Genomic DNA, 72089 nt, shown 5'->3' with positions numbered 1-72089 from the left:
TTTCTGTTGTGAGACTCTTGTGTCTCCAGTGTTGAGGGCTCCACTGTACCTAAATTTTCTTCTAATGTGCTATGATCTGTTTGTGTGTTAGGCATAAATGACTCTTGATTTTCAATCTCAACTGGTGGAATTGTGGCAGAGGTATGCTCTGTTTGCAGGTTAGAGTGTTCTTTCTCAGCCCCTCCCTCTGCATAAACTTCTTCCTTTTGAAAACCTCCAAGCATAGAGGGAGTTTCAACATTTATTTCTTTGTTAGCCTCTCGATTTGTGTGATCTTGCACCCTGTGTGGGCTTCCCCTCATTTGGAATTTTCTCCTTGTCAAAGTCTCCCTCTGCAACATTTCGCTTCTCAGAAGTTCCTCCCTCCTCTTGCTCCTGTCCTTTCTTAGCTGCCCTTATGGAATCTATTTGCTGCAGTCCATCAACAATCATCACTAAATCTACAATGTGGTCATCCAGTAGGTTTGGTTCTACATCCATGCTCACGGGATGTGAAATTGCAAGCAGATTGTTGGCAAATATGCCGCGAGCGGATGCTAGCATAGCAAGAACAGAACCAACAACTCTATGTCGGCCGAGGGAGAAGCTTAACCCATAGGCACATGGAAACAAGAAGATGGGTGCCAACCACCTTCTTGGCCTTCTAAGACAATCTCTAATTGAGGAAATCAAATCTAAGCGTTCTTATGCACTAGTGAAAGCAATCCAACCTACAATGCTCATGCTATACAAAACTAGACCAAATGCATTTGAAATGTCACAAAACTCATAGGATATACTCTCCTTATCATGAGATCAATACCCTATGGAGTGTGACTCGGTATCCAACCTCTAACTACCACTTGTGACAATTGTGTATAAAGACATACATCAAAATACATGTTACCATTTTTTGTTTCATATGGTCCTAACACATAGCTCTACTCCCCATGAACTCATAGGTACAAAGAACTCAGTAAACGGATACCCTGTTTGCAAGAAAACTCACCAAGAAGCTCGTAGGAGCTCGCTTTGCGACATCGTCAGAATTGCACATTCTTAGCATTGGACAAAAGCCCTCAATGTTGCTAACATGTTGAAAATGTCGCTTTTACAATGGACCTTCCAGAGAGCACGTAGGGAAGAGAAGAAATCACACACACACTCTCTCTCACTCTCTCTCAGACGCAACGCATAGTGAAACACCAAATTGATTAATTCAAAAGTTAGGCTTAGGGTTACAAATTTTGACTTATATCATTCCTTCTTAGAGGCTTGTTCCCAAAAAATCTAATCGCTGCTCAAATATTACAAAAAATATCATTCTGCTTCAAAAATAATGATACAACAAGTTGGGGAAACATTCCTCCCTAAGCACATTTGTGGCATTCAATAGGTTGTCATGGGACCAACACCTCCATTGTTGCAAAGAAGAACAATGCAAGCGCTCAAGAAGTGGCCCACAACCAGTGTCCATGGTGTACTAAAGGTAAGGCACTTTTTGAAGAGGGTTCGCTCCAAGGAAAATAGTGTTGCTTCCAGAACATCAACATCTGAAGGTGGATGGGAGTTGTGGAAGGATCTTTGCAAGTATACGATGGACAATGATAGCAATGCAAGTGTTGCTTAGCCAAAAACATGTTTGGGTTGTATTCAACAAGGTGATGAAGATACTACGGCTTGTAAGCACAACTAGTGAGCAATGACAAAAATTCCAAAATTTGGTGGTGGAGTTCACAAAGGCGGTCATCTCACTACATGGGGCAAATCAAACACTACACACTATATGGTGAGTGCTTTCTATTTTGACTTGGTCTGTACTATGCTTTAGTTTTGATCACCGATGTGTTGTGGCTTTATGGGCGGCACATACTCTATGCCCATGGTGCATACTTTCTGAACATGTATGGTTCATTGGATCTTTGGAGCACGCAAGGTATGGAGAAGTCACACTATCGTGCCATGGGTGTCTACTTTAAGAATACAAGACATGGATGAGGTTTAGTGCGCTCATGCTATCTTCAATTGGTTTTACCATACCACCTTTGGATGCAAAGTGTCGATTGAACGTGCAAGGTCATCACACTTGGCAAAAGAAGCTCATTGATTGGCCCATATTTGTTCCTTAGAGTGCTGGAGATCCTCACAAGGTCCAGCATGGCATGCAGTGTGGCAAGCATCAAGGACTAGGGTGGGAAAAGTTTGGGCCAGGAGGTAGTAGATGTATTTAGAATCTCATGATAATGGAAAATCCATTGCACTTGGATACACATGTTATCCCCGTAATCTGAGTATTACAGTTTTTTTGTGTCACAACCCTCTCTCTTTTTGGATTGAGTGTTTTCATTGTTTGATTGTTTCTGCAATTTTACAAGTAGACGCTTTGCTCTGTATGTTTGAATAGTTCTCTACTTTCATGTGGTATTGTAATTCAAAAGATTATTTTCTCGTGCTTTTAGCGGCTCTTTTCCACCATGTGAACCCACCCTTATATGGTCACCCTATCTAAAGAGGGAAAAATGTGCTCCAGTCCTCCCTAAGCACACTTGAGGCCAACCCTTGGATTCCTACCGAGTGTAGCATTCTTGATTCCCATTCCAAGGCTGCCTTGTGGTGTTTTGTTGTGGTATTTTCTATCAAAAGATGGAGGCATGTCTCCTCCTCCACGGTCAATGATTGTGCTTCTTCTACCCTGTCTCCAGTTGTTCTTCTTGGTGTTGCACATCTTTTCGGCACCCTCAAGAATTTCCATCGGCTCATCTCTGGTGTTTGTCCTTGCTCCACTTGGCCCTGGTTCTGATTCTTGTGTCCTTAATTTTGCTATCTCTCTTTGTAATTTTGTGATTTGTCATTGGGCCGATGTATCTTGTCGAGTAGCTTCCTCTGCCATGTCAATCATCATCTCTTGCAGTGTTGCCAAATTCTTTTGGAGTTCTTCATGTTCTTTCTGAAGAGCTGTGTGTTCGGCTTTCATTCTTTCTTCCGCAGCTAGAGACCCTTCTTCCATATGCATTCACTGTCTTTGCTCCAGCCGTGATTCCTTCTGCAGGTTGGTGATTTGGCTTTCAATTCTTGTATAACTTGAGTATCTTGCCCTGCACTTGCCCGCACTGCCCTTGGTGTTGCCCTTAATCTTTTGATTGTCACATCCTGAAGCTCTAATTTTTCTTTGACCTCCAACACTTTGTCTTTTGTTGCCTCTAGCTCATCTTCCACCTTCTCTTTTTCCTCTTGGAGAACCTTGACTTCTCTGAAAACCTTTGCCATCTCTAGTGTGAGAGTGTCTTGTTTGCTCTCAGCCTCCCTTAGTGTTGTAGTGAGAGTCTTGAGCTCCTTTATTGCTTCTTCAACTTTTAGGTGGGTATCTTGTACCAAGCTTGAAAGGTTATCATGTTCCATTTGCATATTATCATCCCTGGTACCCAACATATTTTTCTCTTCGGCAATGGTAAGAGACCAGTTCTGACACTATCCAGTAACTTATAGGCGGCTCTTATGTCATCTTCATTTGCTGCTACCAGGTTCTAGCTGTTGGCCTATTGATAGGTTCAACAAATGGAACCTGATGTCCTGTACTGATCATTACTCCTACTGGTGGTACTCTTCATGAGGTGGTTAATGGTCTCCATATAGGCTTTTGAGGGGTGTGAACTAACACTGGCACTCCAGGTTGTGGGAGCATCTTTCTGGAGCTACTCTTTGCGAGTCTTGATCTAACTTTGGTTCTTTAGATCTATTAGCCCTATACTGGTCCGTAGAGAACTCTTGTCTCTCGTGTTCCTCTTTTGCAACCCATGGTGGATAGGAGTTCTGAAAACTACTGTTGAAGCCTCTATCGTTGTGTACCCAGCTTGAATGAGTTCTTCATATGTGTCTCTTTTGTCTTTCTCTTTATCCCCAGGTGTAGGTGTGGCCTTTTCTGTTTCTTTTGGTGAGGATTGTGGTCTAGGTGTAGAGTGTTTTGGACTTGGAGGAGGGGTGGAGGAGCCTGGAGTGTTTTGGACTTGGAGGAGGGGTGGAGGAGCCTGGAGGTGAAGGTGGTGGTGTTTCAGCTTTCGTCTTGTTGCCCTATTGATCCTTCTTCACTGGAGGTTCTGGCGTTTCCTTCAGCTTTTTCTTGATGTCTTGGACTTCCTCCATAGTGAACGGCTCTAAGTTTTGTTGTTCAAGCACCCTTTTCATCTCTTCATATGCTCAAATGTAGTGCTTTGGTCCTCTAGTGTTCTAGAGGAGCTCCCTTTGACTTTCGCCGGGTTTGGTACCCAGTACTCTTCAAAATCCCCCTTGAGTGCTCTTTCCGCTCTGAACTGCTCAACCAACCTCTCAATCCAAGCGGCTTTTTGACTGTGTGTTTCCGTGGGTCTTGTCTCCTTGGCCATTGCTAGTTTTCCTTTCTTCTTTGGTGGTTCCACATGCCCTTCTTCAGGCACTATTTCTAACCTTCTTCTTAGCCTTGTGGTGACTGGTGGAGCCACTGCACTTACCGGTTCATCTTCTGTATCTGGATTTAGCTTGAACCACTCGTTCTATGTTAGCAGCACTGGCCACTGTCCTCTAGCGCCGATTGCGTTATATGAAATTTTTGTCAAGGTTTCCCCTCCTCCAATGTACTTAGGATTTTCCATGCCCATGCCAACCACTCGCTCATGCAGATATTGGGCGTAGTTCACTTCTTTGGGTATGATGATTTCCAATGCCCAGGTTATAGTTGCTGCCACTGCAAGGGGAGGAGTGGTGTATTTTTGGGCCTCTTGCTGCAAACATGGAAGTATTGGTTGTAGAGCTGCATATCTTTGTAGCTCTCAGATCCACTAGGTCTTCAAATGTTTGATTAGGCTCTTTTAGGTGTAGACCTTTACTTTGTCTCTCCTTTCCCAAATTGAACTTCCCTTATTGTGGAGCCCAAGTGCATCTGCTATGGTTTGAGGTGTGATCAAATTTTCTGTCTTCTAACCATCCAAGTCGGTGATCACTGCCTTGCCGTCTTTTTGAACATTAGGAAGAGAATGTAGTCTAGGAGGGCCTCTTTATTTGGCTGGTTAAGGAAGTCAAAGCTCTAGTATTACGAAATCAATCAAAGAACATTGTTTGAATTCAAACAAGCAAAACGGCTAGTTTATTTGACTTCAAAATTTCCCCCCCATAATAAGATTTAAAATCTAGTGGGCAAAACCATATCATGTAACATATCGATGGAAAGAGATCAACATGTAGATTACATATATATAATCTCTGCTCTAATCAAAGATGCATGTAGGAGTTATGGAGGGCCAAAAATCATAATGTTGTCCACCTCATTTTTTTGGGGGGGAAAAGCACATCCTTTGACCAATCTTACACCTCTCTTACACACCCACCATTCTTGCACACATGACATGCACCTATTCATCAAAAAGTTAATCACCTCCATAATCTCATGGCAAATAAAAAGTCCCTCCTAGACCCCATCCTCCTCCTAATGATTGAGCTAACTATCTCATAGACTCTCTGAACATCCACACCTACTCGTGGTATTGTGAAGAAGTTATGGAGGTCTGCTCTTTTCAGCTGGTTAAGGGTTTCTTCTTAGTTTGCCAATTCTAACATCTCCCATGGATTCATTGGGATATCCAATGTGTTGCCTTGTGGGTCTCTAAAAGTGCCTTGGTATACTGCCACTCCTTCCTTTCCTAGAGTGGCCTCATCTACCCAGGCCTTAGTTGGCTTGAGTGTCTCCTCTGGCAGTGTGTAGGGATCACTGGCTGCAATAATGTCCTTTATGGACATTCTTTTCTTCTTTCTTGTGGTGATTTAGTGGCCTCCATAGATCCTGTGGACACTTCAAGTGCAAAAGTTAGCTAATCTTGCATTTTCTCAGTTTTTAGCTATCCAAATGACTTTTCAATTGAAAATAGGCTAATTAGGGCCTAAGGGTTCAATGCACATGGTTATGATTGCTTTTGGGTGCAGATTGATGCTGTGAGACATTATATGCGTATAAGTCTAAGTGCTCAAAAGATAATGATATTTCACATGTGCACAACTCTCATCATGTACTTCATGAATATATGCCTGGATTTCAATTTAGATGTTATTTGGGCAAGCTGTGACCATTAGAATCCCATGTAGGCTTGAAACTACATTTTGGCTTGGTTTGAGTATATGAGGCTCAGATGGGATGAAATGATGTAGATGCTCTCATGATTATGTTGTGGAGGCTTAGAGGGGTTAAAGTTATTCTCCATATTCAATTTCAATTCAATGAGACATCATACGTGTATAATGTTTACTCTATTAAAAATGGCTCAGGCTTGAAGTGTAAGTGATCATTGGCTGGGATACCCTCTTGTGATATAAGAATTTGATTTGGGCTTCTCCTCCTGTGCTTAGAGCCAAATATGAATCATAGAGCTTTGGATTCCGATATTGAGATTAAGATGGATATAGAGCCATAAAACTTGATGGGACTTGACCTTTGGGCTAATATTACTTGGGTTAAGACCTTGGCAGTGAAATTTTTGCCCAAAACTACCATTTGTCTATAGGAAGACACTTTACACGTACAATGTCTCTAGTGAGTTTTTCTGGCTTAGACTCCCTCTGTAGCTTCCTTTGGTGACTGGAATTGCCTTCATCAACTCTCATTTTTATTTGGAGATGGGTTATGTGGATGGGGACTTTGAATGCTTCCTATGGTGGGATTTTCTAATTTTGGGCTCCAAGTGGTCATCACCTAGCCCAATCTTGTCCAAATTGAATGCATGATTTGTATACAACATGGTGCACAAGCTTGTGCTAAAAATTGTGGGCTTTGGCCTCTATATAATTGTTTAGACATTTTACGCGTATAAAGTCTACTGATGCAAAACAGATTAAAATTCCGTAGGCTGGTTGTGTATGGCTTGTGCAAGCTGTTCATGATCTTTGATATGATTTTGAACTTGTGAATTGTGTCAAAAGGCTTCAAGAGGTGTCAACACACATGATTCCGCTCTTTTGAGTGTTTGAAGGTCAAAACACATCCATTTGTAATTGAAGTGTGATGGGGAGCTCATGATGATGTGTTCAAAGAGAGGCAAAAAACCATTACAACCTGTCAATTCAAGGCTAATAGACATTATACATGTATAATGTCTATTTTGAAATTTTTGGCCCAAACTACTTGTAGAGGTTGCTCATGATATTTATATGGCTTTGATAGGTGTTTACATGAATTTGGATAGGTGCTCTTGAGCTCAAGGCCATAAAAATAGGTTATGACACTTTGTTTTTGGAATTGATGTGAGTAGTGATCAAAACATTCCCAATTTTGTCCAAACTTGGTGTAGAGGTGAGGTGTGATATGCTTAAAAAGTCTGGATGATCAAAATGTTGGCAGCACTTCTCTGTGGACAGAATTAGACTTTATACGCGTATAATGTCTATTTTTGAAAAATGCATTTCTGAGCGTAGGCTTGTGATATATAGGCTATGTTTATGATGTGTATAAAATTTCACATGATTTGCAGCCCTTTTGATAAGTCCAAAGACAAAAAATGAAATTAGGCTGAGACTTTGCATTTTTTTGGTTCTTGGATACCCTTATTGGCTCCAAGTCTGATTGAATCTTATGTGCTCCATGTGTAGGATATGTAGATTAGTTTGGTGAAGTCATTGAGTGCTTCTTATGCCACATCTAACTGTGAAACATCATACACGTATGATGTCTTCAGTGATAAAAATGGTCTTGATGCCTTGAGGTGTTTTGTGATTGCGCCCTAAGCCCTACTTGCTGGTTTCACTTTTAAAAGTCAGTTCTTCAGCTTTGAAACTCCGTGCTTGGCATTTCAGTCTCCGAAAGAGATTTTTTCATTTGTGGACATGTTCCTACAAAGATTCTTCTTGATCTTTAATTCCCATGCATGCGGATGCTGCTGGGCATCCTCCTATGGCCATGATGAATCACAAATGCCTTTTCTGGAAATTTGTCACTCAAATAGCATCTTTTGCTGAGGAGACTATCGATGAAAATTTTCTTAACGTTTGACCTTACATGTTGGCTGTTGATGATATGTCGATGAAGCCTATGAAGTTTGGTGTCAAATGGACACCTAGCTCGGCCGTGAGGCCCAAATGACGCTTTGTGGTCCCAAAACCTTACCCAATGTTTTGGCCCACTCTTTGATGATCAATTCCGGAGGAGGCTCACTTGGCTTATAGACATGATTGAGACATAACTTCTCATGAAGTCTCGCGTCATTTCGGCGATTCCTTCCCGATCAGTCTCTTTCGTATCCAAAGAGGTTAGGGTTTTTTTGGTTGACCTAAACCCGCATCGAAGGTCATAGAGATGTCACTTTAGGTTAGGGTCAACCCCTTGTCAAGTCTTGTAGCTACTAGTTGGGTGGTTGATGCGTTACGAGCCCATTTCGATTTCTTCCCCACGAAGCCACATTGCCATTTTTTTGAAGTTTTTCGCGACAAAGAGAGTGTAGAACAAGAAAAGCTCATGGTAACAAGTTTGCCTCTCATATCTGGGACCGATCGGTGTGTCATGTGCGTCGTACGGAGTCGTAGAAGATCCGAGCGCTCTAAGTCTCCCAAGCTCTCTCTCACTTGTAATAATGAAAATGAGCTACTAAGTGGACCCAAAGAAACTTATATTGGGGTTTCCTAGACCACTTTTTACCAAATTTGACATGTTTCCCTATCTTTTTGTGAAATGTACGTTAGGCTCAAATATTTCTTCATTTGGACTTGGTTGCTCTGTCTTCAAAAAAACCATCATTTAGTTCAAAAATCGACCAAATTGGCTTTTTGCCGCAACTTTTCTCATATTTGCACCCCATCTTCACCATAATCTGTCATTCACTTATTGATCACTCCCATATTTTTGTTTTGTCCCCATGTCATCATTTTCACCTGTTTTTCTTTGTTTTTTGCTGAAAAATAATAAAAAATAAAGAAAAATATCTAACTTGACCCGAAAATTCTCCAAAAATCAAGATAATTAGATAATAGTATAGTAAACCACTATATACGTCTATCCATAGTATTTTTGACCGGATTGCTTCATTTTATCACTTTGTTTGCATGCAAATTGCGATTCTTACATATATACACACACCTAGAGGCTCATCTTGGTGTTTGTCCTTTGTCATCTGTTATCACACAATATTCAAGAGCATATCTACTCACGTTTACCAAAATACTTGCAATCAAATGCAAAAACCCATAAAATCAAGAAAAATAGTGCCCTTTTTACACTTGTAGCATGTCGATTCCACATTGAAAATGCCAAATGCCTCCTCCCTTCCTAGTCGAAGTCCTCCTGGACGACAGTAGTGCCCTCGGGCATGTGCTCTGTATGGGACTCAAAAAGTGCTAATGTTGGCCATGTAATGTGGCCCTATATGCATACTCAAGCAATGCATGCAAAAATTAATGCTGTGCAAGAGGAAGGTTTAAGCCTAATGCTTAATTGGTTGTCAAGTGAAGTTGCTTGTAAACATTGTAGGAGATCAAGTTGCCTTGAGCTCCCAACTCTTACATATATACACACACCTAGAGGCTCATCTTGGTGTTTGTCCTTTGTCATCTATTATCTCACAATATTCAAGAGCATATCTACTCACGTTTACCAAAATACTTGCAATCAAATGCAAAAACCCATAAAATCAAGAAAAATAGTGCCCTTTTTACACTTGTAGCATGTCGATTCCACATTGAAAACGCCAAATGCCTCCTCCCTTCCTAGTCGAAGTCCTCCTGGACGAAAGTAGTGCCCTCGGGCATGTGCTCTGTATGGGACTCAAAAAAGTGCTAATGTTGGCCATGTAATGTGGCCCTATATGCATACTCAAGCAATGTATGCAAAAATTAATGCTATGCAAGAGGAAGGTTTAAGCCTAATGCTTAATTGGTTGTCAAGTGAAGTTGCTTGTAAACATTGTAGGAGATCAAGTTGCCTTGAGCTCCCAACTCAAGCATCACAATGGCCTTCACTTGATTGAGTCCTATTTTGACATTGATTTCAGGCTCCTGTATGGTCTTGTTGTCAAAGTTTGTTACTTGAATGACATTTATATTCAGAGGTGGTCCATGTTGTTGTTTCCGTCAAAGAAACTTCCTTTTTGCTATCCTTTCCTTGGCCTCTGCTTGAGCTTATGCAACAATTTTCTCTTTTGCATGCGTCCATTTCTTTGCGTGATGAATTTGTTGGAGCATATTTGGGGTTAGTGGTAGATGAAATCTTTTTAGTTGACAACCACTAATCTAGCTAGGCATTTCATACCCATCCAATGTAGCAAGCTTGACAGCCCCACTTGGTGATAAGTCTTAGATCACAAAGGGTCCCGTCCTTTGCTTTTTAAGCTTCTTTGCATGTTGTTTTAACGTGTAAACCAAGACATAATGACCTGCTTTGAATTTTTTGGAGCATACATGCTTATCAAAAAATTCTTTTTGCCTTAATTTTTGTGCATAGATAGAAGCTACTGCTTTCAAGCAAACCTCATCTAGATTTTCAAGGTCATCTATTTGTGAAGACATTTCATGACTTGTCCACTCTAGACATTTTGCTACTCTTAGTGTTGGGATTAAGAATTCCATAGGTAATATAGCATTAAGTCCAAACACCATGCTGTAAGGTGTGGTTCCTATCGAGGTTTTGTAAGCAATCGTATACGCCCATAAAGTTGAATGTAGCTTATGATCCCAATCCGTTCTAGACTCTAATACTATCTTTGTTAAAATTGTGCATAGAGTCTTATTTGTAGCTTCTGCTTGGCCATTAGCCTGTGGGTGGTAGGGAGCTGACTTCTTATGAACTATTATGAAGTCTTCAAGAAGGATTTTGATTATCTCATTTATGAAATGTGTGCCTCGATCACTCAAAATTTCTATAGGTAGACCATATCTAACAAAGACATTTTCATATAGATATTGTGCAGTAGTCCCGACATCAGCCTTTTGTGTAGCTTTAGCTTCTACCCATTTGGTGAGATAATCTGTAGCCACGATGATGTATTGGGCATGCGTTTTGTAAGCAGGGGGTGAGATTGGTCCTACAAAGTCTATTCCCCACTTAGCAAAATCTCTAGCTCCCATCATTGGCCGTAAGGGAATCTCATCCCGCTTTATTGGTACGTAGGTTTGTATATTTATTTGCATCCATATGTAATGTTGGCCACCATATTCCCAAGGTGAGGACAATTTTTGTTGTCTTTTCCCCTAAGAAATGGCCTCCACTAATCCCTCCATGTGCTTGTTCCAGGATTGGAATGTGCATGTTCTCTATTGCACACAGCCTAAGTTGGTTATTCTTTCCCCTTTTATAGAGTTGATTTTCAATCAGAGTGAAATCACAAGCTTCTATTTCTATCATTCTCTGTCATGCTTTTGTGATATTTTCAAGAAACGTTTGTTTCTCCAAGAAGTCAACAATGTAATGACTCCATTCTGGTGCAAGTGTTATCTAAAACAATGTCAAATGTTTGATAGGTGGGTTTGATCTGCATTTGGCACAACTAGTTACATAATCATGAACATCAATACGCATAGTCGGCCAATACACTCCTAATTGTCACAGTCATTGGAAAGTTTTTGTGGTTTAACAATGAAACGATAAAGCCTGATTATGTGCTTCCAACAAATATGTTTCGTATTCCTCAGGGTTTATGCACACTCTTAGGATGCCATCGGAGCCTAAATTATATCCATTGAAAGTTCTTAGGTTGGCAAATTGTTCTTTGTTTAAGGTCTAGGTCCGTTTTGTCAACTTCCCCACCCTGTGATAGTAGCTTTACGATCTCTTGGGACCACTTAGGTACCATTTCTATATTGAAGAGATATGCATTCGGTAGATCATCATCCACAGCCTCTGGAGCTTCTTCATTTGGTAATCAAGAAAGGTGGTCTGCTCTTAGATGCGTACTCTTACACTTTTTAACCACTACCGTAAAGTCAAACTCTAGAAATATGATGGACCATCTTACAATTCGCCTAGTGTTGCATGGTTTGTTGACAAGGTATAAAAGGGCTTGATGGTCTGTTAAAAACACAAATTTATTTACGAAGGAGATAATGCCAAAAATTCTTAACAGCATAAATCATTCCAAGCCCGTCTCTTTTGGTGGTGGTGTAATTCTTTTCGGCACTATTTAGTTGTTGGCTGGAATAACTGACTGAGAAATCCATGGTTCCCTCTCGTGGTTGAGCCAGAATACATCCTATAGCAAATGCAAATGCATCTAATTGGACATTAAATATTTTTTTCCAATCAGATGCTTGTAGCACCGGAGCAGATACAAGGGCATATTTTAATTTCTTAAATGATTCCTCACACTCATTTGTCCATTAAAAGATCACTATTAGTCTATACAAGGGTTGGGAAATAATTGCATCCATGTGTATGAACCTCCTGTAATAACCACAATTTCCCATAAAGCATTGTACTTGCTTTGCATTGATTGGCTTAGGCATTTTGATAATCACCTTAATCTTATCCAAATATATGGATATGCCATTCTCTGAGACAATATGCCCCAAGATTCATCCTTGTCTTCCCATGAAAACGCATTTTTATGGATTAAGGAAAATCCTATATGTTTTGCATTTCTCGAATACCCTTTTGAGGTGTTTCGTATGTTTCTCTCGTTGCAGAGAGTGTACACATAGTTCATCCATATATATATTTCCAAGAAATTCCTCAAGTACTCCTTGAAGGCATGGGCCATAAATATTTGAAATGTTGCAGGTGCATTTGTCAACCCAAATGGCATGACCCAATATGCAAATATGCCCCATTCTGTGGAAAATGCCCTTTTATAATGGTCCTTAAGTGCAATTGCAAGTTGATTGTAACTAAAGAATCCATCCAAGAAGGAAAATGCATGCTTTCTTGCCACTCTGTCAAGGACGTGGCCCGTAATTGGTAAGGGATAGTTATCCCTTATTGTGGCTGCATTGACTTTTTTGAGGTTGACACACACTTGGAGTTTACCATCTTTTTGGGTACAACAATGATTGGAAATACCCAATTAGTGTGTTCTATCTCATAGATAAACTCCACTTCTTTCAGTTTATTAATCTTTCCTTGATACGCTGAGCAAAGGTATCATTGTACGTGTATGGCCTTTGTCTGCTAGGTTTCGCATTAGGTTTTAAAGGGATAGTATGCTTACAGATTGTCGGATCCACTCCCTTTAAATCCTTGTAAGACCATGCAAACACATCCTTATATTCCCTAAAAAGGCTAAAAAGCTCCTCTTTCTCTTCTTGGCTCAGGTCAGTGGCTATATAGATAGGTTGCGGTTTCTCTCCAGGTCCAGCTAGGTCTACTTTCTTTGCATCTTCCGGCCCATCATAAGACTCCTTTTCCCGTCATTCTCTTGTGGCCTATGTCAGGTCTTAAATAGTGAACTTTTTGTAATGGGATGGTATACTCATATGATTTTTTCTATTGTCTTTCTCATCCTCTTCGTTGTCAGTTTCGGTTGTCCATACTTCCCTCAAAGTCTTCTTGAGCTCTTGGTACCTTTTCTTACGTTCAACTTTCGTCAATTTTGGTTCTTTTAATTTGTTTGATTCTGTTTCCATTATTTTGGATTTAGTTTTTGCATTCAATTGAGTTCATTATTTTACATCCCTAGGACTGTCTTTTGTCCTAGGGTCTTGATCTCAAGAGGACTGGCCTGATATTTTGTTTTTAATGCAGTCTTCCGCACTTAACAAAGATAGGAATTCCGTTCTATTTTTTATGTTGGGCATTAGGTTATCTCTAGCCTTGTGAGATTCCTTCCTTTTTTTGTAACGTGCTTGATGTCTGGGTTTTTGATTTGGAAAATCGTAAAACCTTACATCAGGTATTATTTCCTCTAGCTCACAGGGGTTGTCAGAACATTCATTATCTACAGCATCATCTCGTTCAAGATGATCCGTAGAATCGTGGAACAGCTCCCCATCTACTTATTGCTTATTTTCAAATTTTCTTGATTGTCGTAAGATTTTGTTAATCATCACATTCTATTAACTCAACCATGTAGTATGAAACCACATCATAACCATCCTGGTCACAAGACTTAGTCGTCGGTTCTTCCACAATAGCGCACACATCTAAGGTTTCTAGAATATGTGTCCATTCTAAAGGTTCTAAGGAATCTTCTGTAAAAGGTTCAAGAATGTATTTTGTATCCCCAATCTCTCTGTTTAGAATACATTCTTCTCATTTTAGGCTTCCACAATTGGATGCCCCACACATCCATAACTCCTTTGGTTTACCTAGCCAATCTGGGAGATTTGACCCTACTAACGTAGTTGAATCAAACTCCTCAAGTGGGATTCGGTCCACATCTTTGTAGCTATGGTCTTTAAGGTTTATTCTCGTAGTAGTCTCAATGTGTCTGAGGTATATGTGATTGTAGCCCCAGTCTTGGACCATCTTTAATTGTCACATGCAGGGTCGTCCAAGTATTATGTCATAGTTATTTTTCTTGCCAAAATCCACGATTGCAAAGGTATGCTCGTACTCAATTTTGCAAGATGTAACAACTACTTTTTTCCAAAATCCCTATGGGCCTCTCCATATAATTGTCAGCCAGTTGCAACTTCGTCCTGGTGGTTTTCAAAGCTAGTTTTCCCCATTTCTTCCATACATCGTTGGTCGCGATGGCTATACTAGCTCCACTATCAAGAATTGCCATGGTGGTAACACCTTCTTATTCAATTGGGAGCGTGGTATTGCCACCATCCCCTTCAAAATATTCGCCTAACTTATTTAATGGTACTGGTTGCATGTTTACTTGAGGTTTCTCTAATTCCTTGATTCCTTCCCGCATTTGTGAATTTGGATCCCTTACTCCTCCAATTTTTTTGAGAAATTTTCCTACCGTATTCTATATATTAGGTCTTATTTTGAGAAGCTTGGCTAGAGTAATGGTACAAGTCACTGGAGTTGATAAGATTGTTATCAACCCCTAGGAGTCCATACACTTCCTTATAGAGAGTCTTTGTGATGGAACAACCTTCACATCCAACTTTGCTTCATACTCTCCCATATAGAGAGAAAAGTTCTTAGAGATATAGGCTAACTATCCCAAGATTTCGTGGACCCTTTGTCTCCCCAATATGAGTGCATTTCTAGATTTGCTTGAGGTCCTCCCTCAAATTCTTCAATAGGAGGAAGGAAGGCATCTTCTCCCATACTTGTTTGGTTAACCCTTTGGCTTAGTTCATTAGCTTCATTGGCTTCCCTTATCTATCTCCAAAGATCATTCAATCCCTCGTCCCCTTTATACAATTCTGGTATGATAGGTTGAAAACCTTCTGAAGTTCGGTTTGTTGAGTTCAGCACTATCCCAGGTTTTCAATTGAATGTTTAGGTTCTAACTCAATTTCCGGGCTAACAGTTATTCTTTTAGATTTGTGTGTTGGAGGGCTCCCTGGTATTGATACTGGAAGTTCTATCTCCTCCACTTGTTTCCTTGCAGTTGGTTCTAGTAAGGTTGTGCTGTTTGGATCGTCTTTTGACACATTTTCAGTCTCTGTTTTTCTAACTCAGCATAGGGATATGTCATCCATTTTTGTTTTTGAGTTTGGTCGATTTTAAGCCTTGAGTCATATGCTTTCAAGAGTGCATCTAGATGTTTGTTTATTTTCTCTACTAGCGCAGATCCACCTGATCCCGCACTTTTTAATTCTCCTTCTTCTCAAGCTCTATGTCTGTTGGTGTTTCCGGTTTTTGAACTGTTTGTCTTTCAAGTTTTTCTAGTCTGTCTTTGGTTCATTGTAATTCTTCTGTTAGGACATTTTGTCTCCTTCTTTCCTAACTTCTATCATGCTTTTCTAGCCTTCCATGAGCTTGAGCTTGTGTGATAACCTGTATAGGTATTACTTTTTTTTTCCACAACCATTGCTTGAAGGGATCGCCTCCAAAATGTTTAAAGTTTTTTTAACCACTTTGCTTGGATCTTTTGGACAATCGGTAATCAAATGAGTGATGCTGCAGTTTGAACAATACGCATTGACTCAGACAATTTCTGTATGAGAACAATCTTTAATAAGATGGTTGCCCCCACATTTATAGCATGGTCCCAGTGGTTGTTGTGGAGCTCCTTGAGCACCCTTCTATTGGTAAGAAGATCTTAGTCCATTGAAGCCTCCATTGGCTATGAACAACTACGTTCTCTCGTCCAAACTATATCTACTTTGTCCTACAGCCTGTGCCATTGTTGGTGGTCCAACATTGCTGATCATGCTCCATGGTTTTGGCGTTCTTAACTCTTCTGGTGTAGTATGTTGGACAAGCCATTGTTCCACTTGGATCTTTGTAATAGACAAGTACAGGCACTAAGGCTTGTTCCTCTGGTTCTTCCACAGTGGGCGTATATCTCACCCCTATCAGGCTTGTCCCTGGGAGTGGTGGTTGTTTCCCTAATACTGGCTATGGTTGTTCAACCCCAACTGGTCTTGGCAAATTCCCTGCAATATATCTAGGTACCGGTGGCACTTGAGGTGGTTCTACTTGCGGTTGGGGAACATACTGTTGTTCTCGGACATACCCCTTATTGTAGTAGCATTCCTCTGTAACATGATTTGTCCATTTTTGTTCGATGGTGCACCACTTTAATTGCTTAGCCCGTGGCTTGGAAAATGGGCTAATCCTCTTTAGCACCTCCTCTATCAGTCGCTCTTGATCTACTTCTGGTTCATTTCGTTGTACTGACTTCCCAAACTTTGATCCACTTTGTTGAGATAACAAATCATCATCTCTGTCTCTTTAATCTCCATCTCTATAGATCACACAATTATCTACCAGGAATAAAGCCTCTTTGGTTAGCTCATTCAGAGTGGGCCTTTTCTTCATATGCAAATCCTTTTGAAGGTCTACATTTCTCAAGTCTTGGATGAATATCAACATGAGTCTAGATTGAGTAGGTAATTCTTCCAATGGGCAAAATTTTACGTATCGTTCAATCATAGGGCTGCCTTCCTGATAGATTCCCCCTTAAACTTGTGGATTTGAGAGACAGTATTGTGGGCTATCCCTTTGAGAAAATTCCTCCACAAACTCGTCAAAAAATTCTTAGCTGGTCTCAAAATCCCATCTTTCAATAGAATCAGACCAGGTGGTGGCGTCCTCCTCTAAGGTGAGTCCAAATCCAACAAATTGTGTATTGAAGTCTCTAACCTCTTTTGCTTGGATCACTCTCAAGAACGTTGCCACGTGATCTCTAGGGTCTCCTTCTCATGAATACCTCTTGTGTACCCATTTTTGGACTTGAGAAGGTCTAATACGTCTGTGTTCTACCAGTCTAACTATGGAATCTCCTCGTCCTTCTCCCCTCACAGGGTCTTGTTCAAGTCTCAATCTTCCGTCAACTGCTTCCCCCATCCCATATCCTCTATATCCCTTACAAACCCTCTTTTTGTTTTGATTCTCTCCATATACGAGAATCCTACTGTGGTGGGCACTGTTGTTGGTCCTTTGCTTTCCTTGGGATAAGAATAAGAGTAAGTGGGCATGGGTGAGACTATAGGGGTCACATATGATCTGTTTGTGATAGGGATTTCTCCTCTATAGTACTCTTATTCCCTTGTCACTGTAGGTCGCAACCATGATTGCAACGTTTCAGGATTTGTGTTGATATACAAAGGAAAAATCGATGTTTCTATTGTTCCAGCTTGCCTAGCTATAATTTTGGGTGCATCCTCTATTTCCTCAAAGGTATTGGTAGATTTACTGGGGGTAGGGTTTAGTCCTTGAGTAGCAGCAAGGTCTGTTGGAATTACTCTAGTGGCTATCAATCTTGCTGATTTCAAAAACCATCTTCCCCTTTACCACATTATCCCCGTACTTGTTGTAGTTCTCTGGATCCTTAACAATAAGGTAATGTGTTCCCTCCTCATCACCGAATCTATCCCCATCATTGTAAGCTAGAATGGCATCCACTCCTTCTGCTGGTTTTTACTCAATACATATGCTTTTTTGTCCCCTTTCATAATCATATACCAGAGCCCCATGGGCATTTGGTCCTTCTAAGTAAAGGGTTGTAAACCTCATTGTTCGAGGAGGGTTCTTAGAGGTACTTCCTCCTTATCCTTGGATTGGTTGGTTAACCATGGTGTTCTGGTCTGCCATGAGATAAAAAGATTGTTCAAAGGAGGTGTCGGTCTCACTATCGTCTTCTATGATTGGTGCTAGTGGATCTATTCTAGCTTGGGTCACACTCTCCTTCGTAGACACTATGCTGACCTTATCTCCTTGTGATTTTTGGTCTCTTTGGAGGTTTCCTCTTGATCTTAAATACATCAATTTCTTAATACACACCACTACCAATCCAAACCTTTTACCTTAAAAGTTTGCTTTGTCGTTTCTTACTCTGGCTATTTCAGCTCTCCAATTGGTTGATTGATTGCACGTCCGATTGGCCTTGACTTGCTGGATCTTGTTGTTGGCTATCTGTACAAAACTTTAGACTCTGCAAATCTTTGTCACTGGTGGTTCTCCCTTTAGTAACATTCAGTATTGATTATTAATTACATGGGAGTACTTCCCGTCCAAAGTTTGTTTTGGAAGGATTGGTTCCCTGTATATGTTCTTCACACTGAATCGATTAGTAAAATGTGTTGTCAGAGTGAAGTGGAATACTTGGCAGGCTTAATTTACTCAAATATGCTCTATTTCTGGCCCTTAGACTTTATACACGTATAAAGTCTATTTGACAAAAATAGCAATATTTCTTCTCCAGATGTTCTCTACCATACATGTAACTCTCAGAAACTTTCAAAATGAAAATTGGACCACTTTTGTGCAAGTTATAATTAGATGCAGTCTGATTTTGGCTCAATTTTTGTTCTTTGGCACTTACTGGCTCAAAAATGCTTCAAAATGAATACAATCTTGGCTTTTGGCTTCTAAGGTCCCTTAGAATGCAAGGATATGCCCAGTTTAGCTTTTGATGTCAATAGGGCCAAAAAGACATCATACACGTATAAAGTCTTTTTGACCAGTTTGAAGAAATTTTTGCTGGTTTGTGCTTATAGTTGTGTGCTCATACTCCCTGTGTAGTCTGAAGTTCAAAAATGTTCAATATCATCAAAAAAACATTATACGCATATAATGACTTTTTGACCCAATTGAAATGAATCTTGCTCCAGAGGTAGTCCAACACTTAGGGACTTCACAGATATTCTCTGAGTTTGAGTTTGTAATCACGTTTGTTCAACTTGTGGCCAAAAAGGGTGTGTAGAATGTTTGGATTGTTTCCTAGTATTTTTAAGCTCAGATTTTGGTTCAATAAAATTTAAGCTATGGACTCCCTCAATGCTCTAGGCCACTTGGGGTTACTCATTTGTACAATTTGAGTCTAATCTAGGCCAAAACACATCATACGTTGTGACGTGTTTTGGCGAAACGGTGCGGACCACCCCAAAGTCTTTGCGAGATGTTTTTTGGTTCTCTCAGACCTCTTGGATGTTAATAAAGCATGCTTGTACAAAGTGTACAAAGGTGGTGTGTGCCAGCTGTCTTTATGCATGCGGGCCAATTGTGCGGGGTACATAGTTTTGCTGGTTTTGTACATAGAAGTGTCGAGACTTCAAAGTGTGAGTTAGTGCTTTAAAAATATGAAGAAAAACTGAACTTTTATCAGCTTGGGGTCGTGAGTGAGTGGGAGTTTTCAGCTGTGAAGAAGAAAGCCCCTCTTGCTGCAGTCTACGGTGGTGCGTGGGGGTTGTGTAGTGGAGGTGCCCGTGTGTGTGTGCGAGGGCCTGGAGCCTTGATTGGAGAGTGTGTCTCTCATCAAGAAGGCCATGAACATGGGTGGTGACCTCTGCACTTTCACCCCTCTTCTCTCTTTTTGGTGATGGAAGCTGCGTGAAGCGGAGCTTTCTTGTACGCGTGTGCCTGCTACTCAGGTTTGGCAGTGAAAGCCCCTTCTTATTGTTGTGAATGGGAGGTTGTTTCCCCATGTTTTCCATGGTTTTTTCTGATTTTTTTGGCTGAGCATCATGAGTTTTTGTATAACTCATGATTGGCATGGTTTTTGATGGGTTTGTGTGCATGGTTGGGAGCGACTATGGAGCCCCTTCTTGCATATGCAAGGGCTGCTGAGATGGTGTGAGGGTATGGTGTTTATGAACAAAAGTGCAGAGATTTTTCTTTGTTTTCATTGGTTTGTTTTCCCAAAATTTAGTGCCTTTTTTGCTTCCTTGACTGCAATTGATCATAGCTAGGGCTATGACAGTATAGAGGGAAGCTAGTCGAGTGTAGGCGGGGTTTTGTGCATGCAAGGGTGAGTGTGTTTGTGAGTGGAGATTGGATACTATCCTCTTGTGAGAGCTAATTTACTTTTCCTCATATATCTTGTGAGTATGGAGGTGTTATAGAGGCCACCCCCCAATCCTTCACAACATGTATAAAGTCATTTTGACCCGATTGAACTTAATTTTCTGCCAAAGGTTCTCCTTTATGTGTACATAAAGCATACGTGCTCAAAAGCAGGTTTTGATGCCAATGTTTCAACAATTTACCACTTTCCTTTGTTTTTGGCTAGAATTTGGAAAATTCTCTCCAAATGCCAGGTTAACTGACCAAATGGTGTGAAATCTTGCAATCAAGCTTATAGCTATATTCTCAGTGCTTTGGTGACGACCAACATGCAGGTTACTGCCCAAATCTAAGCTGGAGACATTATACACGTATAAAGTCTTTCATCTCAAATTTCAGATCTGTTTCTATCCCAGGGTCCCCTATTTATCAGCAACATGTACATGTGTTTACAACAAAATTTAAAGCTCAAAAGTGCTCACAAACACAAAGTTTTGCCTTTTTTTCCATCACAACCACTCTGTCTTTTGGCTTTTGGTCCCCAATTCTATGCCAAAATTTCCCACTCAAGGTGTCCTAGGGTATAAAGATTCTTTTGAACACTCTAGTATAGTCAGTTTCCACAGTTTTGGTCCCTTTTCAGCCCTGGAGACTTTATACGTGTATAAAGTCTAACCTTGCAAGAATGAGATTTTTATGTGTAGAGCCCTCTCAAATGTCTTCTTAAGCTCTCAGCAACCCTCAGTCATGCAAATTTTTTTGTGAACTTTGCTTTTTCACTGTTTTGACTAAGAATCAATCTTCTTTCAAGGTTTCAATGCAACAACCAACTCAAGCAAACCTTCATTGATGGACAACTTTAGATCCAGATCAAATCATCTACCTAAAGCTACTCCTAAACATAAAAAATGGGATTTTGCAATTGTGAGAAGATAAGCACTTAACTGCCACACAAGGACTAGCTAATGCCTTTATCACCTCATCAACCACTCAAACTCCAAAACCGATACAATTCTAAACTAAAACCATCAACACGGGTGACCAAGGCAAGACACACTCTTCCTACAACCTCTCTATAGGTCCTAACTGAACTAAGATACAAAAGAATACTCTGGCACACCAGAGGAACTCTCACCTCATAGGATTAGCCTAAGGTCATCTACCTACTAGGGTTTCGTTCCTTGGTAGTGGTGCCAATGTTGGTGGATACACCACGAGCGGACGCTAGCATAACGAGAACAGAACCAACAACTCTAAGTCGATAGAGGGTGAAGCTTAACCCGTAGGCGCATGGAAGCAAGAAGATGGGTGTCAACCACCTTCTCGACCTTCTAAGATAGTCTCTAATTGAGGAAATCAAGTCTAAGCGTTCTTATGCACTAGTGAAAGCAATCCAACCTGCAATGCTCATGCTATTTGAAACTAGGGAAAATGCATTCGAAATGTCATGAAACTCATAGGATATACTCTCCTTATCACAAGATCAATACCCTATGGATTGTGACTCGATATCCGACCTCTAACTACCTCTTGAGACAATCGTGTATAAAGACAGGCAGCAAAATATAGGCCATCATTTTTTGTTCCATATGATCGTAATACGTAGCTCTCCTCCCCGTGAACTCATAGGTACAAAGAACTCATCAAACGGATACCCGGTTTGCAAGAAAACTCATCCAGAAGCTCGTATGAGCTCGCTTTGCGACGTCGTCAAAATCGCACACTCTTGGCGTTGGATGGAAGGCCTCACTATTGCTAACATGTTGCCGGTGTTGCTTTCACAGTGGACCTTCCACAGAGCATGTAGGGAAGAGAAGAAATCACACACTCTCCCTCACTCTCTCTCAGACACAACGCACATTGAAACACCAAATTGATTAATTCAAAAGTTAGGCTTAGGGTTACAAAATTTGAGTTATATACATTCCTCCTTAGAGGCTTGTTTCCACAAAATCTAATGGCTGCTCAAATATTACAAAAATATCATTCCGCTTCAAAAATAATGATACAACAAATTGGGGAAACTTCTTCTGTGTTCCGCCGTGAATACAGATGCTGGATTAGGGTGGCACAATATCGGTGCAAATACTCTATAGTGTACTTCTCCAATGAACTTTGCAAAATACAAAACAAAAACAAAAAGGAATTGAGACACATTTTTGTCTAAATTGTCACAATGTTATAGTAATGCTGTGCAAAATGCATACCTTTGACATGAATGGCTTTAGTGCAAAACAGATTTGCAATATATACTCAACATGGAGGATGCATCTCCATCCACACAAGTTGCCATCCGTCTGTAAATGCACCGTGACTTCCTTAATTTTTGACATGTACAGCTCTAGATTCTTGCATGGCCTTCCATATATGTGCAACAATCTTTTTATGCATCTGCAAGCAGGAGGAGTTGATATGAACTCAACACAATTAACTATCTCCATACTTTATCCAAAATAAAACCAATTTATAATTCTCAATACCCACAATGTCAATTGTGGATGCGTTCTTCAAATTGAGTTTAGTGTCTAGATAGGTGGCTTGTCAAGTTCAATGTAAACGAGGCTCCAGTGATGGTTGCTCTCATATGGATAAATTATGGTTGTTACTTGCAGCATTGGACAATGGGCAAGCCACTTCTTGAATGTGCCTATAGGTATGTTTTTCATTCTGAGAAAGGAAGAAATATGAGAATCCAAGATATATATGTTTGCATGGCTTTGTGGAGGTAGCTGGCTCTATTATCAAACTACAAGACAATTACTAGTTGTTAGTCTCTAGCCTCAAGGAATATAAAATATGTTGAAGCTGGTGAAAGCATCTTACTTCAAGAAGATATATACAATTGAATCTATGATTTGAGCCTCTTGATCCCACAATATATTTATATCCATAGAATCTAATGCAAGTCTTCTTATACCATCTTCTAGCTGTATATCTACTATTAACCCTTCCTCCATATATGACAAAATTTTGTTGTTGCTGACATCAATTTTGTGTGTAACAATGTGGTAGTTGTTAATCTCTTCTTCTATAGAATTTGTTGCCTTTTCTTCTCTTTTAGTTTATTCATTTCCTCTGTACGCCAATTTTCTTGCTCAGCCGTGGCCCTAGTATTCACATCGTGGATGACTTCTACAATCTTCACCGCCTCTAGCTTTGATGGAGGAATAAGCAAAAATTCCTTCATTTTATTGTCTATAAATTCATTGGGTTGGAGCAGCTTATCATATCTCCACCTTAATCTTTTTAGAGTTTCACTGTCCTTGTCCACAATCATTACCCTATGTGCATGTGCTGCAACAATTGTTATATCATTGAAATACAAAAAATATTATGCTGCCTCTTGTAGTGCCAACAGTGCAACATGTTTCCACCTCATGGTCCCAAAACATGCTCCCTCACATATTGACCTGATTAGTCTTTGGAATGGAAGCTTTGGTACTAGAAGCTCAATAAATTTTTGAGCCTTCCTGATTTCCTTGAACAGCTTGATGTGTCTTTGTAGCCTATTCATCCTTGGAGCTTTCAAGATTTTCATGGGCTTTCTTGGTCTCTTCTTTTTACTAGAAGACCTTCCTCCTACTTTAGCAGTCAAACCTGGTTCTTTGCTTGCCTTTCTTGCAGTCACCTTTGTTCTTGCCATAAACCTGTAATCCAATCTCTCTCTCTCTCTCTCTCTCTCTCTCTCTCTCTCTCTCTCTCTCTCTCTCTCTCTGAAATAAGATAGCCACCCAAGAATACCCATGCACTCCTGGAATCTTGATGGTTACATCACTCTCCCACTCTCCTCACTTTAAAATAAACCAACTAGGAGGCCCCAACCACCGACATTACAAGGGACAGGATATACCCAAACTCACACTTACCACCCATGGAGTCACCCTCACAAGTCTAAGATTGATTCTTTTTTGTTTTTCTAATTAAGTGGACATCTATAACATGTAAGATTTCTCTATGACATCTGTCTTCCACCATGGACTAATTTTGGGCATTTTTATGGTAATGGTGATAGGTAATAGGGATCTCTTTTACTTAATGATCTCACAAATGGAATCTCTCCTCCCAAAGCTATTATTATGTTACTGTCACCTCTCTCAACTTGTTGTATTTTTTGGCATTATTTTTTGAGAAAAACTCTTGGCTGAGGGTGTTCAAGAAAATATGAGTCTCCATTTGATCTATTTAATATTAAGAAGGTTGGAAAGTATTTAGGGCTAAACTTTACCACCTACTCTCTCTCCGATGGCCAAAGTTGGGTGTTTAACTTCTTCTGAAAAGATAGAGTTAATAAACCAACCTTTGGCCTGTAAAGCCATGGGCCTTTAGAGGAGCCCCAATGCCCTCCCCATTTTTATTTTCTTTGCTTTTACTTAAATACAAAAGGTACTGACTTGTGCCACCTTTATTTAATACAACAACCAAGTGGTTGGGACCAAACCCTAGTGCAAAAAGGCTACGAAGATCTCGCCCCAGCCTTATCGCCCATCGTGCAAGGGCTCCTTCTCTGCGTTTCGGACCCTACTTTCCACCACACACTTGTGGAAGCAAACCGAAAGTCCACGAGTGAAGAGAACAACCTATTGGTCATCACGTCTTTAGATATGGAAGCCTGGTTCAAGTTATACACCTTCATGTGAGCGGATCCTGCTGTAGCCATCACTTAGCTCAAGAATATTCAACAAAACCTCTCCGCCATAGCTGAGAATGATGCTAAGGAGGAGAATGAGTGGTTTGATTCAAGCCCTAATATAATGTGTAGATTCATGGAAGAGCATGGGCACAAGCTGAAGAGCGACCCTTTGGTCAAGCACCGCAACAAAAAAAACATTCATTGAATGGTTTTACATAAATGATCGCTTCTCTACCTGTAGAGCCACTAAAAGCTTGCTACTTGGATGAATAAGAATAGTCGATATCAGATAAGTCTTTTGTTGTATCCACCCCTGCTAGAAGCCTCTACACCAAACCCTTTGAATCATACATAGACCCATACATCCTCAACAGATTACTTGAGGTATACCTGGGAGGTGCAATATAGAGCATGGCTTTTTGGTAATTTTACCTTACTAGCCCCCTTCTCGCAAGGCCTTCTGCTTACTCTCCTAAATGAGGTGGACAAGGGTGCTGTCAAGCTTGGCCTTCAACAAATAGTAGACACAAATGCCTCAAACATAATAAAAAATATGATTGTTGTGACCCCCTTTTCTATGTCTTTCTTTGAAAGCCGAAGATGTAGCGCTTCATTTGGGTGCACTATTGGTGTGAAGGGTGTAATCTCCACTTCGCGAGGGGACACCAACTACACCATCCAGGTATGGAATGTTCACATGCCTTTTATTAAATGCAGGTGTGAATTGGCAGGCCAAACCGAGCAATGTCATGATAGCAACGTGTTGTGGTTTGACCATGCGTTATGGCTCATTGTCCACAACTTACCCACCTTCTTCCGAGAAGAAACCCTCAAACGGTCCACTATAGCCTTCCTTAGTTGGATGGTTAAAGAAGCACATGAGGTCATCAAGGCTCTTCTCCTACACATGCTCTACCGAGAAAAGTTGAAGAAAACTCCCACACATTCAGTGCTGTTCAATCAAGCCCCCCCTGGATTTAACTCAGTGTCTGAGCTGTGCTCCCCCCACCTCCCTCCCTCTTACCCTTCTTATCTCACCCAACCTTCTATAAACCCCACTGCAAGAACCAAATCAGCCTTTAACCAAACTTATATGGCAAGTGCTAAATCCCTACTCTATGACTAATTGTAGGTAATTCGGGATCTTCATGGATAGCTATGTCTCCCCCAGCATAGTAAGAAAGCCGGTTTTTTTGTTATGGTCCATTTTGTAAACATTTAAGGAATGTTGCAAATTTTTTTAGGCTTTTCTTTTTTGGACTTGGCATCTTAACTTCCCCGCTTTGGGATGAATGTGTGTTTACTTGGAGCTTTGACTCCCCCCTCAAGGCTATTTTATGTAATGTCAAGGAGGTATTCACCTCCACAACAACCGCTCAATGTAATTGTAATGAGCATGGATCAGATGACTCGGAACATATCATCACCACAAACTTGAATGGTTTTATGAGTCAAGATATGGTCATTTATGCAACAATGGCCTGGGACATATCCCTACAAAAACTCCCAACTTTAATTTGGCTTATCAAGAACTAAACCAAGTACTTATGTTACTCCTTGAGAAAGAATGCATCACATTACCTCCGACCTTGAACACTTCTCTACTCATATCACTTTTTTTGGCATGTCCTAAAAACAACTTGCCCCAAGAAAGTGCATCAAAACCACCCGGTTTTAGATACCGAGGTGGAGAATTTATGCAAGAAGTTCTTCACTACATGTGTAGACAAGGCTCCTAGCAATTTAGTACTAATTTGCAAGCATTTTATCTCCTCTCAAGCCAAAGAAAGACGAAGAGGAAAATACTTCTCCTCATAGGCCACAAAACATTATGGAGGTCACACACAACATCTCCATTTTTCTAAAACCAATTACCATTCCTCTAAACTTGAGTTTACCTTATCTCACAACCATTTACAAACTACACAAGAAGGCTTTTAGATGGATCACTTGCAGATCATCTTGTTACTATTCAAAAGTCTCCCTTCTTATGGCATGTATACTCAAAACTTGCATACCTGCACTCAAGTCACAAGCCCATCAAATTAATCAAAAAGCACTACTCTGTCACAACATCCACATACAATCTTGGTGGATTGTTGAGTCATTCTATGAATGCATCATAAACCTCCCCAAAAAATTCACATATCTTTATTTGGGGGATATTAAGAGATGTTATGATAACATCCCACATGACGGATTACAAGGACTTATTCAAACACTTAGTGGGCTCATTAGATATGTGTTCTCCACAACACAGAGAGAATTAATATCTTTCAAAAATTCCCATCCCAATGTAGGGAAGTTACCTGGACCTCATATAGGTACACAAGTGAGCTATCATTTGATGTGCAGAAAGTGATAACACTCAACACATGGCTAATCAACAATGTCTTTATCCAATGCCAAGGTGAAGTTACAAACAAACAAATGGCATCACCATGGGGTTAGCATGCTCCCCTCTATGGTGCAATCTTTACCTTCATGACTTGGAATACAACTACATTATTACAACCTTAAATCAACCAAACCCATAAGACATTTTGACCAAACCTGGAACCCCATGTAGATATTTCGATGATATATTCCTTGTGGATTCAAAGGACCCTACGTACTTCATAGAGCAGCACAAAATTTACCCACCCTGCTTAACCATAGAAGTCATTAGTGGAACCAGCACCAAGTTCGTCAATCTCTCACTCACCATATGCAATGGCATACTACATAAGATAATGGTGCAAAAGGAAGTATTGGAAGGATGCCCCCCATTAGATATCTAAAGAAGTCTAGCAACCTACCCTCAGAATGGGCACATAACGTCATCATCTCACAAATGAAACTCATAATTTTTTGTAACACCCTCCCCATAGGTGCAGCCAAAGATATAAATCTACTCATTGATGCCTTTTGTCTTAACGGGTTTGAAAGAGCTAAGCTTTGGAGACATGTGAGGAACTCTATGAAAAAAATGTCAAAAAACCACTTTATATGCAAACCTATGCAAGTATTGCACCTGGTAAAAATTGGAGGCCCCCCAATAAGGGAACCATAACCACTCAATCCTAGTGTGGGTGGAGGAGGGTATCTCTCTCTTACCCCCCATAAAAATATCTAGGCTCTAATAAATGGGAAAAGGCTATACATACTAAAAGCCTCCCAAGATTGAAATAAGATAGCCACCCAAGAATACTCGTGCACTCCTGGAATCTTGATGGTTACACCACTCTCCCACTCTCCTCACTTTAAAATAAACCAACTAGGAGGGGAGCCCAAAAGTCATAAGCCTGGCTATAAAAGGGGAAAGGGTCTGTTCATTTTTTTGCACACACACAACCAGTGGGGTTGACATTACAAGGGACAAGGTCTACCCAAATTTACACTTACCCTCCATGGAGTCACCCTCACATGTCTAAGATTGATTCTTTTTTGTTTTTTTTAATTAAGTGGACATCTATAACATGTAAGATTTCTCTATGACACCTATCTTCCACCATGGAATAATTTTGTGCTTTTTTATGGTGATGTTGACATGTAACAGGGATCTCTTTTACTTAATGATATCACAAATGGAATCTCTCCTCCCAAAGCTATTATTATGTTACTGTCACCTCTCTCAACTTGTTGTATTTTTTTTGGCATTATTTTTTGAGAAAAACTCTTGGCTAAGGTGTTCAAGGAAATATGAGTCTCCATTTGATCTATTTAATATTAAGAAGGTTGGAAAGTCTTTAGGGATAAACTTTACCACCTTCTCTCTCTCTCTCTCTCTCTCTCTCTCTCTCTCTCTCTCTCTCTCTCTCTCTCTCTCTCTCTCTCTCTCTCTCTCTCTCTCATAGACCCTCATGGTGTCCTATCATCTATAGACCCTCATGGTGTCCTATGCACGAACAAAATTGCAATCTAATCGAAGAATTCTTTGGGTTTCTTCTATTCTTAAATTCTCTATTTATTAGTCTATTGAAAGATCCTTCAGAGGTGATGGGTGAGGAGGATCTACCATCCGATGAACAAGATGATGAGGACATGGAGTCCAATGAGGTTCTCGATATTGAGGAGGATATTAATCTTGAGGCAGAGGCTAAAGAGCTGCAACAAAGCAAAATACTTACAATAAAAACATCTTACATCAAACTACCTTTAGAGGTCTCTAGCTTTAATGAGAAGCAAGCCAGGTTGATGCTTCCTGGATTGTCAGAGTTCAAATTTGGTGAGAGATCAAAAAATTTTCCTCCATGACATTCAAAGTATATTATTTTTAAGGGAGGACTTTGCACTTGCCACTCTCTCCAAATTTCAAGAGGGGAGGAGTGGATTTGTATCTGATGAAAACAGTGACAACAAGGCAATGGAAACCATTCTTAAGAGTGATAATAAGTGACAGCGGGGATAGAAGTCATTCTTAAGAAATAGTAAAATTTGAATACTTTTTACGTGGAGAAATTTTATTTTATTACATTTTATTATATAAAATAAGTACGATGAAGGGTAAGGATACAGGGCATGAATTTTTGGCTTGATAAAAGCAAGTGTTTATATAATTAATTAAAGATATTTATAAAAATAAATGAATTGCGTGAGAAAAGATGTCCATAGGCCCTTGGATACACAAATAGTCCATAATATAGATCCACTTCTTTTTTTGGCTCTCCTAGCTAATATGTAATGAAAATGGCCTAATAACTTTGAGAATAGCGGAAATTAGAGAAAGTACTTTTGTGAAATCACTTTGTGAGCATAGCAGGTGAACTTAATTGAGGGTAGCAACATAAACATAGCATTTGGTTAACTTGACATGAACAATACTTTTGCAAGAGAGAGAGTTTAAAGAACATGACAACAATTAAGGACCGGATTTAGGTGGAGCCGGTCCCCCCCTCCAATAGGCATTTGTATTATAGTTTCTCCCATCAAGAGAGACTTGGTACAATATAATCTTTGCGTTTCTTTTGTGACCTAGGTGATGCAATGATGATGGAAATCTTCATGCATCACAAGCATAGCATAAACTTTGTGGAAAGCTTTAACTATCCCAAGCCTCAGTCCCAAGACCTCAAACACCTTCGAAGGTGGAGAGAGCTAGCAGGGAATGAGGGTAGGGAAGAGGAAGAAGAAAAATTTCATAGGAGAAAGAATTAGTTCCTCACTTATCATCACTCTTCTTGATAGCATATATAATAGCATAGTAATGAAGATGGAGAAGATGGCAAGCTTAAACATTGAAGCATAGCTCTTGGTTGGATTTGCACTCCATAGCCAAGAGTGTTGGTGAAGGCTCTCAACTTCTCTACTACCTTGAAGAAGGAGATGGAGCTCTTGCACTTTGTACTTCACACAATGAGAGTGTGTGTGGGAGAGTATACCCCCCAAGCATGCCCCTATCTTCCTTGGTCGACCCCCCCTTGTAGCTCAAGCTTGATGCTCATTGGACCCCTACAAAACTAGCCAATCACATGTAGGATGCATTACAAGCAACAAGTGTAGTCTTGGGATAAGTGTCCTCCTTTCCCCTTTGAGAAAGAGGACTTGATAAATGCAAAAAAAAATTAATTAAATATTCTAAATTATCATCGGACCCCTTGGGAGGCTAACCAATAGGCTTTAGGCACACTATGAGGGCAGCATGAGGAGAAACTTGACAAGTGTCCGGAATGCTTTCTTTGTACCAAGCTTACCTTGTGTGAGGGTGTGTGTATTCTCTCTCTACCTCCCTCTTGTAGGACTCGCTCCCTCCTTGTAGGGACAGGATTTGACTTTTGCACACCTTACCTCAAGCACATTAGTCAGCAAGCATGACAAATAACCTCAAGCTTGGGTGGTGCTCCCACAAGCACCTCAAGCTCCCGACTCGGCAAGCACGACAAGCACCTCAAGAACCTTAGTCATCAAGCACCTCAAGCACCTAAGTCATCAATCACAACAAGCACCTCAAGCTTGGGCCGGGTTCTCACCTCAAGAACATCCCTAGCTTACCTTAGGTCAAAGGATTTTTTAACACTAATCTTTGGAGGTCTTTGAATGAAGCTAACCCTAAGGTCTTTAAGCTACATTAGTTAACTTTCTCTTTGACAGATCGTCTCTCATTTGGGACCCTTTACCATTGGCCCCGTGTCAAGATAGACCTGAAAGCACATACCTATATTCTAACCCTTGTTCCTGTTTATTCTCCCACATTAAATGATCACCTTCATATGAGAAAATCAATTGGGTTCCTCTTTTGGAGCTTTGATGGTGGAATCTCTAGGAATCTCATTGCGACCACTTTTCTTGGGGCAAGAGCGATAGCCATGTCCTTGCTCCCTACACTTAAAACACTTATGGTCCTTGCAAAAAGCTTCAAGCTCTTAAGGAGAGAGTTTGTTTTTACCCTTGTAAGCTCCCTTCTCCTTGGACCGATTGTTGTTGTTGTTGTTGTTGGAATTGCCTTGGGAAGAATTTTGGGCATTGATTTTTCCCTTTGCATCATTTCTGTCTTTGTTTTCCATGGGCTTGACATTCCGTCTAGCCCCTTCTTGGAAATTGATGCGCGAAGCAACCATTGTGTGGTGGATTACTTCGGTGATAGAACTAGGCCGTTGAGAGTTGACATACTCGGCCATCTCTTCAGGTAATCTCCCACAAAACCGTTGATTTTGCTCAGCAAAGTCTATCTTTTGGAAGATAGTAGCCTTGAGATGTAAGTCCCAAAACTTGTCTACATATTCGTGGATAGACTCATGGGAGAAAATCTTTAAGCTGCACCATTTGGTAAGCACTTTGTCCTTTGCATCGCTTGCAAGGAATTGCTTCATGATGGAAACTCTTAGAATTTTCCATGTCTTTGGGGCTTTGTTGTTGCCACGAATGCTAGCCCACCATTGACAAGCCGATTTCTGGAAGTACATAGAGCTACATGGTATAGCTTGGAGGACTCCATGAAGCCCTCGTCTCCAAAGGCCACATCAAACTGCTGGATGAAGCCCAATACTTTGTCGATGGCACCAAAGGTGCCATCATAGCTGAGAAAAGAGATACTCTTTCCTCCCTCTTTGAACTTCTTCAGCTTTTGTGACCTTCACCATGCAGGGTATGATTTTCAATGTCCTCCCCTCTTGTATTCTCTAGGAGAATAGCCATAGCTTTTGTCGGAAGAGGAGGAAGGTGAAGAAGAATGAGAAGAGAGTGACCTATTTCTTGCCCTTTTCTTCCTTTGTTTCCTCTCTTCCCTTTTGGAATGACAAGGAGGACTGTGGGTTGAACGTTTCCTCTTGGGAGGAGTTGGTGATCATCTAGCCTCTGTCGTCTTCATGGAGCCACATCTTTAGAGGAACTTAAAGTTTCATTGCTTTCTTGCTCTTTGGATTCCTCCTCTCGTATGGGAGAGAGTTTTCTTTTGGGGGTCTCTTCAAGAGGCCTCCTAAGCTCTCTCTCCTCTTGGAGAGGAAGGGAAATCCCATAAGTGCGAAGTTGTTGAGTAACTTTGGCTTGCAAAGCAGGGTTTCCCATAGCTTGCTGCAACCTAGTAACAAGATAATTGACAAACATGGGGGCATCATCCTTAGCACTTCATGTGAAAAATCAAAGTTATCAATGTTCATTCTACTCTCTTGGTTATTGTTAGCCATGTTCACAAAGTTTGTGTAATTACTTAGTGTATGCTTTGGCAATTCAAAACCTTAGTTGCCACTCCTCTTAGCCTTTGAAAATTGGCACTTAAGTATCTACACCCATGGCTTGAAGTGGTTAATTATAGAGAGTAGTGGAGTGGGTCTAATATTGCAGAGTTGCCCAGGGCTAGCTCCTTTTGAACTTCTTATGGCTCACTAATGGTAAAGCCATAGGCAAGTCTAAAAAGACCCCATTATTAAGTCCAATCTCCCGAGGTGTGCACCATATCCCACATAGTGGGCTCAAAAAAATTGATAATAAATTCTAGTCCCACTTACCCTGATATAATTAACAAAATCAAGCATTTATAGGCTACTTAAGGACCTCTCTTCTTAAGCAAGAAAAAAAAAACCAAATGCTATGATACCAATGTAATGAAAATGGCCTATTAACTTTGAGAATAGCAAAAATTAGAGAAAGTACTTTTGTGAAATCACTTTGTGAGCATAGCGTGTGAACTTAATTGAGGGTAGCAACATAAACATAGCATGTGAACTTAATTGAGGGTAGCAACATAAACATAGCATTTAGTTAACTTTTCATGAACAATACTTTTGCAAGAGAGAGAGTTTAGAGAACATGACAACAATTGAGGACCGGATTTATGTGGAGCCACTCTCCCCCCCTAATAGGCATTTGTATTATAGTTTCTCCCATCAAGAGAGACTTGGTACAATACAATCTTTGTGCTCCTTGTGACCTAGGTGATGCAATGAAGATGGAAAGCTTCATGAATCACAAGCATAACATAAACTTTGTGGAAAGCTTAACTATCCCAAGCCTCAGTCCCAAGACCTCAAACACCTTCGAAGGTGGAGAGAGCTAGCAGGGAATGAGGGTAGGGAAGAGGAAGAAGAAGCATTTCATAGGAGAAATAATTAGTTCCTCAATTATCATCACTCTTCTTGCTAGTTTAATAGCATAGTAATGAATATGGAGAAGATGGAAAGCTTAAGCATTCAAGCATAGCTATTGGTTGGATTTGCACTCCATAGCCAAGAGTGTTGGTGAAGGCTCTAAACTTCTCTAATAGCTTGGAGAAGGAGATGGAGCTCTTGCACTTTGCACTTCACACAATGAGAGTGTGTGTGGGAGAGTATACCCCCCAAGCATGCCCCTATCTTCCTTGGTCGACCCCCCCTTGTGTCTCAAGCTTGATGCTCATTGGACCCTTGTAAAACTAGCCAATCACATGTAGGATGCATTACAAGCAACAAGTGTAGTCTTGAAACAAGTGTCCCCCTTTTCCCTTTGAGAATGAGGACTTGATAAATGAAAAAATAATTAATTAAATATTCTAAATTATCATTGGACCCCTTGGGAGGCTAACCAATAGTCTTTAGGCACACCATGAGGGCAACATGAGGAGGAACTTGAGAAGTGACCTAAATGCTTCCTTTGTACCAAGCTTACCTTGTTTGAGGGTGTGTGTGTTCTCTCTCTACCCCCCTCTTGCAGGGCTCACCCCCTCCTTGGAGGGATAGGCTTTGACTTTTGCACACCTTACCTCAAGCACCTTAGTCAGCATGCATGACAAAGAACCTCAAGCTTGGGTGGTGTTCCCACAAGCACCTCAAGCTCCCTAGTCTCTGCAAACACGACAAGCACATTAGTCATCAAGCACGATAAGCACCTCAAGCACCTTAGTCATCAAGCACGATAAGCACAACAAGCTTGGGATGGGTTCCCATGGGCTGGGTTCCCACCTCAAGCTCAACCCTAGCTTACGAAAGGTCAAAGGACTTTTTAACACTAACCTTTGGAGGTCTTTAATGAATCTAACCCTAAGGTCTTTAAGCTACATTAGTTAACTTGTTCTTTGACAGATCATCTCTCATTTGGGCCCCTTTACCACTAGCCCCATGTCGAGATAGACCTAAAAGCACATACATATTTTCTTAACCCTTGTTCTCGTTTATTCTCCCACATCAAATGATCAGTTTAATATGAGAAAATCATTTGGGTTGGTTAGAATTAATATTTATGAAAAATATTAAGCTAGAAAAGGATTTTAAATAAAATACATGAAAAAATCCCTAACACACACACATGCCTATGTACAATGTAAGGGCGAGCTTAGCCATCATGCTAAGGCATTTTTGTTGGGTGAAGTGGCTCGCTAAGTAAAAGTTTTGAACCCAAACAAAATGGCTATCAATGCGTTGGTGAACATTTTGTTGTTATAGCTCCTCATGACAATGTGGAGCTTGTGGATAACCATGTTTCGAATATGCACAACAAAAAAGACTCAAACTAAAAGTTTTATGAAAAATGCATGGGGGAATGTTTGCAGTGCCGGCTCATTTTTTGTCAGGGGATTTTGGTATGAACAAGAAAAGGGAAATCCCTTCGAGCTTAAGCTATTGAATTCTAAGCATGAAGCTACCTTGCAAACCCACCTTGTACAAGCTATTAAGTTCCCAATCAAAAAAGTGGGATGTCAAAAAAAAATCTTAATTTCCTCAAAAGTGTTGAGGCAATTTACAATAGAACCCCTTTTGATGTATAACATTCCTAGTTCTTATCCAAGTTGGTTTTGATTGTTGTTCAACACCTTTTTTGTCCTTGAATGTAAATATTTTCAAAGCATATTTGGTCAAGGCTTTTGTCTATGGTGCTTGTATACTAAACCTAAGATGATTTTTGCAAATTCTCAAGAGTAGATGCAAGTAGGACAAGGGGTAGCTACCATGCAAAGTAGGAGTTATCAATGATATCCTGGTAGCTACCAACTACATTCTGGTAGCTACCAGTATTATCATGCTAGATGGATGACTGGGAGCTACCAATATGACACTAGTAGCTATCATTGCTACCAATAAGACTATGCAGCTACTATGCATAGACTAGTAGCTACTATGTAGACTAATAGCTACCAATGCAATAAATACTAGTGGCTACCACTATTAGACATCGGTGCTTGTTTTTGCTTCCTAATAATAGAGTCAATACAAGGTTTTCTACAAGATAGATTAGTGGCTATCAATAAATACTCTAGAAGCTACCACTCAATGCATAGACTCAGGGACTTCCATGTATGCAAACCTCAGACCCATAAATACTCTAGAAGCTACTAGTCGCACTCAATACGTAACTTAGGGCTTTGAATGTATGCACATCTTAGACCCATAAATAACATGAAGCTTAAATCTTGATAGCTTGTCATACACAGGTGAGTACAATGCCTACAAACCTTGCATAATAAGTTTATTGTGCAACAAAAATAGATGTAGGAGACTAATCATTTGAGATAAGTAAAAGAAAGGGGTTTTTGTCAACTCAATCAAGAAGAGCATTAGGAAACACATTTCTTGCTTCTAGAAATAGGAGGAAACACATGTACCCTTTCCTGGTATCATGAAAACATCATCTACATGTGTCGCTTGTGTACGTGAGTGATAAATAATTCAAAAACATGAACATGTCTATAAGTCAACAAAACTTGCTTTACGACATTAAGAAATTACAATTTTACCTCTTGGTTCATTACAGAAGAAGATATATCACCATTTCCAATGAGTAAAATACCCTTTAAGACATTAAATACTTGATTGTTTGCATCACTTATCATGATTACATGTCAATATAGAATGCCTAGTAATCATATTCTTTGTGCCATTTTCTTGCAACTTCTATGCTCACGTTATCAGGTGAGTGGATGGAAAATTTGAGGCAATGTTTGGCATAAAGCCAAGGTATGAGCTAAGATCTGACACTTGTTGTAAAATATTAGTGGGATTTAAATCTTCCATATTCTTCATTATGTAGGAAGTGGCTTTAGGTTCCACAACAGATTATAGTTTGAGTCATCAACTACAATTTTGGATGCGGGAGTGTACCAATAACTTTTCTCACAGAAGTTAGATAACTTCTTGCAAAATATAGGCTTGCCACCATGTAGTTAAAATCTTGTACAAATATCCTGTGTAAACACTTTCTTGAATCTAGGAAAGTGCAAAGGCCTAGTAGCGTTTCAATAGTTTTTCTTTCTTCCTTCCTCTTAAAACATGTCCACACAAGCACATCAAAGTTCTCAAGGAACCTTCCACAAAGGTAGGTGCCTCCCTTTTGAACCCAGCAGGCTCCCTTGCTGTAATATCCACAATTGTGAGTTGATTCTAGTAGGAAGGCACATCTTTAGTGTCATTTTTTGGATCCTCCCATGGCCAATACACCTTGCCATCCTTTCACTTTACATGTCCACTCGCCCCAAATAGATCACCACCTACATCACTATTTGAAACACTCCTAGATGCATCAACAATCGCATCATCCCGGAGGCATAATCCCATGTATCACTACCTACACCACTTGCATCACCATCACTCCTAGATGTATTAGCATCTAGTTTATCACCAATATCCACACATCATCATCACTATTCTCAAAAACTTCCTTTCCAACAATGAAATCTTTGATTTACTTCAATAACTCACATGTACTAACAATTAACCCACTCATTGAGTACCTTATGCAGCAAAGACAATCTTGCTAGCTTCCAACAATCCCACTTTGTAAGAGCACGTGTGCACAGATGCTTGCGTGCACAGTGTGGTGCAGTGCGTGTGGGGAAGGGATGGAGCACGAGAGTGTGGGTGGAGCAACCTCATGAAGGAGTACGTGAGGAGATCCTAAGGGTATGTACACATGTTGGGTAGATGGTCGGACATTGGACGTCCGACCCTGGGCAAAGGCACAACGCCTTTACCCCAACAAACTCCCACTTAAAGGTGGTGTGCCGATAAGTGATACCTATTAGCTAAACTACTAGTATGTACAAAAAACTAGGTGAGAGACCCAATGGTTCACTCAATCGATCTACATGCAACCGTATCGGCTCTAGTGGTAGGCAAGCATGTGTATCCATGCTAGAGCCTGCATGTAAATCCCGCAGACAACTCTATAGGTCTGCAAATCTCCACAAAGCATCATTCTAGTGTCAATCACCGTACGACTCACAATTCCTATTGCAAATGCCCCCACTACATCTGCTAGGTCGGGCCTCAACACTAGCAAGTTGAACATGAGACGCACAAATGCTGACAAAATTTGCACAAACCCGGTTGTACTCGCCTCCCTTACGCTATCTTCATGTACTACATCATCAAGACTACTCATCATGTACGGATGTGTCAACATTAACACTGGGATGGCTATATCCCTCTCATCCATGGGTGGAACTATGTATCTTGGCACCAACTCATCAGCCTCTAACATGAGCATATCGAAGAACTCCATGTTTGTCATCTCTATTTGTGTCTCTAGGGAGTAGACCTGCTCTTTCTCTGCTTGCACAAACTTTGACAACACCTGTTGTGTCTCACTAAAGCACTGCCACTCTACCTCCATCTCTACAAAGTCTAATGGCACGTCTTGCATAGCTAAATTCTCTGTCTCATGAGCATGGTAGAGCTGACCTACGAAGGAGATATGTCTCATCTCTCGCTCAAAGCATGCTAGCAACAAAACTAAGACTATGCCATCTCGAACCTCAAACACATGCATAGGATATACCAAGCCACTATGGGTTCCGCTGGCAATCACTAATGAACCGCAATGCACCTAGACAGACTCCTCTCTAAGAAGTGTCTAAACAAAATTTTCTAACTGTCTCATTGAGATCAAACTCTATCTTAGCTGAGGAACATAACCCACATGCCGTAGCATATATGATGCACCACTGGGCACAGACCAACAAACATCTCCTGCACCCTCTATCTCACATATTGAACCATCAGTAAGTCGCACGCAACCAAGTCTCCCACTAGAAAATGTGATGTACCACTGGGCACAGACAAACAAACATCTCCTGCACCCTCTATCTCACATATTGAACCATCAGTAAGTCGCACGCAACCAAGTCTCCCACTAGAAAATGTGTTGAACCACTTGCAACATGGTGTGATGTGGAATGCAACATCGCTATCTAGTAATCGTTGTGAAGAAAGTGTGCTATCCATAGGCATATGTGCAAGAGGTACACTCGAGGAAAACATGAAATCACCATCATTGGCATAGACTTCCACTGTAATTGCCTCTCTAACATGTGCCAAAGCCGTATCTGCATCACACATACATCTCCTTTGTTGTCTCATACATCTGAAACAACGGTGCCTAATGTGTCATATGTGATCACAATGACAACATCGTACATATTGGCAAGAACGGGAGCACCGTCTCTCACTGCCACACATGTTTGTTGCCCATAAGTGAATGCCAAAATGGCAAGAAAGTGGGAGATCACTCAACCACTACACAATCATGAAAACCATGACCAATCGCATCAAAACCAATGCTTGCATATGCATAAAATAGCTCCACAATCTGTCTACAAGCATAAACTGGGACAAACTACTCAATTGAGCCGTAAAGCGCATAACCATATATGTAAGTAGAGAGCAAACTGGCTCAAAACGCATCCCACAAGAGAAACTACCTACAAAAATCTAAAAAAACCTTTGAAACATGTGACTGTCTATCTGTAGCCACACAAGCATACGCAATCCTCACTCTTGCAAGAGTGGGTACAAGAACACCAAACTGTGTCCAAGCTGACAAAATCTGTCAAAGTGAGAGTAAACACTCGATCATTGTCAAATTGGGAATATATTGACCACTGTACAAGATGGCATAACACTGCAAACTTTTATGGTGAGAAGATGGGGAAAAACGAACAGTCGTTTGCAAAATGAACCAAAACTCAATGCAAACCGTAAGCCAAAAAATTGTAGATAACTGCAAGATCAGTGGGAGTAAACTCGACCACTAGACCATTAGAGAGTAAACTACAAATACGTGCAAAACATGGAAATAATCTAGGGACAAACGAATAAAATTTCCCCTGTATTTTGAGAAAAATCTCACCAAAAACTGCACCAGAATAGACACTCAGTGTCTCAATAAACAGATTCACAAATGGCATACATAGCACTACCAAAATCCTGGGAAACTGGCTCACTCATAAATGAGTGTCTCTATGGAATTGTACATATCCCAAAAGCTGCAAACCTGTGAACCTGGTGCCTACAAGCTATAGCTAGCTCAAACTGTATCCGCATAATGCATACATAGCATGAAACTGCACAAGGCCGTGCCAAAAGCTCTCTGGAATGCTCCACACAATTGTATACGAGCACTACATGTGCCGCATCAGCTATGCTACAAAGATTTTGCAACCTGTGAGCAAAACTACTGGGAAATTGGCACACACTACCTCATTGTTTGGTAAACTCATTGACCAAAAAAATTGCCAAGAGCTGAGCGTGATCGAGGGAAAAACCTGCTCTAGAATGGGCCGTCAGATCCGAATGTGTCGTATGTGTGTTGTCAAAGCTGGAAACTAGAGAATCATCAACAAAACCAAAACGTCATGAAGAGTACGTCAAAGTCGGGTTAGATGGGGGCTAGAGGAGAGCCAATGCCACTCTCACTCTATCATCTCTTGCTAAGTCGAGGTCGGGATGTGCATGACAACCAAATGCACTCTAGAATGAGCGTTGGAGCGAAGCCGATGGCGAGGTTACATTGGAGGAGAGCCAAACCGTTCTCGCTAAGTTGAAGCCGAGAAAAATGTCATCGATGCCGTCTTTCACCACCAGGCAAAAGCATTGATGTTGTGGTCACCTATGTTCGAAGCCGAGAAAATGCTTGATGTCGCCTTCCGCCATCGGGCAAAAGCACGCTAGAGGAATAGCCGCCTGATCGATGTCAAAACCGATGCCGAGCCAATGTGTAACCGTAGAAGAAAACCACTACGTAGGAATCTCTCATCAAATGTCAAATCCGAGAGTTGCCCGCTAGGGGGGGTCACTTAATAATTATGTGACTATCACGTGAGTGCAACAGAAGGGGTTATTAAATTTTATTTTTTCTCACGCTTTCACATAAAGAAGGGTATCGTAAAATGGAATTGGGAAAAAACTTTACAGATTCAATAGGAAAGGGTGTATATTATTTGTCAAAAATTCACAGACAAGGAGTTCTATAAGTAATCCTTGAACACACGTGATATACATAATTTATACATGGTGACCTCCCCGAGGTTGCCCGCTCGTAGGACCGATGTGAAGAAGCCAATCTTCGGAGGCAAACCACTGTGGATATGCCGATAAGCCAAGTCGACACCAAGCCATCGAGACAAGAGCCGACAAGAATCTCATTGTCTCTCTCACTCGCTCTCGGGCTTGTGTGAGTGGAGGGCTAGGTTGTTGGGTACGCGAGCTGATAGCTCTTGTGGGAGCGGAGCCGCCACTTGTACACAATTAAGTGTGTGGTCAAAGTTTATAAAAAAACTTTAATTCTCTACCCATTGTCAAACTGACTGTTTCTGTCGAACCTGCATAGCCTGTCAATCTTGCAGATGTGCCGAGTGCATGTGTGTGACTCCAGCGGAGTGCCCCGATCACCTTATGCCCCCTTGGCCTCTGCTCTTGAGCCCGGTGCTGTCCTCAGCTCTCTCTGCTAGGCTCGTTTTCACCTGCTTTTTGGCACTTGATTGGCTGCCCCTCAGCTCGTCGTCTAGCACTTAATTAAGCCTTCTCAAGCTCATGGTTTGCTTCAAGCTCATGCCCGCCTGGCCAATTTTGGAAGCCGATGCCCTGGATTCTGCTTGCTGCTCGCCTGTCTGCCCACTTGAGAGCCTGCATTGATTGCCTTGTTGGTTTTGATTTCCAAGCTCTTGCATTGCAGACTTTGCTCAATTTCACCCAATGCTCCAAATTGTCCTCTTGCTCACAAGCTCTCTGTCATTCTCCACAAGATTTTCCTGCAGCCGACAAAATCCCTGCTCGATTACTTGCTCCTATTGCTGGATGCCCATTTTCTCAGATCCCTACTTCTCTGTTGATTCCCTGAGAATCCTTGAGATCCCTCTTCTGTGAGAGGGGCTGCACATGCACATATACTAAGACCTATCCGATATTCTCCGGTGCAGCCAAAGCTCACCAAATCTGTGCCAATCTGATGCTGCCAAGCGTCGAGCTCCATTTGAGCTCTGCCACCATTGAGGGACTGCTACCAAGCCATAGCTCTAATACAACTTGTGAGGGACATTCCATTGTGAAAGACTAGTATGGGTGCCTCACATACTCTAGCAAGGTGTTGTTCTAGTGCTGCATCCCTTCCACGATACTCTCTTGTCCGACGGTGAAGGAAGTCACCCTTTTCAGCAATCCATGACTGTAACAAAACGATGATTTAGAGAAAGACAATGACAAGTAGATTTTTTATTTTTTTTTTGGGTTGGGGGGGGGGGGGGGGGGGGGGGGGGGGTTACCATGTAACTTTTATCTTGCATATATAAGTCATCCTTCCATAGGTCCATAGACTTCGTGGACCCTTGTGTGGAATGCGTAAACTAGTCCTCTACTTCCTGAGTATTGGTTGATGGCTTGAAGTTGTTTCTGATCGCTTGGAAGGTAGGCTCATCTGGGAGTGTCTCTCTGTACTTTTCTGCCTTGTCAAAGCAGTGTTTGAGGCACTCTATTGGTTACTAGAGGTTTCTATCAAGGGAGGGTCCTCTTAGTTGACTCTCTCTCATGTCATTTGTGTCTTCTAATTTTTTGCTTTTTGTTTTTTATTTTTATTATACTCTGGGTATCTTGATTTATTTATAAACTACTTTTTTTCTTTTCATCACATGCATAGCATATATTTGTGGAAAATCATTTTGCACATGTGGATATTAATATCTTAGTAGTTCTTTGTCACTCTCCTAGGCATGAGGAGTCACTCTCTTGAAGGCTAAAGGGAATCAAAACAAAGAAGGGAACCACTCAATGACTTTCTCGGGCAGAATTCACATGTTTTTGCTATTTTTTTATAAAATTAGTTCCCATCCAATTCTGAAAAAGTGTACAACGTGAAACCGTTGACACGTAATTTCAAAAATGTATTCAAATGTTTTTAGAATTTGCTTATCTCATTTGCGTATTGTTTTCAGATTTTTTGTGGACCTTAATGTGCCTACCTCACAAACACTCAATTAGATCTAGGTTCCTTTCTACCTTCTCCACACTCCCACACATGCATCCCTCTCCATCATACTCTCAAATGTGCAAATTTTCATCTCCCCTCTCACCTTCTTCACCATGTTCCTTTCTTCTCTTACCACTATAGCTTCCATAACCATCCACATACACACATATACTCTCATATCTCTCTACATGCATGTCCATGTTACCATGCTTCATTCATCCCTTTTAAAGTTCAAAATATATTAAAAATAATTACTCAATATTAACCTCTACGAGTGAAGTCCTTTGGCATCAAGATTCAAGTTATTCATGCAGGAACGACTTCATCGACATGCGTAGCTTCACCGTGTAGACCGCTTCTTCCACCAAAAGAGTAAATAGATGAATTTTGGCTTCTCCAGAGCTTCAACCTTCAACCCTTCTCTAATTTTACTCATTATGTGTCTCACCATTTGGTGAATGACATTTGTAAATGATTTCATAGTGATTACTAACACTAATGACTAACCCTTGTTGTAAATTGCACCCTCTACTATCTACTAGAGTAGGCACCTCCATGTTACTCACCTCTCTCTCCTTTCACTCTCAATAATTATTTCCCTTGAGCCCACATCCATGTGACTCAAAAGATATTTTGAAAATAAAAAATATTTCATAATCTTTTGTTTTGTCAATAAAATTGATTAGGTATAATCCTAATCAAGGATCCCAAAAACCTATAATAGAGCCCATTCCTCTTTGTAGAAATGATATCCACACTATTTCACACTACATTGAGCACATCACACTCTAGTATCTATGTTAGTTGTAAGAAGAGAGAGCTAGCTCTCTATACACCATCACCTTGGTGCATAGACAAGCTTGAGCTAGTTTGAGTTTGTGATTGAGTGCAAGTAAATTATACTCATCCCATCATTGTTGTATCTACTCCAACATCAATAAAGCTAATAGCATGGGTGCAATTGTTTTCCAAAAGTTCACGCTTCTCTTCCAATTTGGCTTGGCAAACTCACTCAGTTCCATAAGGTAAATGTTCATTGAAGGTTGTTTTCTTGTTGCTTGTGCTTGTGATTCATTGATTTAGCTATTGCTTTGGCTATTATTGTAAGAGGGTGGATGGTGAGAGGGATCCCATAACCCTAAGAGAATGTGCTAGTGCATAGTGCTATAACCAAATCTTAAGTGTGGTCACTTGAATCCCAAAACTCTAGGTACCTTCTTGTGAAAATCATTGAAGCTAGATTGTACAATATCTCTCTCTCTCTCTCTCTCTCTCTCTCTCTCTCTCTCTCTATCTATCTATCTATATATCTCTATCCCTTGCTCTCTCTCTCTCTCTCTCTCTCTCTCTCTCTCTTGTGACACTTTTGTGGTCAGTGAAAGGAGACAAATAACAAGAACCTACGTCTAATACTCGATGGGTGCAGTATGTTATCATGTTAATGTATAGCGTGAGTTCAAAAGGAGGGGTCTTAAAATGAAAAACAAAAGGCAATTTAACTAAAATACATCTAAATAAGGCGTTTTTCTATTCAATTTTACAAAAAAAATCCTAAAATAAGGGGTCCTTTTATTCATTTAGCCACGAACGCACGTTATATAGGGGGGTACTGAATGGTGAACCCACCAAGGTCTAATAGCAGCAAGAATTATAACATAGGTGGCTACCAGGACTAGTATTGTAGGACTAGGTAGCTACCGGGTTTACAATGGAAGCTCCCTTTTAGATAGGTAGCTACCACTATCATATTGGTAGATACCAAGACTAGTATGGTAAAACAGATGCCTTCTAGAGTAGTAGTGGAAGCTACAATACTAGTACTACCATGGTAGATTAGTAGCTACCATTATACCACTATTATAATTGTAGCTACCACCTCACAATAGTAGCTACCTTTCTTAGGACTAGCATGGTAGCTAGCACTATGAGACTAATAGCTACCAAGTCTGCAGTGGTAGCTACCAGTCCACCTAGACTACCATGGCAAACTAATACCTACAAATATAATGCTAATGGATACCTTTACAAGAACTAGCATGGCAACTAGGAGGCTAATAGAAAAATCTACCAATCCATTGGGGCCACCATGGAAGAGTAGTAGCTACCACTATCAGATTGGTAGCTACCAAGACTAGTACTAGAAGACTATTGCTTCTTGAACACTAGTAGTAAGTACTAGCTGAAAATGTTTGCTGCCAGTCTACCATCACTACCATGGAATACTTGTAGCTAAAATAATAAAAATACTATACTGCTTGCTATCACTATCATAGTGGTAGCTACCTCTCCTAGGACTACCATGGTAGCTAGCACTATGAGACTGGTAACTAGCAAGTTGATAGTGGTAGCTACCAACATACTAGGAACACCATGGAAAATTGGTAGAAAGCGCTATTAGAGTAATGGCTACCTTTATCAAGGATAGCATGGAAGCTACCATTGTATGATAGTGGTGGTTATAAGGATTACAGTGGTAGCTACCAATTTTGGTACCACCTCCTTGAGAGAGGTTAGGTACCTATCTGATAGTTGTAGTTATTATGCCTAAAGCAATGTGCAACAGTCAACTGAAGGAAAATCAAAATGGCTCCATAACAATGAAATAATTTTTTTTTGTTGCTCAAGAAGTCAAAATGAACCTAATTTTTCTCAAGAAGATTGCACTAGGTGTTTCTTGAACACTTTCCATGTGATACGCATGTATTGTTAGTCCAAAATGTTGCCACTAGGGCCTTCACTTCCTCTATAATTTTATTGTTTGTATATTGTTGTCTCTCACACAAATGCAATGGCAGTTGTGTATGATTATATTTCAATCAAGATCTAGTTGCATAGAAGTTCTTTCAATGTAAACCAAGAATCCTTGATGCAACTGCTATGTTTGGTTTCATGCTTGTGGAACTCATAACCATCATTATACTTGCTTATTTAATAAACAACCCTTTCAAGCTTTTCGGTCTCTTCATTGCCTTGAGAGTGTTGTGCATTCCACTTATCAAAAGCTTTTGCTCATTTTTGGAAACCTCGGCTCCTATAGATTGAATCTTCAAGCCTCTCAATGCTTGATGCTTCAAATTTTTGCTGATGATTTCCCCCATTGCCTCATTATCAAGACCCTCTATGCAACACTTGAAACACTTGATCACCAATGCAGTAATTTTGTGGTGCTTAAGTTCATTGAAGCTGACATGTTTAATTCTAGCTTCCATTTTTTTGAGACTCTCGTGATATGCATGCTTTTTTTTGCTTCATACTCCTTGATTACACCTTGTTTCATGAGACACACTTGGCTGAGCCAGAACAAAGGCATGTACTAATAGTTGAATTTACAGCATCCTCAACTCAAATAATTACCAGCATCTTGTGAGTCTTTCAGAGGTGGAAAGAGGATGGTAAAGTGCCCTACCTAAAGTTTCCAAGAAGCACCTCTAAAGGGATTGGTGTCTGTGTGTGTGTGTGTGTGTGTGTGTGTGAGAGAGAGAGAGAGAGAGAGAGAGAGAGAGATTTATCAGCTATGGAGGGAGGCAAGATATTGAGAGAGATGTTGAGAGAGAGATAGAGATAGAGAGAGAAGCTATGGAGATGAAGGGTACTGTAGAAAGAGAGAGAAAAAAAAATCTTGTAGCAGCCTTGGATCACAGTGGACACTGCTAATAATTTTGAAAATTCTATTATTTAAGTCACAAAAAAGTTTCCCTCTAGCTTTAGATTTGGGAGCAGTGTTAGAAAAAACCCGGGGTATAGTGTATTTTAACCTGCTAAAATCATAAAATCTCGGTTAGATTTTGAGCTTGCCTTGAGAAAAACCGGCAAATTTACACAAGTTTTAGTGTAAATACCGGCAAAAGCTTCAAATTTTGACCTAAAAACCGATAGAATTTCAACTTTTCCCTTAATTTCTTCGGTTCGGAAAATGGTATTTTTCTAGCCCTATTTGGGAGGTAGCTACCCCCTTGTTAGCAAGACACATGTAGTAATTCCACCTATTCATGCATATACCCACCTCTAAAAGCTATGGGGAAAAGGGAATTTGAGGTTCTCTCTTTTGGAAGATGAGAATTAGTGACGTTTAAATTCTCATGCTTGTTTCATACTTTCCTATGAGCCACTTATGGTTTAGACTTAAGATACTTTGTCACAAGAGCTTGTCCATTGGACTATCTTGACTATGCTTCTCTCAAAAAGCTAGGTCCGAGTGAACTCTCAAGAACCCTCCTATTGCTAAGTGGTTATGGTGATGGGGTGGGAACCTCACAATAGTTTTTGAGAAGCTGAATGCATTCAATGCACTTTTTAGTCAATTGACATCACAAGGATTGGACTTTGACAACATAGTGCTATCCATATTCCTGTTGTGATACTTACGCCTCAAAGAAAGTCGGCATAGGATGTTGTAGTTTCCAATCTACTAAGTGAATAGATACACATGACTGAAAAGCAAGGTGATGCATGTGTTGTTAGTGGCAAAGGTCAAGACATTGCACTTATAATAGTGACAAAAGTAAGGATTGTGATAATTCTTGAAGCAAATCTAGAAGTTCTTTGTGAAATGTCAAGTGCTACCATTGCCACAAAAAAGAGATTTAAGGTGAAGAGATGTAAGGTTTCTAGTTTTTGAAACCTTAAAGATTGTATAAAGCTTAATCAAAGTGATATGATTATTGAAAAAGCAATGTAGAATTGTCCGATCGTGACAAATATTTGTATTTTTGGAATCGTAATCATTACTTTACTATGATTAAAAATTTTCAGAATTGAATTTCGATAAAAACTGACATAGTTATGGCCACTGGAAGTTTATATTGTTGATTAAATTAATTAAATAAATTGTAATGTCTTGGTATTCATTGATATAAAAGACTTTTATCATAATTCCCTCTAGATATTTATAGATATTTTCAAAATTAAGCATGTAATGGATCAGAAAAATAGCAGGGTCAATTTGGAGCATCTGGGGGTTGTGTGGAGCAGTGATGAGCCTGCCCACGCCAGATTAAGCAGCAAGAAGCGCTAAGGGGAGACTAGGGGTTGCCTTGAAGTGCAAGAAACTGCCAAACACAGCCTATGAATCCTAAAAATCTATAAATAGGCCCCCCTCTCCACAATTGAACTCAGACTCAGATACCTGGCAGAATTCTCTTGTGAATAAGGAAATACCTCATAGAAATTACTTAGAGAGAAAAAAATCTTTGTAATTAATCAAGGTAATTAGTTTAATTTTAATTAATTAAGAAAATAGCTTAAGTTTTGATTACTTTTTCTAATTAAATTGTTAATTAAGGAGATTAAGTATTCCCTATTATTAACTACTCTCTAAATTATCATTAGGATGTTGATCAGTAATTTCTTAAGCTTAATCAGTAATCTAATTAATTAATTACTGCATATTAAGCTGAAAATTGATTAATTTTAGATGGATTTATGAAGAAAAATAGTTTTTAAGCCTAAATAATTATAGTATAATTTTCAAATCTTTGTTATCCTGTATAGAAGCAAGGAAATTAGATCTTAATTTTTGAGTAGTCTATCTATATAATTAGGGAGAAATTAACTCTTTTTAAACAAAAAATGAAGGAAAAACTAGTTAGCACACTTAGATAATTACATAGTAATTATCAAAGCTAGGAAACCTTGTTAGAAAGTTAAGGTAATTAGGCCATGCATCAAAAATTAGTTTTAGCTAATTAATTAAGCTAAAATTATCTATTTTTAAGCATAAATTGAGGAGGAAATTAGAAAATCATGGTAGATACTCACATGCTATTTATAAGAGTTATATTACATGATAAAGAATCCATAATAATTATTTTAAGATTAGATATTTATCTAAGTCAAATTATACTAATTCTAGCTAAAAATTAAAGGGGGAAATTAATAAATCATATTAGATAAGTAGATGCAATTTATTAGAGTTAGATTACATGATAAAGAAGTCATGATAATTATCTTAAGGTTAAAAAAGTAATATAGATATTTATCTAAGTCAAATTATACTAGTTCTAGCTAAAAATTAAAGGGAGAAATTAGTAAATCATGTTAGATAACTAGATGATATTTATCAAAGCTAGATTACATGATAAAAAAACCCATGATAATTATCTTAAGGTTATAAAATTAATATAGATATTTATCTAAGTCAAATTATAGTAATTTTATCTAAAAAATAAAGGGGGAATTATTAAATCATATTAGATAATTAGGTGCAATTTATGAGAGTTAGTTTACATGATACATAAGTGGCGATAATTATCTTAAGGTTAGAAAATTCATATAGCTATTTATATAAGTCAAATTGGACTAATTCTAACAGAAAATTAAAGATGGAAATATGATAATTAAGTTGTAAAGCTGAGAGATAATTACCAGAGGTCACAAATATTATTATCTACTTCTGATAATTATACCATAGTTAATTAGTCAATTTAGAAAATTATAATTGACCAAAAGTCCTCTTTTTAGCAAAAGATTAATTAAAATAAACAGACTTTGCGGTCAAATGTTTCTAGGAAAATAACAATAAGTGTAAACCAATGATATAAGTTGAGGAAATCAAACCTTTAAGAGAAAATAAATAAAATGAAAATTAAGCTCAAAATAAGAAGATTCCAAGCTTAAAATTCAATGAGAAAATTAGGAAAAAGATATGAAAATTATAAGAAAATTAAGAGAGCTTAAAAAACCCTTAGGAAAGCTGTGGAGAAAGTTATCATACCTATATAGGCAAATAAAAAATTACTAGGTCAAGAATGTACCAATTAAGACTACAAATTTAACTGAGATTGGGTTAAAATTGAATAGAAAGGTTAAGTTTAGCTTTTAGATAATTTAACTAATGATTAAACGTCTTTTTTTATAAGGATAAGAAGTTATTGCACCTAAAAGGACCCGAGCCAATCCTACATCTGATGATGAGGACAGAGCTCCAAAAAGAACTAGAGCGTTGCACGACGACGAAGTGGGCCTAGTAGTAGGCCTGCTAATGAGAGTGTATAGGCCTCGGTACTACAACAAATGCCAGATCAGCCCCAGGTGGGTCTTCGTTATAATTAAGTTTATTTAATTTAATTTTTTAAAATATTAACATTGCATACGTAAAAAGAGAGTAAGGAATTAGGAAAAGAAAAACTGGCTGAAACGAAAGATCTCTTCCTAGAAACCAACATGCATTGTTTGTAAATTAGCAATAAATTATTTGGGATAAGACTGGTTGAATCAAGAAAGATATGATTGATTATTCTTAAGACAGCTTGTCTCAAGACACCTCCGACTCCTTGGTATATTTTGATGAATAATGATGGCTTTCCACCCAAGGATAAGTCGGTTACCCCCATGAACGATGAGTTTCTACTCCGTGTCATGTCTTGATGTTTCTACATAAGTTAGGATACCATTTTTATCCTAGGGGAGCCGCCCGGTTGTATGGGCAATTGGTTTGGTGTATGGGCACCCCGAACCTTTGGTGGGGGTTTATCCACCCCGGATTGTGAACAAGGAATGGGTGCCGTTTTTCACCCTTAGGTGGTCTTGAGACAAGAAGAGTACTGGTCATGGTTATTATGGTCAATGTTTTTATTAGGCCTAGAGACCTTTCAAGGACCCCATCCCAATTTTGGTATTGGTGGGTTGGGGATCTCACAAGAGACAAGCCTAAAAGTCTCAAGACAACAAGACTGAAAATGATGGCAAGAGAAAAGCTAAGATTGAGGAGCTCAATGTACTAGAGTCTCCTAAGATTGTAGATGTTCATGAGATCCAAACTTCCTCATATGCTCTAGTCTTTATAGTAGATCTTAATCTAAATGCTCTCATTGCTAACTGTGATCATAATTGTGCCATAGAATATGGAGTTAGTTTCCATGTTGCTCTCTACGTATGCACATACTTATGGAAAAGTAAAGCTTGATGATGCCTATGAGCTTGAGATACATGGTATTGAAGACATCAGAATGGCATGGAGCTCATAGTCAAGAATGCCAAACATGTTTCCAACTTGTGAAGAGTTTGATATTTATTGGTTAGCTTGATGATGTGGGTTACACAATCACATTTAGGAATGGTTCATGGTCAATCATGAAGGGAGATCTTGTAATTCTTAGGAGTCAAAATCATGCAATTCTTTAGTGCATGTTTATTTCATGTGTAAAAGAGGATTGTATATCCATAGCTGAGTTGACATCTACTGAGTTGTGGCATAGTTGGCTAGGGCATATGAGCCAAAAGGAAATGAAAACACTAGCACATTTTGGTACCTTTCTTGTGTGAAGTTACTCCAACTTTTCTATGTGTGAGCTGTAAGGACAAGGGTCCTATGGGGCAAGGCCCAACCTAGGGGGTCAGGGATCTAGGCCAAGGGCCTGGACTGGACCAGTGTGGACTGGGGAACCGCTTAGGGCAAGAGCTACGAGCTAGGCCTACATAAAGGGTGGTAGGGAGGAGGATCCTATGTCTCAGTTCCCTAGGTCTTATATTGGTATCAGAGCTCAGGGGGAGGGAGGAGCTATGGAGGAGGAGGAAGCCTTGCACGCTTGGCTGCATGTTCTCTCTCTCTCTCTCTCTCTCTCTCTCTCTCTCTCTCTCTCTCTCTCTCTCTCTCTCTCTCTCGCTCTCTCTCTCTTTTTCTCACGCCCAAGAAGGCTATGGCGCTGTCAAGAAGGGGGATTCTTCTCTCTAGATAGACAGGCTTGCATGTCTTGGTATGCTCGGGAGCAAGGACGAGCCATAACCATGGGCAACTTCCCTTGCAGAGCCGAACGGACATGGCTGCGGGAATGCCCGTTGGCAAGGAACACAGGCTCGCGGTCAAACTGCATAGAATTGCTCGCAGTTAGGATCAATGGGTTCACGCTGTGATGGGGAAGGTTTTTCAACACAGGGCTTTACGTCCTCACGGTCTGCAGACCTGCCATGGACCAAAAGTCCTGCTTCCCTACGCTGCAGCCCGCCATCGCTGTGTAAGTTTTTTATTTTTTTAAAGTTTTTTTAACATAAACCCTAAGCAAGGGTGCATGTCCACCCCGGGCACACACCCCTCCGGATTTTGGCCCCTTGGTTATGCCAAGCTCAGAGAACCGAGGTCGATGACCTCCGGAGTTTCATGACTACATCCCAGCAACATAACCTGCATGTGACGATGGCCGTTCAGGTAATGGAGTACAACCAAAAACTCTGATGATAGAATTCACAGATGAAGTAGAAGGTATAAGACATAGTTGTGCCATGCAAGAGCATGTAGGTAAGCATGCAAACCTATTGGTGCAACTTGGGCAAGGCCCTCTGCAGACAGAAGGAAGTAAGGCATCTAAACACGATCAGGTATGTTGAGGCGAGTTTTTCACAAGGACATATGAAGCAGACCATCCGACATCACATAAGGCATCGATAGTGAACAAAGTGCTTCACCTCGGATAGAGACAAATGGATTGTCAGGTTCACAATTTCAACTTCTTGCAATTTTCATCATTTTATGTATCTAATTGTATTGCAAGATTATGTTCTTATGTTGATATCGGCCATGGTGTCCGAAGAAATTATCTATGGGTCTAGTAGGACTAGTCTCAACATATTACGTCCAATATTGGTAGTCATTACTATGATTTGGACTAAGCAGCATGTCTCTGATAGAGCTAACCTCTACACAGGTTTATACAAGGCACAATTTTCTAGTAATACACCCACCTCAGGCATGGCCTATACCTTATAAGGCATCGATGATTGGCAAGGCCGATTATTCTTTCAATTCTAAGGAGTAGGCAATTGGAAATGGTGAAGTTGAATCCACTATTGACCATGTCTATTGAACCAAACATTAGTATCCAGAAAATCACTTCTTGATTTTCTTCCGGCGGGTGACTCATTCAATTCTTCTAGCGGCGGCAAGCTTCATCGTTAAGTATACTTAAGAAGGTATGCAGTTGATTTTTTATTATGAAGCGTCTGCTTGATAGCTACAATATGCGATAGACATGCAGACACTTTAGGCCTACACATCACAAGCATGGCTTGTGAAAATTACTGTAAGCACCACAAATTTGATTGGTTTAAAGATTATATCAAGGAGACATGCATCATCTTTTACTGCACCTATGAAGGAAGCGTTGCTCGGCATGGATGACTCTTTGTCACAATTTTTATACGTTGACAGAGGATGCTTATACAACACTGATTTCAGCACAAAGATATTTATGTGAACAAGGCTTCAATCTCGACTCTTAAATTGAGATTTTTCTCGTTTGGGGTATGCTATGAGCACACGCTTTTGGGGATATTTCAGGCCAACTTTCTCTCGCGCAATGGACATGAAGATCTACATTTGAGCGAGTTTTTCTTCCCACATCTCAAGACAACTGGTTACAGCAGGATGACCAGGTTAGACTATGTTCAATATTGTTTATTTTTTCCATCTTTATACATTTACATTGGAAACTAATGCTTTTGTACAAAGCAAAGTTCTTTGACATTTTTTCATGAAGCAAAGCTTCTCCCTTGTGCCAAGGTATTGCCCAATGACTTGGAATCACGAACAGTGGCACACAAGATTGACAAACTGACAAAATAGGGAATACCACCTCACAAAATCCCAACCAGTTTCAATTGTGCAAGGCACTAATGGTTTTGGCTCTCATGTTTGAGGCCATAACTCTCGCCAAGGGCTTCACAATCTGTATGCATGGCATGCTAACTAGGTGGCATAAATTCCACCGCTTCAAAGATTACGCTTCCGCTATCACACCAAGCACTCTATCACAGACATACTAAGTTCTTGATAGTTTAAATTTATGATTGCTGTCAATGCACACTCCCACTAAATGGAACCTAAATCTACGACGTATTTCACAGGCAAAGTGCCATTTTAAGTCATTTTTCTAAAGTCACGACCCCATACATGGTAAGAGGGTCAAGCTGTGGCTTGTGTTTTCTGTCCCCTCTCTCGATGAGAGTGTTGTACAGGCAATGGTTGCATGTTCATAGGATAAGCTGCAAATCAGGCATAGGATGCTTGAGAGCACACATCATCTGGGCACACACTCTAGAAATTGAAGGAAACTTCCTCAGCCCAGCATGCTATTCTTCTCTCTCTTTTTCTTATTCCTCTCAAGAATAATGAAAAACTTCCTAAGAAGCTTTTCATACATGTTTTGTTTGGAAGTCAGCATGAGCCAAGGTGCTCTAACTCTCAGCTAGAAATGGGCCAAGATACCATTCACATTAGTTTTCATCGGCTTATTGAGATTGAACACTAACTATCCTAAGAGCTAGGAGCCACACATAGACTGGCTAAGAGCCATTGGCAGATCTTGGGTAAGATCCAACTATTGCCATTCCTTGGGTTATTGTTCTTAGGATTTAACATATTTTCCCAGTGGAGTACACATCGAACATCTTGACGTTAATTGATGAGCAAGAGTCTCGTCATTTCGGAGGATTTCTTGCTCTATAGCACTACGAGTGTCTATGGCATCACAGTTTTGGGGTATGACCCAGCGGGTGCTTACTAAATCACCCCATAGGCATTAAGGATCATAGTTTGATATGCATTGAGTATCCCAGTTGATCTCTCCCAGTTATACTTTCAAGGAAAGAATTCTGCAATCTACCAAACACGGTAGTGGGCGGACACACTTTTCAAGTTGATTCCAATCATTCTTGACACGATGGACTATGTTGGTTACCGTTATCTGCTAGTTGAGAAGTTTCTACAAAGAGTCTTACCAAGGGGTTTGGCTACGTAGATTCTAATCCAAGGGCTTGGATTGCAAAAGCAACACCCACGTAGGGGACGTGCTCCTCTCCATTTGAATACAGGTAAGTGTACATTACGTTCAAATCTCCAGGTACGCATCTATTGATTTGGTGTTATTCTAGTTTTTAGTATGCATTGCTTGGTTTTTTCAAGTCATTTCAACATGCTTGAATATTTCAAGGCCATGCCCCAAGGGCAGGTCAAAACAAGTATTTTGGGCCGTAGAGTCCAAGTACATTATGCTGTTACGAATCCACTTGTAGGATTCGCTTTGGCACATGTGTCACATGGGATACAACATGGTCTAGGGACTCAAGGATTTCAGTTTAGCCAGTGTGGAGCACAGAATGAGGGTCCCTCTCACTCTTGTCGTGGAGGTTTTTGCAGTTCCTCTACACACAAGTACATCTTGTACTTGATGGATGTCGCTTTGTCGGCCATGCTCCTTTGAGACATATTCCACATGTGGTGAATATGAGTCTCTGGGACTGACACTGGTGCCTAATTCTTAATGATGTGTCGCGATGAAGTCCCTACGTGCTGGTCGCATATGTTTATTTGACCATTTGGAGCACACCATATCAGGAACAATTTCAGTGTGGCCAAAAATTGTTGGATACTCAATACAGATTTGTTGCGATGACAACTGCTATGAAACCACCTTAACGGAGGGTCATTTCTACATATAGCCAAGTATGCTACGTTACTGAGAATGTCTCATGGTTGGTACCTAGGTGTGACTGATATTTCACATTCTGTTATGGTCCGACTCTTCTTGAAAGGCTTTCACTTACGTACCGTGGAAAGTCTCGTCATGGAATTGCGGTTCAGATAAATTTGTGTTAAATGCATGCATACTAGGTGTTATGGGCCCTAGTGTTTAACACTAATTTATTTGGAGCAGCATGCCAATTCATGGACTTTTATTCTTTCTGCACCTTTTTGCACTGCATGTGCAATCTCTCATGCAGATTTATTATGAGTTTCCACCCTGCCATACAAGGCGCTGGCTCAGGATGGGTGTCTATGGTTGGATGGTCTAAACTCTAGGAGCTTACTCCAGTACACACGCTTCAACCTAGTTGGTTGTCTTCACTCCATATAAAAGGTATGGCTGGATACTCAATGATTGAGTCCTAGTTTATCGACAGTCAGGAAGACTGTCTATAAGTGGTTGGGGAACAACACCTCACTCGTACTGCTGCTCTTCATCTCATGTTGGATGGGAAACTTACACATATTTCTTTTGCTAAAGGATTTGCTAAGAGCATATGTTAGCACAACGCATTTTGGAATAGATGATTTTCTCCCTATTCTAGAATTTGCTTAAGTATGGTTTTCAATTTTGAACACCTCTTGTGGTGGGGTTGGAGATTGTTTCAATAGTTTCATACGTCAAGGACTTACCAGGTGTGCTGACAAAGTATGTTGGCAAGTAACCTTCATAAGGGATGAACATGTAGTTCTTTGTGTTCCAAACTATTCAGAATTCTAACAAGAGGACAGAATTCTAACAAGAGGACACTCCCTATCTATGAACTTTTCAAGATACTCACGCGAGTAGGAAATCTGGCTCACAACTGCATGGAAAGTTACGCCAAGGTTTTCTCTCAAGTGAGTTATAAATGGAGTTACCATTTAGACCCAAGTGGTTGCAAAAGGACAACAATGTTGAAAATCAAGATGTTGCTCTTGGTTTCATTGAACCTCCTCACTGCACCAATTATCAGTCATACAGACTACTTGTGTTTTTGAGGACGAAAACTCTTTCTTAAGGGGGGAGTAATGTCATGACAAGGGTCCTACGGGGCAAGGCCCAACCTAGGGGGTCAGGGACCTAGGCCAAGGGCCTGGACTGAACCACTGTGGACTGGGGATCCGCTTAGGGCAAGAGCTACGAGCTAGGCCTACATAAAGGGTGGTAGGGAGGAGGATCCTATGTCTCAGTTCCCTAGGATCCGCTTGGGGCAAGAGCTACGAGCTAGGCCTACATAAAGGGTGGTAGGGAGGAGGATCCTATGTCTTAGTTCCCTAGGTCTTATATGAGCATTGCATGTATGCCATACAAACTAGGAACACCTCATTGCCATTGAATATGAAGAATTTGCAGCCACTGGAGCTTGTCCATAGTGACGTTTGCAGTCCTATGCCAACCAAGTTTCCAAGGGATGCTAGCTATTTTGTGACTCTCATAAATGATTCCACTAGAAAGGTTTGGGTTTATCCTTTGCAACATAAAGATCGTGTCTTCTCTACTTTCCATAAATTCTTAGCATTGGCAAAGAATCAATATGGAAAGAAGATAAAAAGTTTGATGACTAATAATGGTGGAGAATGCATCTCCAAGGAGTTTGATAATATTTGTAGCAAGAGAGGCATCAAGAGCCAACTTACTACACCTTACCACTAGTTTGATAATCAAACAGGACATAAAAGTGTCCTCTCAAGGTTTTGGAAAAAATCAAATACTCCTGTCATATGTACGTGTTTGTAGAAGTCCTTAATTAAACTCAAAGCTAACACCAGACTTTATGTGGGAAACATAAGAAACACTTATAACTCTAGACTATATGGCCATGAGGAGCTCTCAAAGTCAAAAGAGTGCTCAATTTGATAAAAAAGAACATAGTTTCTATGGGTGAACCCAATATTTGTTCATGTTGTCAACACCCTCTTATGCATCCAATTGTTTGGTTGTGTCTAGTATTTATGATGAGGAAGAGCCTTTGTCATTTGATGAAGAACAAAATCCAAAAAACTGATTGGTTACAATGCAATTTGAGTATGATGCTATTATGAAGAATGGTACATGGTCTTTGTGTTATTTGTCTCCTTGAAAAATGCACTAGTACTAGATGAGTTTTTGAGTTAATACGTAAGCAAGGTGGTGGTGTTGATTGTTGTTAGGCTAGACTTGTGGCAAAAGGATATGCTCAAGAGAAGGGCATTGATTTTGATGGGAATTTTGATCCTGCATAATGGGTGAAATGTTGATCATTTTGACATAAAGACTGCATTTTTGGATGTTGATTTGCATGAGGAAGAGTTAGCAGCAAGCTAACGCAGACACCATTTTTTGGAGTTCTCCTTGTAAAACAATTATTATTTTGATAAATTAAGAATATTGTAACTCCTATTTTCTTGGTAAACTTTGTAATTAATGAGCCAAGGCTACAAGCTTCCAGATTGTGTCAGCCAGTCAATTCCCAGCTTTGGTAGAACTCCAGGTTATTAGTTTTGACCACTCAAAAACCTTGGCTAAGGTATAAAAAGCCAAATTTTTTAGATTTTATTAAGTTTTTGGATAAGAAATACACAGCGTGAGCTAACGACGCTCACTTCTCTCCTTCTCGCGCTTTCTACTCCCTCTCCGGTTGTCACATTGCCAATGCGTTTGTTGCATTGCAACCGCAGGTAAGAGCTCTACGCATTGACATAAGCCATTCACAGTATTTCGTAGCTTTTGGCGTCACCGACCCACGGCCTAATTTCATCATGACTAGGAATTGACACTTTTAAATAAAAAACTAAGTATAAGCGGGGTATTGGGGCATCATTACTAAGCATTTAGATGCATTCTAGGTAAAAAATGACTAGGTCAAAAATCCACTGCTGTTAATAATCGCGATTTTGGAACTTGACCTAAAGTGGGGTTTAAGACCATACGCATGTGTGCTTAGGTCTTATAAAATTTTCCTAGAAGTTTCGTTACGTTTGGATGTCATTTGATGCTGTAACGGATGTGAGTTGCTTGACGATGAGCGATTGGCTTTTGGTGATTTCAGTCACTTGAGTGTAGCTTGAGTTAGATGCGAGTTGTTAGTTTTTTTACAAGAGATTGACAACCTCTTGTGGGCTTTATGCACTAGTAGAGTCACCTTCGTCCCATGGTTTGACAAACTAATCGTGGTTCTCGCTAATATTGCAATAAGATAGGATGGTGAGGTTAGACATGCGTTCCACATTTGGCGTAGCTATCAGGGATCGAAGAGACCTAAACTAGGGAAAAACACGAGCGTCTTGTGTAATTGTCCTTTAACTTACTCTAGGTTCTTTTAGAGTTCAAAACTCTTATTTAGAAACCGCATAGCTTAAGATTGTCGTCTTTTGTTGTGTAGAGGTATCTTGGAAGTAATCATACTTGCTAAGTGCCTTTAGGATTGTAGGATTGTAGATTTAGATTAGGATTTGGAGAATGATTGAAAAGCGAGACAAGTCTTAAGATCAATGCTCAAGAAACCATAAGATTTAGATTAGGATTTGGAGAATGATTGAAAGGCGAGACAAGTCTTAAGATCAATGCTCAAGAAAACTAGTGTTTGTGGACACTTTCCACAACCCCACTGCATGAGAAACTAGGAGTAGGGTAAGTAGGATCCGAGGTGGATTTCAGAACATTGCTCTCTTTGAAAGAATCAAGTGGGTCAGTTGTTATGTAAAGTTACAGAATTTTAGGTCTACGGCTAGAGTAGCTTGAAAAGACTCAAATTCACTCAATCTGACTAGAAAGTAAGCCTAAGAGTTGTCAGAACCAGTGATAGGTAAGCTCAAAGACACTTCGAGGTAAAAATTTCAAGAAGTTGACCAAAACTCAGATTATTTACTTTTTCTTGACAGTTGACCAAAACTCAGATTATTTACTTTTTCTTGACATTTTAGGCCAAATTAAGTTTTGACTTGATTTATAGGCTTTAAAAACATCATAAAAAGACTGTCTTTGAGAAAATTTCAAAAAAGTGTTCATTTCAGGCCTCAAGTTAATAATTGCGATTATTAACTTTTTGCTCTAAATTGGCCAAGGTTCATACCATTGACTCATTGCATGTGTACAAACAACTTTTGTAAAGGCCCAAAAGATTTGGATCACTAAACTGACAAAAAATTGGGTAAAAACTAAAGTTTGTACTGACTTTTTGAATCTTGTGTATAACTTGGGTAAACATTTATCCAAACTTGTTGAAAATTGATCCATAGGCTATATTGATGTGATAAACATGTGTACATGCTCAGTTGACCAAAAACTTGCAAAATTTTGTCAAATGTAAATAATCACGATTATTTACATCTGCCCTGTTTTTGAACTTTGCCCCCACAAATCAATTTTGGTAAATTTTGGACCACAAAAGTGAGACTTAAGCCAGATTCTTGAAATCAGAGTCTGCGGACACGGAACAGTGGATAAACTTGATCAAATTTTGTCCAAACTTGTTGAAACTTGTCCAAGGGCTTTAACAAGTTGTATACTTGCCAAACCAAACCAAAAAGTACAAAAAATTTAACAAAATCGATCAAAATTGGTACAAATACACTCAGTTTACAGGTTGTAGATTAGACCTTTGGTTTTGCTAAGCTGTATTTGAAAGTCAAAATTTTAACTTCCATAGCACGATTTGAAGTGATATACAGAGCAATCACAGGGGTTCTCAAGAGCTCTATTGTCCTCATAGAAAAATAGCTAATTTGATCAATTTTGTACAGGAATCAGGTTACAGACGAGGAATCAATGGCTTGACAGAAAGTTGCAATTGAATCGAGTGGAAATTGACGACAATTCAATCCAAGGTTTACTCTATCTAGGGATTCATAAGTCTATATGAATCTTAGATCCGGTCGTGTACTAAGAAATCAAGGCCTATTCGGAGAAACAACCATCAGAGTATCCACCGAAGAAAGCGTGAATCAAGGCAACTCCTTGCACACAATTCCTCAAGAAGTCATGGACACTTTTTCAGATTCAACATCGGAAATGTATTCTTACTCGATTCACTCGGAAACCGGAACGACAATGCGCTATAAGCATATACTCTCTTTTTACAAGACTAATCGTCATGGAGCCCATGTTTACTTAACAAGGAGTATGTTATTCGCATTGATGAGCATGGCATTGAGTTCGAAGAAGAGGTTAGGGAAAACAAACAAGGAAAAATGTACATGGATCAAAACGGAACTCAATATGTACAAGTCGAAAATCCTGATGTGGTAGACAAATGGGGATTAGAAGTAAACACTATAATCCCACATATGTCAACAAAAGAAGGACCACCAACTTTGGAATTCGAAGGATATGATCAAGTGGACTTGAAGCCTTTGAAACGGCTTAGTACGGATAATCCTAGGATCGGAGTCTATTGTTGGAAAGATAGAAACATAAAAGATCTTTTGTGACTTCTCATGCTAGACTAGGACAATTAACGATCATGAAGATCATCTATATCTTCAAGATCAAAGATAAGGGATCTACGGACCTACCAACTTATCTGTTTATGGATTTTTATAACAACAACTTTGTTATGATGACTCCTGTTTGGAGGTGATAACAACATACAAGTGCCCACCCAGTCAAGGCGCCCGTTAGGTCAGCCGGCCAAAGTTTTGATGTGGTCACATTATTTTTCCGATGTTTAATACATCAAACCATGTAAAAGCCTAATGACAGTCGTCTATGTCAAGTCTAAGTCAAAGATGTAATTTTTCCAATGATGTATGTAAAGGTCCATGAGAAGTTGGCCCCGCCGGCCACTTTAGAAAGCCCTAGGTATATAATACACTAAGGTTAGTGGGAAAGGGAGATAATTTTTGGAAGATAAGTAACTATTGCGTTACGCACAGGGAGCTACCTCATTGCTCCAACTTGTAATCATCGCATCTGTGGCTACGGTAATCCAAATTCAGTTTTGTTTCTTGCATTGTGTTCCTCTTACTCTACTCTTTCATTCAAGTGTAAGCATTCAAGATTCGGTGAAGGTTTCAAACACATCTATTTAGGCCTTAAATTGTTGTTTTGAGTGTTTATATGCGTATTTTATGTTGTTTTGACCCTAGGAGAGGCTTTAGGGACCCAAAAACAACCCTTTAGGGTCATCTGTTTACTGTTTTTGCGTACTTTGGGACGAACGATCGTGATCCATGTACCTTCCCAGAATGCTGTGAGACAGTGATAGGATATATTCCTGATAGTCCCTTGTAGCTTCCCTTCAAGTTTCGTGCGATTCCGATATGATTTGCATGGTGAACGGGCGTGATGACTGTAGAGTTGTGTAGAAGGACATAGGCAGATTACTTGGCTTTAGTGCGATTGATTTGCTTGTAGAGTTAGTAGTTGCATCTCTTCGAGTTCACTTCATTAGGGTTGACATTCTAATGAGTTTCCATGCCTCATCCGAGTCGCTTCCCTGGTATTGATATTTATGTTGATGCCTGAAGGCTATGCTATGGACGTCCGTCGCGGCGACCCGCAAACATTGGCGCCGTTGCCGGGAATGAATCTTAGGTGATGAGTGACCGAGTGCGTATTCAGAGTTTTTTTATTGTTCCAAAAGATAATTTCCATTCCATTTACATTTCGGAGAAGCATTGAGACAAGGGTTTAGTGCTTAGTGGAGTCTAGGGTCGGTGGACTGGCTAGATCTACTCTTGAGAGATATAGGGAGTTGTGAGTGAGAGTGTTCAAAGCATTTTTGCGCTTTAATTTCTCTAATTCGATTGAGTACTGAAATCTCACCCGAAATTCGTCTTGTTTGTTTTGTTTGATTCATTTATTTATGTTCTTTTATTTATGTACTTATGAGTAGGATAAGTAAATCACATTCCACTCAGATTTGGGGCAAAAGTTAGAGTCGAGAAGCCAAAAAACCATAACTTTGGCAAAAAAGGCCATAAGACTCTGAAATTTAGAAAATCTAACCAAACAGGGTTGATATTGATTCAAATCACAAAGTGGTAGCACAAAACACTGGGAAACACTTGTTAGAGGGAGGAGACAGAATTTCATCAGATTTGGCCCAGGTACTACGATCGCGATCGGTGTACCCCAGTGTCAGAATTGTACAAGATTTGACATGTGCCTTCCTGATAAGATTCTAAACAAGTTTGTCTAAAGCAACCACACCCAAAAACATCAAAAATCAAGGAAATCAGGCCACTTGGGTAAAACTAGCCTAACATACCCAGAAACTGTAAAATCTTGACTTTTGGTGATCCAAATGCAAAAAGACTTGGGGGATAGCCTTAAAAAATCAGTGTCTACAAGCATGCCAAATTCGGTCTAATTTGGGCTCAAAACTACGATCGCGATCGGTGTACCTAATTGCCAGATTTTGACCAGATTTCGTATGTGGGATCCTCAGGTGTATACAAACATAAAAGTCTAAAGGACCTAGAGCCAGAAACCTCAAAAAACTAGTCAAAACCACTGAATACAGATCCAAGTCAAAAACTGCTAACTGACATAGAAATTGATTTTCAGTAGACCAAAACACATCAAAATTGGTCAAAACCACTGAATACAGATCCAAGTCAAAAACTGCTAAACTGACATAGAAATTGACTTTCAGTAGACCAAAACACATCAAAATTGAGAAGAAACCATACAGAGGGATAACCTGTACACATGACAATCCCAAATAGCTTTCATATCCCAAAACAAACACCAAAATCAAGTTAAATTGATAAATTTGGGAAAACAGGCACTTCCAACCAAGAAACTGTAAAATCTTGACTTTTTTGAGTCCAAATACAAAAGTGTATGGCAGGTAGTCTTAAAATAGCCTAGTGAACAAGATGGTGAAGTTTCATCCAATTTGGGCTCCAAACTACGATCACGATCGGTGTACATCAGTGCCAAATTTTGACCAGACTTTACCCACACATACACCTAGGTTATATAAGATACCAAGAGTTTTCAAAATTCAGAAAAGTGACCAAAATAGCCAAAAATAGCAGACAGCCAGAAAACCACTGCAGCAGACCAAGATCTGGTAAAAACTTGACTTTTTCTTGTCCAAATTCAAAAATATTTGGGGAGTAGACTGTACACATCATTGTCTACCATATCCACAAGTTTCACCTGAAAAGGAGCTGATACTACGATCGGGATCGGTGTACCCTAGTGACATTTTGAGTTGAGACTTGGTGAGTAGGTAGCTGATAACTAGACAAACAACTTTCTCAAAAGAACCAGGGTAAAAAAACCACAAGACAGTTGTCAAATAGGGAAAACACTGATCACTGATCCTTCAGACCAAAATTTTGAGAAAATTCAAGTTTTTGTGATCCAAATGCAAAGTGGGTTTGGGAATAGACTAATCATACCCATGTCTATCAACTCCTAAAATTTCATGCAAAAAGGAGTTGGAACTATGATCGCGATCGGTGTACCTCAGTGACATTTTGGATTGAAAATTTATGAGTAGGTAGCTGGCATCTAGTGCAGCATATTTTCCAAAAGGGGCAGGGTCAAAAAAGCAAAAGAAAGTGGTCAAAAGTCACAATTACACAATCAGGCCAATAACCACAAAACCACCTAGGATTTGGGTTTTCATTGGTCAAAACATCTCCAAATTCAAAAATACAAAGACACTTGGTATCAAGACATCAAGGGCTAGCTAACTGTGCAAAAATCTTCCAAATCTGTGACATGGGGTCAACTATTGCGATCGGTGTACCTATCCATAGTGAGGGTATTTGAATTCATAAGTTTGTAGACATACTTGAGGACATCCCAAATCTCAAGTTTGAGCTAAAAATACCTTTGGGAGGCCAAGATACAAGCCAAAGTTCCTGTGTTCTGGTATGAAACTGTTTTGAGTGCTGTTTCAAGTGCAGTTCACTAAAAGTGCTCTAACTTTTGATAGGCAACTCCAAATTGAGTCAGGTATAGCTAGGAAGAAATCTTGCGGGCAATAGTTTTAGAGCTGAATTTTTCTAGGTTTCCTAATTCCAAACTTTTAGGGTACCCAGAACCAATTTCCAGAGACCAAAAAAGTCACAAATTCTTGACTTTTTAGAGACTTGACGAGGGGCAAAAAGGGATTGTGTGCACTAAGCCAAGGTGTTCTTATCAAGGACCATCTTGAGAGTATTGAGTGAGGCTTAAACATGACAACTCATCCATCATTAGGGTTTTCCACTCAACTCAGAGCTATGCCACCAACACAAACAGCCAACAATACTGCAACACCTATAACAAGAGGGTTGAGACAAGACCATGAGGCTTATCAATCATATCAAGCCAAACCTCAAGGCATGGCTCATGGATATTTTTCAAGTGATTATGTAGCTCACTGGAAGCCAAAACAATCAACTAAAATGCGGGAGTTTGAAAGAGCAAAAGTGGAAATTGCTGGAGACTTAGAGAAGAAGCATCCTCTAATCAACAAACCAAACGTGAGGTTCATCAAAACCAATGAAGCCACGAGAGTTCTAACGGATTACACTTATGATGGACTTTATAGGTTACCTATTGGGGATCAAAAAAACTTCTATAGATGTTTAAATTCCACCATTGAAGAGTTGACAGACTACAAGAACCTCTATGCCTTCACATACACAGATGACCAGGGAGTGCAAGTTCTAATGGTAGATAAGTGAGAGTACAAACTTATCAGCCCAAATTGAGCTAGAAAGATATACATACATGGGTACTCCAATCTCTGCTTACTACTTTCAACCAAGTGTAAGCGTACCAGGTTTTTTTGAGACTGATTTGCAAGAAGCTAACATTGAAACTATGGGATCAAATGGACCTCAAACATCCAAAATAGCTATTCACGGGAGTGTAGCTCCTACCTCATTGAGTGGAACCAAGAGACCACCAATTAGACTTACAAATCTATCAACATTTCCAAAACATGTCTCGAAGGGGATTCCACCAGGATTTGCTCCAAGATGAGAAGAAGGAATGAGGGATGTCTTTGTGAGACCCCAACACGCTAAGATACATGGTTGAACCAGAACCAATGAGACCATATCAATTGGCCAAATGTGTCAAGAAGAAGTATGATGGATTAAGGGATCCATACGTACATGCATCCCTGTTCAAACAAGTGCTAAGAGTCGAACAAGTATTTTATTTTCATACACAGTATGAGGGATTTGGCTTAACCTTGGAAGGGATAGCATTGAATTGGTTTCAACCGTTGGACAAAAATGCCTTCTCAAACGTTGAACAATTGTTGCAAGAATTTGTTGTGGAGTTCTCTAAAAGGGGAATCAAGCATAACACAATGTCCCAAATCTATGCATTCAAGCAAAAAGAAGATGAGAGAGTGAAGGAAGTATCACTACGCTTCAAACAATATATAGAGAGATGTCCGGAACGCGAGTTACCACAGGATGAAAGATTATCAATTCTCTTCATAGAGGGTTTGAAAAATGAAACTCTCAAGAAAGATTTGCACTTAAAAGGATGTACTTCCTTTGAAAAAGTCACGAGAGAAGCGTTATACCTAGTTGACAATTGTAAAGCCTATGACGAGGAAATTGGTGATACAAAGATCACTCTGGATAATGCTCCTTTAGCATCTAGTGAAACCAACACAAGGAAAGTGGTTATGTCTCAATTAATGACCACCCTAGATGAGCTAGCAGCGCAAGTAGAACAACAAATAAAATGGTGTGCCATTGAGCAAAAATGGACCAATCATGAGATGAGTGAGTGCTACTATAATCAAACCTACACGAGGGGGATACTATTTGGACATCAAATAGAAAAACAAATGCCATTACCAAATTGTCCATTATTTCAAAATAGGGTTGTATCAAGGGCTTTACAAAGAGCTGAGGTATCACAACCTAGGCTAGGGCAAGAACCTATGAGAAAACTCTATTCATTGAATGAGGACACTCTGATGTTCATAGCCAATCAAGAGCGTAGACCAGAGACCGTTCTGGCTAAGCAAGAACAACCATCAATTGTGCCACCAGTGACTCAACAACATGGACCATGCTACAAGTGTGGAGGTAATCATTGGGCCAAGAATTGTTCTCGTGTAGAGATAATTGGATATTGTTTGGAGCGTGCCATTACACACGTTGTTCCTAATTGTCCAACACACCCAAACAAACAGGGGAAAACAACAATGAATGTTGTGGGAGTGTTACCTTCTCCAAGTGGATCAGAGGCAGAACCCAAAATTCCTGTGAAGGTAGTGACTAGAGCCCAAGAAAAAGAAAATGCTGAGGACCAAGCTAATGAGGAGAAAGATCAACAACCCAAACAAGGGGAGACAACTAGTGTTTCAGTGAGGACTGGGAGAAAATCCTGGAAAGCCAAAAGAGACAGAATTAAAGCAAAAACAATTACAAATCAAACTGCAATACAAACAGAATTACAAGAGACAAAGGAGCAGTTAAAACAAGAACGGGAAAATAAATGGTGGTGAGCAATAAGAAACCAAGGAAGGCGTCTTTCGGAGGATCTATGTTGGTAGACAAAGTCCTAGAGCCATTAGATGCTGCACTGGAAGCATATGAGGCTAGATTGAAACCCAACCAAACCCTAGAGCAACGAGGGATGAAATGTCCTCATGCTGAGGTAGAGACTGAGAGGTTGAAAATGTGTAAGGAATTGGTAAAAACTGCACAGGCAATGATGGAGCCTGAAGCACCAATTCCACCTCCAGAAACAAAACCAAAAAGTGTTGGATTTGAATTGCCTAAGGCAAAGGTTGTTGAAACATTAACTCAAAGAAACATTGACCTAGAATCACAAAAGGGTGCAAGCAAAGACTGAAACACAAGAAACCAACAACCTAGAAATTCAACTAGATGATCAAGTAGTGGACAACACCACTAATGATGCAAGGTCAGGATCACAATTTATGGCACCTATCCCAGAGATAGATAAGCCATGGCCAAATGAATTGTGGGAAGCAACTAGAAGTGCAAAAGATGGAAGTGCAACTTTCCAATCTGCACCCATAACTGAGGTCAATACAGGGCATGAAGTCTATCAGGGAGACATTCAATCTCTAAATGGAGATGCAGGGACGGAAGTTTCAATTGAAAGAAAACCAGAGTCCTTGAAGACCTTACCCTCATACATAGGAGAACATGAGGCAGACTCAGAGACGAGAGTGGTGCCATCTCAGAGGAAAGCGATATCCAAGATGATGGATACAAAGAGTATGCAAGAGTTGATGTCAGCTCCAATACAATGCACCATTACTCTATCTGAATTGCTTAAGATTAGACCACATGTATGGGATGAAGTAGGCAACAATTTGGGGATATGGGATTAAAGACACCTCTTCAAGATCTACCCTCAAATGAACAATCAAACAAAACTCAACAAGAAAGTGCAAACGCTAAACCTGTGCCAATAAACAAGGTGGGGGAATATTGCGAAGGAGAAGAAGGAAACGCCACCTTACCTGTGGAATACAAAGGATTTAAAACATTGGATATACTTGATAGTGGGGTTGGAGTAGACATAGCCACAAAAGACATTTGGGAAAAATGGGGTACACCAGCGCTTAGGAAAACTAGAATGAAGCTGCAACTTGCAGATGGATACACGGAAAAACCTATGGGTATCCTAGAGCAAATTATTGTGACTTCTTGTGGAATTGAATATGAACATACATTTTCAATAGTAGATTTTGGAAAAGGGAACAATTTTGATATCATTTTAGGAAGACCTTTCATGCGTCAACTTAAGATGGTTCAAGATTGGGGCTATGACTATATCTACTTGGGACATAAAAATATCACCACAAAAATAATCATAAAAGACCATAGCTATAGAGACGTGAATAGAACTCCTTTAGAAGAAATTGACTCTACTATAGTCAATGGGAAAGAGATACCTGCGTGGCTACAAACCAAACAAGAACTTTGGATGTGTGGTGCTTCGAAGTGTGGAAGCTCAGTGAAGGAGGATTGCATCCTAGAAAGATCAATGGATGATGAAGCTTACATACCGGAACCCTTTCCAGAGCAATTATTTGAGCCATTTGGATGGACTCAAATATTGGAAACCTTGGATGTGTGTATAAATGAGCTAACTCCAACCAAGTTTTGTGATGAAAAAGGCTACAACCTAGTTTCATGTTTTATGTTGAAAGTAAGAAATGCTAATGAGATTTGTGAGAATGAAAATAGAGGGACAAATAGCTATGTCATGGAGGATTCTACACAAACACAAACTAGGAGAGCAATACAATTGGGTGGAGATGTCATCATTGACATACTTGAAGAGTCAACATCTACTCTAAAGAAACTAACTCCCAATGATGCAGAGTTGAAAGTACAAGAAGAATCAGATGTGCAAAGCTCCACGTCAACAGATGTTCTACAAACTCAAGATCAAAAGAAGAATGAGGAAGAAGCCAAAGATGAAAAATATCCCACATTGATCAAATTCAATTTATGCGGACAAACAGGGCTCAAGGTTACATGTTCGGCCTCAATTGATCCTTATGCTACTAAGAATATAATGTCATACGGCACTTGGATAATGATGGGAAAGCCGACAATTAAAGAAGTGGAGGAAAGAGTGTACACCAGTGCCAAAACACCAATCCCAATTTTTGGCATAGCGGAGGCAATACTCAAGTTGAGTCATGGGGAGTTCAAAGACAACTTCAACATAGTTGACTCACATCACATCAAAGAAAGTCTATTCCTAACAAAGAGTTGGAAGAATATCTTCTTCGGGCAACAACAAAAAGCATCAACAACAACAACAAAGACGGTCCAAGAGACATCAACAAAAAAGACACAACCATCTGCAATAGAAAAAGCTAAGGCCAAACTAAACATTCAAGAAGATCATCCTCGCAAGTTAGTTTTGCCTTCGACAAGCCCACATCAAACCTCAAACAAAGCCTCTATGTCAAGAGCCACACCATCAACAATGCAATGGAAACCAAAGCAAAAAGTCTATCAAACAAAGTTTCCATCACAAAAAAAAGCATCCAGAAGAAGCCGAAGCATGTCAACCAAGTGTTGGTATCCAAAGATCACATCCAAGTCAAAGACCCAGTTTGGATACATGAAACACGGGTTCAACCACAACAATAAAAGGTGATAGGGTGGGTAGCATCAAATGATTCAATCATTGCTCAAGGCTAATTCGAAGGAAAAATTAATGTTTGGGCCAAAAAGCCTAAAGTAATAGCCTGTATGTACTCACCTCAAGAAAGAAGTTCTATAATAAGCAAGCCAAGCTATCAACGAAATAAAAACAACTCAAGCAGGAGAAAGAACAACAATAAAGGACAGAAGAAAAGACCTTCCAAGAAAGCAACACAACAAGTATGGGTACCAAAGTCAAACTTCAACGAAGCTACCCAACACAAACAGATGCGGCACTGGATGATTCCAGTTAAGCTACTTAAAGCACAAAAGACCATATTAGGTAAAGTGGAAAAATCCCAATTCCCAGGTTGGACAAATTTCAATATATCATGTACAAAATATAGAGATTTTGTCAAAAATTTGAGTTTTCTTAAGGTCTCATTCCACTTTATGCACATACAATACACAATGAAAACAACTAAAATACCATGGTTTCAATCAATTGGATTATTAGGAGATGAGTATATTGCATCCATTATCGTTGTCTATGTTCTACTGTCCTACCTACAACTTATCTCAACATGGAGAGCTTGGTTTCTAGGTCCACCACTTGTCCAAGTTAATGTAAAAGTGACTCAAGGTTCACAACTTGTGAAAGCAAGGATCCATTGAGGAATACAATCTACTTGGCTATTTTTCCTTAATTTATTGCATGTGACATTCAAGCAAGGTCCACTTCTAATCTATAACTTCTTAATTTGAGGCATGGGGCATACATAAAATATGTAGCATATGCTCTATTGCCTCATAGGAAGGTTGGTTTCAAGGTGCACTTATCCATGCTAGCCTATCTTGGAGAAATGATGGAGCTTGCTTCTCTCCTTGTTTCAATGGAGACTAGCTTGGACAAGTGGTGGACCTTTGCTTCTCTCTATGTTTCAATAGAGTTAGCTTGGACAAGTGGTGATCTTGGAACAAAACCCCCATGTAAAACATATCATGGGTATTCCAAGTGATTAGAAAGATTACCATTTAAGATATAACCTTATAGGTTGGACAAATGGAGCTTGGCTTGGAGAAATGGTTGACCTTTGGTTCTCTCCATGTTTCAATGGAGCCTATCTTGGAGAAATGGTGGAGCTTGCTTCTGTCCATGTTTCAATGGAGCCTAGCTTGAACAGTTGGTGGACCTTTGCTTCTCTCTATGTTTCAATAGAGTTAGCTTAGACACGTGGTGGATCTTCAAACTAAGCCAACTACTATCAATGTTTCCTAGCTTGGACAAGTGGTGGAGTGTTTCTCTACTCCATGTTTCAATGGATCTTAGTTTGGACAAGTGTTGGACTTAAAAACAAAAACCCCATGTACAACATAGAATGGATTTTCTAGATTTCAATGGAGTCTAGATTTAATAAATGGTGGAGCTTGTCTTCATCCATGTTTCAATGAAACTAGCTTGGACAAGTGGTGGACCTTGTAACAAACCCCCCCATGTACAACATGTCATTGGTTTTCTAAGTGATGGGAAGGAATACCATTCAAGATATAAACTTATAGCTTAGATAAGTAGTTGACTTTAAAACCAAATTCATCATAATACAATGAAATACAGGTTAGCCAATTCCTAAATCTTGAGACCAAACCTCCCATGCTATTAGAGATAATATATTGGATAAGTGGTGGACCTTCTATTATTTTCCCATGCCTAGTTTAGACTACTGGTACACTTTGCAGCTATAAAGGTTGGACGAGTTGTGGAGCCTTGTTTCTATCCATGTTTTAATGGATCCTAGCTTGGACATGTGGTGGACCTTGGAAAAAAGCTTCCATGTACAACATATATGAGGTTTTCCATGTTTTAATGGAACCTATCTTGGACAAATGGTGAAGCTTGCTTCTCTCCATGTTGATTTTGGAACTACCTTAGACAAGTGGTGGAGCTTTGCTTTTCTACTCTTCATAATACAATGAAGTATAGGTTGGTTACATGGTGAATCTTAAGGCCAAACCTCCCATTTTACTAGAGATGATAGGTTGGACAAGTGGATCAACCTTCTATCATTTCTCCATGACTATATTGGACAATTAGTAGATCTAACATCTCTCTATGTTGTGTAGAGATAAGCTTGGACAAGTGATGGACCCTGCTTCTCTCTTCCCTTGGTTTACTAGTTTGAAGACTCAGTATATATACTTTCTTAGATCTAGCTTGAACAAGTGGTGGACCTTGTATCCACAATCTTAATTCATTACAAAAAAGTATATGAAAAAATAACATAGGAATCTTGGTTTGAAGGTCAAGCAATTAGGTTCCAAATGCACATAATAATATATTTTCCACCCATAATAAAAGAAAGTTAAATATGTTATTACCAAATTGACAAAGGTAACGTCCAAGAATTCTAGCTTTGCATCTTGTCAGATCTAAATCTTCATCAAGGCGACATGCATGTATACATCAACTTTCAAGCCATTCAAGAATACATGCACTTAGATTCCATAGTTTTGTTTTCAAAGTCTTTTAGGTTCTAAAACTCTTTCACATAAAGTATGTAATGACAAAATTCTTGAAGCAAACATTTGTGCCCAAGAAAAAGATCCCTCTCACATATTTAAAGTCCATGAATTCTCTGATCCATACTTACAAGTTTTATTTTGACATCAAACATCAATTCTCTCATAGTAACAAATAAATGCAACCTCGATATGAATTGACAAAAAATGAATTTCTTTTACTATATGACCCAACATAGGCCCCAATCAAATAAAAAATGAGTCCCCAAAAATTTGGGTGCACTCTAGCAATACATCAGAGTCCCCTTACAATAGGATGCACTCCAATAGTACATTGAAGTCCCCTTAGAGTAGGGTGCACTCCATTCAAGTGTTCATAAAATTGACACACCTTTGTTTTTTTATAAAAAAGACTATATCAAATTATACAAATGTTGAAAGATACACACTAGAATAAAAAAAGCATCTTATGGCCATATTTATTCAATGCTTTCGTGTTGACAAGTACACACCAAGGACAT

This window comes from Adiantum capillus-veneris, chromosome 7 (genome assembly GCF_014529385.1).
Source record: "Adiantum capillus-veneris isolate H3 chromosome 7, ASM1452938v2, whole genome shotgun sequence".
Taxonomy (NCBI): domain Eukaryota; kingdom Viridiplantae; phylum Streptophyta; class Polypodiopsida; order Polypodiales; family Pteridaceae; genus Adiantum; species Adiantum capillus-veneris.
The sequence above is the reverse complement of the archived record's forward strand: the minus strand, read 5'-3'. Positions refer to the sequence as shown.